The sequence below is a fragment of the Wolffia australiana genome, chromosome 2, assembly GCF_029677425.1.
Source record: "Wolffia australiana isolate 7733 chromosome 2, ASM2967742v1".
NCBI classification, from domain to species: domain Eukaryota; kingdom Viridiplantae; phylum Streptophyta; class Magnoliopsida; order Alismatales; family Araceae; genus Wolffia; species Wolffia australiana.
Window position 1 is genome coordinate 17,235,902 of NC_135836.1, and position 72,089 is coordinate 17,307,990.

The 72,089-nt window shown below is 39.3% G+C and overlaps 2 protein-coding genes across 2 annotated transcripts in view; one reads left to right on the forward strand and one right to left on the reverse strand.

Annotated features, from left to right (window-relative positions):
• The window catches only part of LOC144716381 (UDP-glucose/GDP-mannose dehydrogenase family protein), a 1,187-nt gene extending 83 nt beyond the window's left edge, over positions 1-1,104 (reverse strand). Inside the window, 4 exon segments of the mRNA XM_078591498.1 lie at positions 1-240; positions 243-305; positions 308-338; positions 832-1,104. The exon segment at positions 1-240 is cut by the window's left edge and continues 83 nt beyond it. Of these exon segments, the coding sequence (XP_078447624.1) occupies positions 1-240; positions 243-305; positions 308-338; positions 832-1,104 (607 nt within the window).
• A 30,573-nt stretch (positions 1,105-31,677) lies between these two features.
• Positions 31,678-41,947, forward strand: ETL1 (SNF2 domain-containing protein / helicase domain-containing protein). The gene is made up of 12 exons (XM_078592391.1): positions 31,678-32,356; positions 32,424-32,541; positions 33,891-33,931; positions 34,002-34,252; positions 34,342-34,522; positions 35,929-36,114; positions 36,244-36,417; positions 36,525-36,683; positions 40,493-40,570; positions 40,661-40,797; positions 40,876-41,094; positions 41,716-41,947. Exons 1-12 carry the CDS (start codon positions 31,865-31,867, stop codon positions 41,876-41,878), a joined length of 2,199 nt encoding a protein of 732 aa, XP_078448517.1. The 5' UTR covers positions 31,678-31,864; the 3' UTR covers positions 41,879-41,947.
• The last annotated feature ends 30,142 nt before the right edge of the window (positions 41,948-72,089 follow it).

Genomic DNA, 72,089 nt, shown 5'->3' on the forward strand with positions numbered 1-72,089 from the left:
AGAGATAAGGGATATAGAAATAGAAACATAGAGATATGGAGAGAAGAGAGGGAAGAATCAGATAAACCAAAAACCCATAATAGGTGCCAATCAAGAGAGATAGAGATAGGGAGAGAGAGAGAGAGATGGGACTAACATGAGTAGGCATGTCCTTGAGCCAGGGGTCAAGGGGCTTGCCAATGGCATACACGATGAATCCAATGCAGCGAAGGTGGTCGGCGTCGAGCACATTCCATCCGTAAAAACAAAGGCTGGCTTCTTCATCTGGTCATATATCCTCTGAAAGTCCAGAGACTTGAACTCATCCACTCCATCAACACGCACACGGCATGCATGTCCTTGTGTTAAGAAAGAAGAAGACAAAAACAAAGAGAAGGAGAGAATAACTCGGCAGCCACATCAGCAACACAGATCGCCAATAGGGATTTAAAAAAAACAATAGCTAGTAAGAAAAGAACATGTACCCTATACTCGTTAAGAAGTTTAGATGGTCAGGATTAAATATAGGATCAAACATAGACGGTTAGGATTTCATCTAGGTAGGATCAAACGTAGACAGTTAGGATTTCATCTAGATAGGTAGCAAACTAAACGGTTAGGATGAATCTTGAACTAGCCGCTATAACCACTATAACGGCTACGATTAAAACGCTAGATAACAGAATACTATATAGTAGTATAAATACAAACCTACATTTGATGAATAAAATTGCGGATTCAAATGATTTTACTTCATTGTCTCTCTCTCTCTCTCTCTCTCTCACTCTATCTACTCTTCTTCCATCTCCGTTCTTGTTCTTGAGTAAACATAAGATTCAAGAATCTTCACACCTTGGTCGCCTCATATGCATCCTACATCACCGTTACCTGCTGCTTCATTTCCATCAGGCTCATCGGCTGGAGGTCCCTGTCAAACTTGTTCACGGCCAAGTCCCTCTGTATCTACTCCTCTGTCACCTGTGGGTCGTATATGCTCACTGCAGCCTTGTCCCCTAGCAGCCCCTTGCACATGTTGATGGCGGGCGTCCCGCGAGTGCCGCATGTGTCCTTCTTGAAGAAAAATCCCAGCACTGCCCACTTCTTTCATGAGACTATGTTGAACATGGAGAACACCACCCTGTTCACGAACCTGCTCTTCTGGTAGTCATTGATCTTGATCACTTGCTTCCAATAATTGTCCACCTCCGACAGCCCGTTGCACTCACAGATGTAGACCGGATTGAGTATGTCCTTCTGAAAGCATGACCTGCCAAACCCCACGCTTGCATTCAAGAACTTGGGCCCAATCGTTGAGTTCCTGCAGATCGAAGACATAGTGTCAAAACCAGGAACGTTGCGACTGGAAGTCTGGAGAGAAGAGAAGGAAACGAACAGAAAATCTTGTATTCATCAGAAAAGAGAAGAACTGAGTTTGGCCCATCATAACTATTGACTCTCTTGCCAAAGTTGGTGCCTTAAAAGTCGTAATAGATAGGTTTCCAAGAATATTTTCCCTCTTGATTTGGTCATCTGTCTCAAATGATACACCAAACTAACATTGAAGGTAGTACCATGCTGGGCACGAGTCTCCTCCCAAAATATGCCTAATAATACTCCATTTCAATGCTAAAGGATGGAGAAAGGAAAGCCATGAAGCTGGACAATATCCCGCATGACCTTCTTGAACCATGTATTTAACACAACTGATATTTCAAATGAAGAAATTTTTTATACTCTTGACCCTGTGGACCACCACATTGATTGCACGAAGCCATCCAGACTTGGAAAATATTAACATAAAACACAAGAATATGTCTTCCCAAAAAAGATTGGGATTTGTTATGGTGGTATAGAACTATGTCGGCATCCCATCAAGCAAGGTAAAATTATAAATATAATATCAATGGCTTCCGAGTTCTTATTCTCCTATGAATCCCACATCATATCATGGCATATATCATTAAGATCCATGTTCTTGGAGATAGGTATGAATCCCAAATGATCTCAACTCCTATGGGGTATGCAAGTGGGGTAACACATCCCTCGCTTGGTTTACTTCCCATTTTTAGTGAATTGTTAAAATTCCATCAATTTGGAGATCACTATATCGTATGTGTTGTGGACTTCCCTATGTTCCAAAAAACTTCAAGCTGCGTTTTATCATGCAAATGATGAAAAATTAAAACATGATATTTACGCGAATCTCATTCAAAAAGGAAGATGCCGAAAAATTGATTTTCATAGACAGAAAAGTATCGATCAGGCGATAATATTAAATGGGTGAAATAAGTGGTTGGAGAATCGCATCGCATAAGCACAAGTGCACAACATCAAAGCCCACCCTGGATGAGTTTGCTTACCAATAGGTGTGTGAAATATTGGAGGGCTAAAATCATGTTAGATGACTGATCTTGCTTCAGATTTTCAAACAGTTACAGTACCTCCATATTTCAGACATTGAAACACTGTTTAAAAGCTGAGTTGACGACCACACCAACTTTGCATACACAATGACAAAATACAGATGATAATCTGTTAAACATGGGTTCTTGTATCTAGTAAAGCATGTAATGATATGGACGCCTGTAATGGTTCTGCATTCCTAGAATCTATTTCAATGGGTGTAGATGATATTTAATGCCCCATGCACTCTATCTTTTTTTTTGGGAAAAAACAGGCACATATTTATTGAGACCTTAGAGTGCTAGGTTCAGTTGTTCCTGATGCTCTTCAATTGGCCTAGTTTAATTAAAAAGGATGTGTAAAAAAAAACAGTCTAATGGTGTGGCTAAAAGACAAAATTCATAAGGGCTTGACAGGTAGACATGATATTGGATACACCACATGACCTGATGTCATCCTTGCACTAACAAGTCTAGTGATAACCATATTTTATATCCAACTTTCATAATACATTCATACTGTAATTCTTCAAGGGGTTAATTAGCCATCACTAAAGGAGAATGGTTTAGGATCGTGAGTTTGCTGAGGCAACATATTATATGTAGGCATTATCCTTCTTTATTGCTAGTAAATTTGGACTCACATGCATTCTGCGAGAAGGATTGATGTCTTATTTGAATGGTCTGGTGGCAACTCAAGGAGGGGGGTTGAATTGGGCATTGTAAATTTTTATTATCTGAACTCAGGTTTTGCTGTCTATGAAATAAGGGGTGATGAAAGAATATAAAATATTATGATCCAAGTTCAGGAAAAAAACTATCGTTTGTCTTGTTCAGATGCTCTTCTTCTCGGACCCTCACCTATCCACCCGCTAATTTATAGTCTAGGAACCTGCATGCTCATCGATGACAAATTAAGATTGTTTTATTGAGCCTTGGTACCCTACTGGGGTTGACCAAATTATAATGCATCATTTGTTGGTATCTTGGCTCCAACAGCAGCCACAAATCTTAGATCGGGCATGGGCCTTCAATCTTCTATCTTAAACATTGACACATGTGGTCCTTACGGTTATTGTGGCCTTCACCTCCACGGGCCATGCCTCCAGAGTGGATTAGGTCCTACTGAAAAAGAACTATGTAATTAATTCATCTAAGGTATTCCCAAATACACCTATAACTCTTGGCTCTCTTTAGGGGAAAAATCCTCATACCCCGACATGCCGAGGTAAAAAAAATATTAAAAAACAAAACCATGAACATATCATTTTTTACAATGAATCGCATCAACCTCCGAGCGATTGAAATAAGAGGAGGCTATCGCTGTTTTGGCGATTAAGAAATGCGGAGTTTTTAACTGTCAGAGTGAAAACATTAATAATATTTTTAGAACGGTGTGTTGTAAAGGATATTCATTCATTGGAAGAGGACTGAGAAAGGAGTTGATTGACTTGAAATTGCAGAGAAAGTGCATGACATTAAATCAAAATAGAAATAATTTTATAAGGGCATATTCTAATATAAGTAGTGATAATATCATCAATGAATTTTGGGATCAATTGTATAAGGATATAGTGGAAAAGTTACCAGATTTTGTAGAAAAAGAAATATTTAATACACAAGTTTATAGGAAATTGAATGAGTACAAGAATAAGGGAATAAATGATAAATGGAATGAGTCGGATTTAAGAAAATTACAAATGCAGATTGAAGATATAACTAGAAAATTCGATGAAAATACTATATTTACTGAAACTCCTAATTTAATCAAACGATTGATAGGAAAGAATATTATTAGCGCTAAATACTATTTGAAAAAATACATTACTAAAGAACTTTATGATAGCACTATTGTTCAATTTGGTGAATATACGATAGAAGCTATTCTTATATATGCCTTAAGTGTGTCCTTTCACAGTATTCAAGAGAACTCGGTTGTGAGGGTATCTACATTTTTGGGACTAATAGATAGAATTTTTATGACACAGGCTAATATAATTAATAAGAATAAAATTAAAAATAGTCGAGTTGATAGTAGTAGCGAAGGTGATATCAGTCATAAAAAAGGTAAAGAATTTGAAATAGGTAGAAGATTGCTTGAGTTTATGATTGAAAGAAAATTTATATTTCTTGAATCCATTTCCGCAGATGATAATAAATCTGTAGTTAAAAAGAATGGACATTAAGAAGAATCGTTCTACTTTAGAAAAAATAGGTATTCTTATGCCTAGAATACTAGCCCGCGTGAATCTTAAAGAAGTCTTCGATCTTTTGAGGATATCTTTTTATCAGAATAAGGCTATAAAGGTAACTTATCGCCTTGATGCTCTTTTAAAAGAATTATCTATTAAGGTACAAAAAGCTAGGTATGAAGATTTTATAATCACGTTAGCTTCCGCATATGAGGATTTTGTCTTTTATCTGCCTGCATTTATGGACTTCCGTGGTAGAATTTACCGATCAGGTATCTTGCATTTTCATGAACGTGATCTATCTAGAGCTTTAATAGTCTTTGCCAACAATATTCAAGAAGTAGAAGGGTGCAAAGACTCGGTAAAGGACATAGTAACCTCTTCAGCTGCCTTTAAGTATAAGAAATTCTATCTTTATGATGATGCTCTTCAATGGTATAAGAAAATACAGAGTTTAATCTATGCTTCTGATGAGAGTTTAATAAGCTTCGCTAAGGATGCTAGCGATCCATTTCAGTTCATATCCAAAGTCCTATGTTACGATGTAGTTCAAGAATATAATAAAATACCAATAACGCAAGATGCCTCTGCTAGTGCCTATCAAATCATGAGTTACTTATTACTTAACGAAGAAATGGCTATGAGAACGAATCTTATTCCTCACCCTGATGGTAAAATACAAGACGTATATACCTACTTGCTCCAGGATTTAAAAGAATTTATTAATCATCGAATAAATGATAAGGTAAAGATGGATATCATTGAATATAAGTTAGATAGAAAGCTCATTAAGCTTATTTTTATGCCATTGATCTATGGAAAGACATTGATTAGTATAGAAAAAGATATTAGGAGTACATATGGACAATTACTAAGTAGAAAAGATACATATAACCTCGCTAAACTTAGCGATGAATTCTGGAATCATAAATATCCAGACATAGTAAATTTAATGAAATTGATCAACATCGTTAGTTGGTTTTGTTCTGCAAAGGATAGAGCTATTTTCTATAGTATACCTTTTTTCACTACAAAACAGGATTATATGGCTTTCAAAAAAGAATGTATAAATGTTTATGAACGGAGTACAAAAAAGAGACGAAAAGCTACTTTAAGTATACCAACCACGATACGGGATAAGCGAAAAACACTATCAGCAACATTCGCAAACTTCATTCATCAAAAGGATGCATACATAGCCATGAAAGTAGTACAATCATTATCGAATCAACAACTTGAAATCTACACAGTACACGATAATTTTATCACAACTCCACCTTATGTAAAAGTAATACCTGATATATATATCAATTGTATATATATCAAGGTCTTTATTAATATGGGTCATCCACTTAAAATAATTAATCATTTTATTAATCAAAATCTCATTCTTCCAGAAAAAGGAAACAAAATAAGTAATGAGTCTATCCCATTAACATCTGATTATCTTGAAGATTTCTTTAATACCATTTCACCAGCTAAAAATAAAAAGAAATGGAATATGGTAGTATCACACTTTATTAAGTGTTACAAGAACTATGTTGATTCTGTGTGCAGTAACCAAGTGATTGATTCTGATGAACATTATAATGCTGTGAAGTGGAATCAATTTAAGAAACTTATAGAAAACAGAAGTAACAATTACAGCGTGCATTACTAAAATAAAAGATAGAAGGAGATCCCTGTGGTCATGCCACCCCGGATGTAGTCTACTCTAATTAGTTTTTTAGTTGAAGATTTATGCGAAGCGGGTTAACAAAAGTCACGATCGGTGGGTTGAAAAGCTAAATGCTGGTTCGAGTCCAGCTCGTGACAAGAACATGACTATAGAGAGGGATAAACTCATCATACTGCAGTCTGCTAGCCTTACAGCACTTCCTTAATCACTCTTGAACTAAAGAAATTCGCTTCAAAAGAAGGTTTAGGTTAAAAGTATGATTGCATTTCAAGAGATAGTATCTCCCTCGACGGGAGTCACAAACTCCACCAAAAAGGAAATAAGAGTCAATATGTGTCTTTTTTCAATACTGTATTATTATAATAGGTGTGTTTGAGTTATAGGTGTGAGGTGTGAGGTGTGAGGTGTAAGTGTGAAGGTGTGAAGTGTGAAGTGAAGTGAAGTGAAGTGAAGTGTGAAGTGAAGTGAAGTGTGAAGTGAAGTGAAGTGAAGTGAAGTGTGAAGTGAAGTGTGAAGTGAAGTGTGTGAAGTGTAAGGTGTGAAGTGTATTTTCAATACTGTATTATTATAATAGGTGTGAAGTGTGTGAAGTGTAAGGTGTGAAGTGTAAGGTGTGAAGTGTAAGGTGTGAAGTGTGTGAAGTGTGTGAAGTGTATGAAGTGTATGAAGTGTGTGAAGTGTAAGGTGTAAGGTGTATTTTGAATAGAAAGTAAGGTGGAGCCCATGATTTTTTTACACCTTACGCCGGTGCTTAATCTTTTGGGGGATATCCGGCAAAGAGTTGTGAAAGCACTAACTTGTGGGATTTTGTGAGGTCCCCCAAAACCAAAGCACTCGTCAATAGGATGCTTTGGCATAAATATCAAAAAATGAATGCTTTGTGAAATTTTGATCTCCTAGACCCCGAGTCTTCCACGGAGGATATAAAACCTCCTCCTCCTCCTCCAATTCATCCCCAAAGCTTCCTTTGGATTGACCTCCAAAGCCGTCTAGGAAACACCAAAAATATATATCTAGTTTTTATATCATAAAGTCCACAACATTAATGACATTTTAACACAAAACGTATTTCAATAAACGCAAAAAAGCATTACTGATAAATTACAAGACAATAAATATTTAAATAACATAAAAATTGAAGAGTCTTATTAATATTTTGAACAATGTTTTTATGAAATAAAAAAATCAAAAATAGTTTCCAAAAAAAAAGTATCGTCAAATACATTGCTGACTGCATGATTTCACAAATGTAGTCTTATCTTGTGTGTATCTTTTACAAATATACATCAAATGACGCTATTGTAGTATTTGAATTTGCATTCTTTAGGAGGAGTTTTTATTTTCATTAGAAACCAACAAACGGTTTGTGTAAATCTCTGAATGATGATCTTAATATGCAGATTTATGGGCGTGTGATTCAAAAGGAAATTTTTTCCTCCTGTAACTTTAGAAAACCTCCCCCAAAGAATACAATCTGGATCCTATGAACTTGAATTAATGTTAAAAATAATCATAATGATGGATAAAAATTCAGAGTTGGCCAGTATAATTATTTGAAAGGTAATGTTTCTCTGTTTCTCATTGAAGCAGACATACAAGGAGAGAGATCATACGATTGAAAATTTTGGTAGCGAAAATTATGAGGAATTATAAAATGAAATATGTCACTCCAAAATTTTAGAAAATAGTAGATGTTAAATTCAAAACATGACAGACTGAAATTAGGGTACTGGTAACCCCTTTAAATTTTAACTGTTATGCTTGGAATTTTGGCATTCGTTTTAAGATCCTTGGAATGTAGATTTTCTAGTGGCACTTTATCCATGAATTTGACTTGGAAAAATTCCCAACATTTGTGGTAAAATAATTTACTCACAATAGAAGTATAAATTAGCATCCAAGGTAAATAAGTGCTCCATTATACCCCTGTTCTGTCTTTTTCTCAATTACCGTGTCAAGCATCTCTCGTACTTTAATGCCACCTCATTGATGGTCCAGGACCAGATTTTCTTGACTCGGGTTAAAAGGCTTCAATGAAAGGGTCAAGTAAGCGTTAGGTTTACAGTTCCAAATAGAATATGAGGCTCGCTCAAATTGAAAAAAAATGTTTATTACCACGGACTCATTCCCCTAAACTTTAAAGTCTATATATCCCTTAAATACTCCTTTATTCTGCATATTATGGTGTAGATTTTCTCCCCGAATGGGGATGAATTTTCGTCCTAAACTCGTTTATTTCTGTAGTTCTCTCTCTCTCTCTCTCTCTCTCTCTCTTTCAGGGTTACCTCTGGTATATATCTTAAAATAGCAGATTCCGAGAGAGAGAGAGAGATAGAGGAGAGAGAGAAAGGCGGCAAAGAGAGGGGACGGAGAGAGAGAGAAAAGGAGGGAGAGAGAGATGAGAGAGAGAAAAGGGGGGAGAGAGAGATGAGAGAGAGAAAAGGGGGGAGAGAGAGATGAGAGAAAAGGGGAGGAGAGAGGAGGGGGGGGAGAGAGAAGCACCGTCGGATAACGCAACCCCGGATGGAGCTACTACTTGTACGACGGAGATTGCGTCTGGTTTGGAAGAAGTCAGGTTCTTAATCCCATATTGAAGAATTTAGATAAAAAGAGTGCTATATATTCTTTGATCGAACACATCGATTGCCGAGCCCGGTAGCGCGGACTTGTGACCCGAGCGGGGGCTTCAACGTGGTCGGAGGGGCGTAAGCAGAGTCGCTGGGCGGTCTGAGCAGGCAACTCTCCCGGCGCGCCCGTTCCAAGTCGCGGAGTTGAGCCCCGCGGCCCGGGCGAAGGCCCGGCTTGCCGATGGGTTCCTAGAGGGGAGGGCAGCGCGCCAGGCTGGCCTCACAGAGCAGCGATAACCTCCCGCTCTCGACGGTGGAAGGACAACGCGCAGGGGCTCGCTCAGCCCACTGAGCCCACCACTCTCCTCCGAACCCGACCACCACGTTTTTAATCTCCCCATCTTCTTCCTCGTTATCTCTCGCTTCCTTCTTTTTGCGCCTCTCTCTCTCTCCTCATTATCTTTTTCTCTCTCTCGCCCTATATTCTTCCTCCCTTTCTCTCCTCATTATCTCTCTCTCGCCCTATATTCTTCCTCCCTTTCTCTCCTCATTATCTCTCTCTCGCGCCTATATTCTTCCTCCCTTTCTCTCCTCATTATCTCTCTCTCTCTCCAGCTACCGCGTTGCCCTCCCCTCTCTCTTCCTTCTTTTTGCCCCTCTCTCGCCCTATATTCTTCCTCCCTTTCTCTCCTCATTATCTCTCTCTCGCGCCTATATTCTTCCTCCCTTTCTCTCCTCATTATCTCTCTCTCTCTCCAGCTCCCGCGTTGCCCTCCCCTCTCTCTTCCTTCTTTTTGCTCCTCTCTCTCGCCCTATATTCTTCCTTTTTCCTCATTATCTCTCTTCATCCCTCTCTCTCTCCTTCCTTTTCTTCCTCCCTTTCTCTCCTCATTATCTCTCTCTCTCCCTCCAGGCTACCGCGTTGCCCTCCCCCCTCCCTCTTCTTTCTTTTTGCTCCTCCTCCCTCTCCTCATTATCTCTCTCTCGCCCTCTTTCTAAGCATGTTCCAAACTCTTCTCGCAACTGTAAACACAAAATGAGTAGGAAGATATATGAGATCAGTGGGTCGCAACTGTAAATAAGAGGTGTTTATTCTAGGGATGAACTTCATGTGATCGACAAGTAACAGATGTGGCGTCCGGGTCAGACTAGCATTTAAGTGCTTAAAAATAAAGATAGAGTTACTTTAATCTCCCTATCTTCTTTCTTTTTCCTCATTATCTTTCTTCATCCCTCTCTCCTCATTATCTTCCCCTCTCTCTCTCTCTCTCTCTCTCTCTCTCTCTCTCTCTCCCCCCTCTCTTTTTAAGCATTTTCCAAACTCTCTTCGCAACTGTAAACACAAAATGAGTTGGAAGATATATGACATCAGTGGGTCGTTTTTCAGTGTAAATAAGAGGTGTTTATTCTAGGGATGAACTTCATGTGATCGACAAGTAACAGGTGTGGCATCTGGGTTCAGACTAGCATTTTAGTGCTTAAAAATAAAGATAGAGTTACTTTAATTATTATTCCATCCATTAAAGCTGTTGACTTCAGAATCCATTTTCTCACATTCCATTTTATTTGTTATTTACATCTCTCTCACATTCCATTTAAGTGAGACTAAGGCACTAGTAGATCCGATGTTGATCATTCAGTTTTCAATTGATCAGATCTGATGGGGTGAAATCAATTCTTCAGATTGATCAGTTCGATTGACATATCATGATCTATCTGATTGACCATTATGATCTCCCAATGTTTCCAGATCAGGACGATCTAGTCCAATCAGTTTGACATATCATTTTAACGATCAGTCAAAAATAAAGGTTGATGTCTCTCTCTTTAGGGGGATCATGATCGACAGATACTTTTTTGCAATAGATAATCAACCCAAAACCTTTGTCCCCTCTGCATTTCAGAAAAGTCAACATGTGATTGACCCGCCAGGCATGCCGCATGGCACAACCTTATTGTGCCCATTAGCGAATCCACATAGTGGGCCGATCTTATCAACCCATCCAATCTGTATGATCGGCTGTTCGATCTGAAAATGAACCTCTTTTTTATATTAGCTGGCTTGGTTAGATCTTGATAGATTGATCCCTGTGAGCCAATCTGCCCATCTAACCAACCGTGATCCATGTCATTTCGTCTATTGTTTCTTTTGATTCCGACGGCTAGCCACTGTAAAGATCACACTAGAGAAGTAGGAGAAGTAGTAGAAGAAGAAGAATGGGGCTACAAGAAAAGGAGAGATCGCACAAGCGAGACGAGATAGTAAGGAAGATCGTGGTTAACCACCTTAATCTTATTAGCAACAGGTTTGTTCTTATTTATATATTATAGATAAGTACTTAACAGTTATAAATGAGAAGCTACAAATCGAGATTTGTAACTTCTGTTACAGATAACTGTTATGTTATCCTATCTAGATTTAATCCTGTCCACCAGATTTCTCCTAACTAGATTTAATCCTAGCCTTCTATGTTTTCCTATATTTAATCCGGACCCTCTATTTCTCAAAATGAGAATAGGTACGTGGACGTTTCTTACTACTCTAAGTTATTTAATATCCTATCGGTGACATGGCCGTTGTTTCTCTTCGGCCACATCCTGAATTGATAGGCTATGTGTCACAACCGGACACATTGTGACTTGAAGTCGGGAGAGAAGAGAAGGAAACGAACAGAAAATCTTGTACTCATAAAAAAAGATAAGAACTGAAAGAGACAGATAGATCCCCCGGACTCTGTTCGTTCCCCTTAATATAAGGAGGAGGTGAGTTCGATGTGGATCGTGGGTGGCGGAATAACCGCTGAAGAGACATGGTAGTGGATCAGCTCCTACCCCTCGTCAGGTCGTGGGTCGTTCAGATGATCGGGGAGATCCGAAGAATGAATAAGTCCTCCTGGTGTGTCAATAGCGGTTGAGCAATGGTTGGGAGTGGAGGTTTGACATTCTCTCCTACCTGATAAAGTCAGCGTCCTCATTGACGATCGGAGAAGATCCAACTCCCCCAACTGGCGGTTGAATTTCCACAGATTTTTCTCTTCTTCCCATGTCGCGTCTTCTTCCGAGTGGCAGCTCCATTGGATTAAATACTCTGTCTTGTTTTGGCCGTGATATCGTACGCCTCCCCGAATATCACGTCAAGTGACAATCTTCTCGATTTTCTCTGGTACCATCGTAGTAATCATCGGTGGGGGGCGGAGTACTTCGTTCCTCTCGGGTTCCTCCGGGTCCCGATAATATGGCTTTAACAGGGAAACGTGGAATACCGGGTGGATAGCCAGCCACGTCAGGAGTTGAAGACGATATCGACGCATCCAACCCTTTCCCTAATTTTGAAGGGCCCATCATAGAGGGGGATGAGTCCTTGATGTCGAGTAATTTTTCTCATAATTTTGTGGTGCGCTGGGAAAATCCGTACGAGGACTTCCTCTCCTACATGGAAGGAAACTTCCCGCCGATGAGTGTCAGCCGCTGTCTTCATTCGTTGTCTTGCTCTTTCTAGATTGTCGCTTTCTGTTTCCAGTACTTCTCTGTCCTCTGCAATGCGATCTGCTGCCGGACATTTCGAATCAGTAGAATCGAACAACAGATTAATCGATGAATTTGGTTGCCAGCCGATGACCAACTCAAAGGGGGAAACTCTAGTGGATGATGACCGCCGGAGGTTATGAGCAAAATTGTGCTATTTCTAATAAGTCCGGCCACTCTCGCTGGTTGGTACTCACATAACGGTCGTCTGCTTTGCATAAGAATGCCACCAAGAGTCGTGTTTGATGCATCGGTATAGACTTCAAATGGTAGGGAGAAATCTGGTAGTGGAAGAACATGATCCCTTGTTACTGCTATCTTCAAATCCTCGAATGCTAGCTGGCATTCTGGTGACCACTTCCACCGCTGGTCTTTCTTCAAGAGGTCCGTGAGTGGAGTTGCAGTGCGCAAAAAGTTTTCAATAAAATGACGATAGAAACTGGCCAAACCGAGGAAGGATCATACCTCAATTACCGATTTATTGATAGCTTTGACCTTTTCTGAATCCCTGTGGATGTTCCCAATACTGAGAATGTGCCCCAAAAACTCTGCCCGACATTGTCCAAAAACACATTTTTTGGGTTGAGGAAGAGCGAATTTGTGGCCAAGATTTCAAAAACCGTTTGCAGATGTGCCTTTTGTTCTTCCATGTTGGTGCTATGCACCAGGATATCGTCGAGGTAAATAACGACGAACTTATCCAACATCTCCCAGAAAATAACATTCATGAGGCTGGCAAAGGTGGCGAGTGCGTTGGTGAGTCCAATGGGCATCACCGTGAATTCAAATGACCCATATCTTTGTGACACACGTTGTTTTTTCTTCGTCGCCATGTTGTATACGTACTTGGTAATAGTCGCTTCGGAGGTCAAGCTTGGAGAAGATGGTCGTTGTCCCAAGACGGTCGAATAGATCATCCATTCGGGAAAGAGGAGCCGTATTCTGGATAGTAAGTTTGTTCAGAGCCCGATAGCTGACACAAAGTCGGAGAGAGTCTTTTTTTTTATGAAATAGTACTGGAGCCCCATATGGAGTTTTTTTTATCATTCTATTTGTGAGTAAATATGATAGTTGTTTCTTCAGCTCCTCCAGATGTGGTGGTGGCATCTGATAAGGGGCACGGGCCAGTGGTCGGGTGCCGGGTATGAGGTCTATGGCCGTGATCCAACTCCCTTCGGGGCGGAAGATTTTTGGGAAGTTCAGAGGGAAGAAAGAACTGAAATTCTGAAAGTACCTCGTCTAAAGAAGGAGGAACCACACCCTCGCTGGATATTATGTGGTCATCGCCTTCTTTCACTGTGACCCAATACATATCCTCGCCCTTCTTGACGCTTGTTTTCACCTGTAGGGCAGATAGAAGCTTCATTTTTGAGGAAGGCCTCTTGACGCCAGGGACAAAATAGGGAGTCTCACCGCCATATATCATTGTATCGGGAACATGTCTATAGGTTTCTGCTTTAGCGACTTGCATAAAGTCAACTCTAAGGATGAAGGTGAAGTCCCTTATTGGCATCACCAACAGATCCAAGTTGTCGATCCACATTCGTATGCGTACTAGAACTTGCCAAGCAATTCCCGTTACTGGTTTAATCTCCCCATAGACTGCCTTCACGTGATTAGGAGCTTCGGTCCATCGGAGTTCCAGACGAGTTGCTTCTTCCACAAAGATAAAGTTGTTAGTCGTTCCACTATCGAGCATAGCGATAGAATCCTTCATATTCAGTTGTACTGGGATGAAAATTAAGCTTGGAGTGGTTAACTGACGAGGCGGGGGCCTAGCTGAATGACATTCAAGAGCTGTAATTGGTTAAGACTTGCTGACGGATCTTCCCCTCCCCTCCCTATGTTCTCTTCTGCTTGAATCGTGTTGGCCCAAGGAAAATTATCGCTTCCTTTTGGTCAATCATCCTTGTTTTGACTTATTCGCGTTGACCATTAGTTCCTTTTGGGTCGGATTGGGTCGGATCTGATCCGCAAAAAGAATTTTTATTTTAACAAAGTGCAGGAGCCGGGATTCGAACCTGGCTCTCACACTTAGGCTAATATAATTTTGGATTTTTTGAATGGAATAATTTAAGAGTTAAATTATAATTGCCTTCAATAAAATTCTTTAAAATATTTCAATAATTATTTCTTGATTTTTTAAGCATGAAAGTCATGTTTCTTTGCTAGAATTTTAAAAGTATTTAAATAATTGTGTTATATTACATTTGTTATATGATTAAATTTGTGATATATATTTGGCATGATGAATATGTTGTGGAAAATCAAAACTTAGGTGGTCAAAATGTAGGTTCCCTTAAGTTAGTGTACTAATGGGATTGAAATGTGGAGTTGACTATATGAGATAGTCAACTTACACTCACATGTGCGAATCCATACACCACACATGAGTTAGGGCATATGTTAGTATGAGATATTACATGTGTGTATGTCATCGAAGAGACCATATCAAAATCCCTCTGTTTAAAATCTGAGCCACAATGGGAAAGTGACGAACTTAAGCACGGTCCTCCGTTGTTATAGTCTTAGGATCCAAGAAGTAGCTCCCACAAAACTACACGGTTCATCTATCTCGACCTCGAGTCACACACTAGCTCTTAGTTCCTCCTCTCAAAGAAGTAGGCCTGGAGTTGACACCACCAACCTAAGAGCTACTTCTAAGTTAGGTTGGTGGTGTCGATCATGATCCCCCTAAAGAGACAGAGACATCAACCTTTATTTTTGACTGATCGTTAAAATGATATGTCAAACTGATTGGACTAGATCGTCCTGATCTGGAAACATTGGGAGATCATAATGGTCAATCAGATAGATCATGATATGTCAATCGAACTGATCAATCTGAAGAATTGATTTCACCCCATCAGATCTGATCAATTGAAAACTGAATGATCAACATCGGATCTACTAGTGCCTTAGTCTCACTTAAATGGAATGTGAGAGAGATGTAAATAACAAATAAAATGGAATGTGAGAAAATGGATTCTGAAGTCAACAGCTTTAATGGATGGAATAATAATTAAAGTAACTCTATCTTTATTTTTAAGCACTAAAATGCTAGTCTGAACCCAGATGCCACACCTGTTACTTGTCGATCACATGAAGTTCATCCCTAGAATAAACACCTCTTATTTACACTGAAAAACGACCCACTGATGTCATATATCTTCCAACTCATTTTGTGTTTACAGTTGCGAAGAGAGTTTGGAAAATGCTTAAAAAGAGAGGGGGGAGAGAGAGAGAGAGAGAGAGAGAGAGAGAGAGAGGGGAAGATAATGAGGAGAGAGGGATGAAGAAAGATAATGAGGAAAAAGAAAGAAGATAGGGAGATTAAAGTAACTCTATCTTTATTTTTAAGCACTTAAATGCTAGTCTGACCCGGACGCCACATCTGTTACTTGTCGATCACATGAAGTTCATCCCTAGAATAAACACCTCTTATTTACAGTTGCGACCCACTGATCTCATATATCTTCCTACTCATTTTGTGTTTACAGTTGCGAGAAGAGTTTGGAACATGCTTAGAAAGAGGGCGAGAGAGAGATAATGAGGAGAGGGAGGAGGAGCAAAAAGAAAGAAGAGGGAGGGGGGAGGGCAACGCGGTAGCCTGGAGGGAGAGAGAGAGATAATGAGGAGAGAAAGGGAGGAAGAAAAGGAAGGAGAGAGAGAGGGATGAAGAGAGATAATGAGGAAAAAGGAAGAATATAGGGCGAGAGAGAGGAGCAAAAAGAAGGAAGAGAGAGGGGAGGGCAACGCGGTAGCTGGAGAGAGAGAGAGATAATGAGGAGAGAAAGGGAGGAAGAATATAGGCGCGAGAGAGAGATAATGAGGAGAGAAAGGGAGGAAGAATATAGGGCGAGAGAGGGGCAAAAAGAAGGAAGAGAGAGGGGAGGGCAACGCGGTAGCTGGAGAGAGAGAGAGAGAATGAGGAGAGAAAGGGAGGAAGAATATAGGCGCGAGAGAGAGATAATGAGGAGAGAAAGGGAGGAAGAATATAGGGCGAGAGAGAGATAATGAGGAGAGAAAGGGAGGAAGAATATAGGGCGAGAGAGAGAAAAAGATAATGAGGAGAGAGAGAGAGGCGCAAAAAGAAGGAAGCGAGAGATAACGAGGAAGAAGATGGGGAGATTAAAAACGTGGTGGTCGGGTTCGGAGGAGAGTGGTGGGCTCAGTGGGCTGAGCGAGCCCCTGCGCGTTGTCCTTCCACCGTCGAGAGCGGGAGGTTATCGCTGCTCTGTGAGGCCAGCCTGGCGCGCTGCCCTCCCCTCTAGGAACCCATCGGCAAGCCGGGCCTTCGCCCGGGCCGCGGGGCTCAACTCCGCGACTTGGAACGGGCGCGCCGGGAGAGTTGCCTGCTCAGACCGCCCAGCGACTCTGCTTACGCCCCTCCGACCACGTTGAAGCCCCCGCTCGGGTCACAAGTCCGCGCTACCGGGCTCGGCAATCGATGTGTTCGATCAAAGAATATATAGCACTCTTTTTATCTAAATTCTTCAATATGGGATTAAGAACCTGACTTCTTCCAAACCAGACGCAATCTCCGTCGTACAAGTAGTAGCTCCATCCGGGGTTGCGTTATCCGACGGTGCTTCTCTCTCCCCCCCCTCCTCTCTCCTCCCCTTTTCTCTCTCTCATCTCTCTCTCCCCCCTTTTCTCTCTCTCATCTCTCTCTCCCCCCTTTTCTCTCTCTCATCTCTCTCTCCCTCCTTTTCTCTCTCTCTCCGTCCCCTCTCTTTGCCGCCTTTCTCTCTCTCCTCTATCTCTCTCTCTCTCGGAATCTGCTATTTTAAGATATATACCAGAGGTAACCCTGAAAGAGAGAGAGAGAGAGAGAGAGAGAGAGAGAACTACAGAAATAAACGAGTTTAGGACGAAAATTCATCCCCATTGGGGGAGAAAATCTACACCATAATATGCAGAATAAAGGAGTATTTAAGGGATATATAGACTTTAAAGTTTAGGGGAATGAGTCCGTGGTAATAAACATTTTTTTCAATTTGAGCGAGCCTCATATTCTATTTGGAACTGTAAACCTAACGCTTACTTGACCCTTTCATTGAAGCCTTTTAACCCGAGTCAAGAAAATCTGGTCCTGGACCATCAATGAGGTGGCATTAAAGTACGAGAGATGCTTGACACGGTAATTGAGAAAAAGACAGAACAGGGGTATAATGGAGCACTTATTTACCTTGGATGCTAATTTATACTTCTATTGTTAGTAAATTATTTTACCACAAATGTTGGGAATTTTTCCAAGTCAAATTCATGGATAAAGTGCCACTAGAAAATCTACATTCCAAGGATCTTAAAACGAATGCCAAAATTCCAAGCATAACAGTTAAAATTTAAAGGGGTTACCAGTACCCTAATTTCAGTCTGTCATGTTTTGAATTTAACATCTACTATTTTCTAAAATTTTGGAGTGACATATTTCATTTTATAATTCCTCATAATTTTCGCTGCGCCCAAAATTTTCAATCGTATGATCTCTCTCCTTGTATGTCTGCTTCAATGAGAAACAGAGAAACATTACCTTTCAAATAATTATACTGGCCAACTCTGAATTTTTATCCATCATTATGATTATTTTTAACATTAATTCAAGTTCATAGGATCCAGATTGTATTCTTTGGGGGAGGTTTTCTAAAGTTACAGGAGGAAAAAATTTCCTTTTGAATCACACGCCCATAAATCTGCATATTAAGATCATCATTCAGAGATTTACACAAACCGTTTGTTGGTTTCTAATGAAAATAAAAACTCCTCCTAAAGAATGCAAATTCAAATACTACAATAGCGTCATTTGATGTATATTTGTAAAAGATACACACAAGATAAGACTACATTTGTGAAATCATGCAGTCAGCAATGTATTTGACGATACTTTTTTTTTGGAAACTATTTTTGATTTTTTTATTTCATAAAAACATTGTTCAAAATATTAATAAGACTCTTCAATTTTTATGTTATTTAAATATTTATTGTCTTGTAATTTATCAGTAATGCTTTTTTGCGTTTATTGAAATACGTTTTGTGTTAAAATGTCATTAATGTTGTGGACTTTATGATATAAAAACTAGATATATATTTTTGGTGTTTCCTAGACGGCTTTGGAGGTCAATCCAAAGGAAGCTTTGGGGATGAATTGGAGGAGGAGGAGGAGGTTTTATATCCTCCGTGGAAGACTCGGGGTCTAGGAGATCAAAATTTCACAAAGCATTCATTTTTTGATATTTATGCCAAAGCATCCTATTGACGAGTGCTTTGGTTTTGGGGGACCTCACAAAATCCCACAAGTTAGTGCTTTCACAACTCTTTGCCGGATATCCCCCAAAAGATTAAGCACCGGCGTAAGGTGTAAAAAAATCATGGGCTCCACCTTACTTTCTATTCCATTAAGTATTTGGGAATACCTTAGATGAATTAATTACATAGTTCTTTTTCAGTAGGACCTAATCCACTCTGGAGGCATGGCCCGTGGAGGTGAAGGCCACAATAACCGTAAGGACCACATGTGTCAATGTTTAAGATAGAAGATTGAAGGCCCATGCCCGATCTAAGATTTGTGGCTGCTGTTGGAGCCAAGATACCAACAAATGATGCATTATAATTTGGTCAACCCCAGTAGGGTACCAAGGCTCAATAAAACAATCTTAATTTGTCATCGATGAGCATGCAGGTTCCTAGACTATAAATTAGCGGGTGGATAGGTGAGGGTCCGAGAAGAAGAGCATCTGAACAAGACAAACGATAGTTTTTTTCCTGAACTTGGATCATAATATTTTATATTCTTTCATCACCCCTTATTTCATAGACAGCAAAACCTGAGTTCAGATAATAAAAATTTACAATGCCCAATTCAACCCCCCTCCTTGAGTTGCCACCAGACCATTCAAATAAGACATCAATCCTTCTCGCAGAATGCATGTGAGTCCAAATTTACTAGCAATAAAGAAGGATAATGCCTACATATAATATGTTGCCTCAGCAAACTCACGATCCTAAACCATTCTCCTTTAGTGATGGCTAATTAACCCCTTGAAGAATTACAGTATGAATGTATTATGAAAGTTGGATATAAAATATGGTTATCACTAGACTTGTTAGTGCAAGGATGACATCAGGTCATGTGGTGTATCCAATATCATGTCTACCTGTCAAGCCCTTATGAATTTTGTCTTTTAGCCACACCATTAGACTGTTTTTTTTTACACATCCTTTTTAATTAAACTAGGCCAATTGAAGAGCATCAGGAACAACTGAACCTAGCACTCTAAGGTCTCAATAAATATGTGCCTGTTTTTTCCCAAAAAAAAAGATAGAGTGCATGGGGCATTAAATATCATCTACACCCATTGAAATAGATTCTAGGAATGCAGAACCATTACAGGCGTCCATATCATTACATGCTTTACTAGATACAAGAACCCATGTTTAACAGATTATCATCTGTATTTTGTCATTGTGTATGCAAAGTTGGTGTGGTCGTCAACTCAGCTTTTAAACAGTGTTTCAGTAATACGAAATATGGAGGTACTGTAACTGTTTGAAAATCTGAAGCAAGATCAGTCATCTAACATGATTTTAGCCCTCCAATATTTCACACACCTATTGGTAAGCAAACTCATCAAGGGTGGGCTTTGATGTTGTGCACTTGTGCTTATGCGATGCGATTCTCCAACCACTTATTTCACCCATTTAATATTATCGCCTGATTGACACTTTTCTGTCTATGAAAATCAATTTTTTGGCATCTTCCTTTTTGAATGAGATTCGCGTAAATATCATGTTTTAATTTTTCATCATTTGCATGATAAAACGCAGCTTGAATTGTTTTTTGGAACACAGGGAAGTCCACATCACATACTATATGTTGATCTCCAAATTGATGGGATTTTAACAATTCACTAAAAATCCGAAGTAAGCCAAGCGAAGGATGTGTTCCCCCACTTGCATACCCCATAGGAGTTGAGATCATATGGGATTCATACCTATCTCCAAGAATGTCGATCTTAATGATATACGCCATGATATGATGTGGGATTCATAGGAGAATAATAACTCTGAAGCTCTAGATATTCTATTTCCAATTTCACCTTGCTTGATGGAATGTCGGCATAGTTTTATACCACCATAACAAATCCCAATCTTGTTTGGGAAGACATCTTCTTGGGTTTTATGTAAGGATTGTCCAATTCTGGATGGCTTGAGGCAATCAATGTGGTGGTCTACAGGCTCAAAAGTATAAAAACTTTATTCATTTGAAATATCAGTTGTCTAAAAGACATGGTTGAAGAAGGTCATGTGGGATATTATCCAGCTTCATGGCTTTCCTTTCTCCATCCTTTAGCATTAGAATGGAGTGTTAATTGGCATATTTTGGGAGGAGACTCGTGCCCACCATGGTACTACCTTGGTGTATCATTTGAGACGGATGACGAAATCAAGGGGGAAAATTATTTTTTGGAAACCAATCTATTATGACTTTTAGGGCACCAACTTTGGCAGCAGACTCAATAGTTATGATGGACCAAACTCAGCATTGGGCCTGAACCTCCAACTATTACACAGTACTACATCATACTGTGTCCACAAATAGATGATATGGTTAAGATGTTCTAAGAAAGACACCCAAACTTATACCTGATCCACACCCACCTTCAGAAATCCAAGGCATCTATGAATCTCAAGCTCTTGAGCATGAGTATAGGCATTTAAATTTCTCACATTTGTGTATTTATTTCATCATTTTTAGATACTTTTTATTTAAATATAAAAGCCTTCATCATTCTAACTAGTATTTAATTTATACGGATGTGTTGCATTCTGTTCCATATCCTTAAATTTTTTAATGACTTTGTTTAATATCAAATATCTTGCATATAATTAAAAGTGAACTATGGACTTTTATCTTTTAAGGGTGATTTTAAAATTGTGAAAAATTAGTTTAATTAATTAAATTATTTTATTAATATTGAAATTTTAGACATTAAATCAACCCATAAAAATACCTATGTTTCATTATGGAATATTTTCTAATTTTTGGTATTTTTAGATTTTACTCTTTAGGAAGATTTAAGAATGAAAGTATATAATTAATTATGATTGACATAATCATGATTTGGTATAACCATATTGTTACACAGAACACGAACATAATCTAGACATCAAGCTGGTTCATCTATATTATTGTAAACTATAAGGTTCTACACTTTGGACCCAATAATTTAAATGGTACATTAATTTTTAAACTTAATTAAAAATAAGCATTTAGTATTAAATCATTACTACGATTAATGGAAGAAAAATGATTTTCACTTGCTTAATGATCCACCATTCGAATCTTGCGATCTTGATGTGTACGTGCACATCCCATATTTGTCCTCTGCTTATGTCACATTATTTGAACAAAAATATTGAGTTGGCACCAGAAAAACGAGTATTGAATGGGACTAATTCACTTGGGCATCGACAAACAGTACTGAACTCCCACATGACTTTATTGATGTGATTTTTATATATTTCTTTGTTTTGGACCTTCCACAAAACTATTAGACTTTCATAAAGGAAAATAAATTACCTTTCCTGGAATAAAGATGAAGTCTAATGCATTTTTTTATTTGGTTGAATCTAAGTAAAAAGGTACATCTATAGATAGACTTATATTATAGGATTGGACTTATGGAAATTACAAAATCACTCACATGGACTTACTTTACCCTCCTATCTTTGTATGGATAAATATTATACATATTTCATCTAAATCTTTATCTTTGTTCATTATTCACTCCTAATACCGAATCTCACTAATTTACATCATCAATTAGGTCAAGAATCATCTCCAATATAATACCCATGAAGTAGTGAGAAGTATTAATGAAGGATTATAGATACAGTGTAAGCGACAACGGAACACGTTCCATGGGAGAGTTAACATTAATTTAATATTATGGGACACGAGTTGTAGCCTGGCAACACATGTGGCCTTCAAGCCAATCACACTACCATGATTTTCATTAAAACAAATATTTCTTGATTATAACTCCAATGTGATGTTTATTATGAAGTCAATGTGAAAAATAATCAAAAATCTTCAACATGAAAAATGACTTTGTGAATTATATTGAAATCATTAAACAATGATGAACAATCTTCAAGAGTGCAATCTAAAGAATCTTAATTATTGGATACTTGAGATGGACATCGAGTTATCTATACAAATTAACACTATATTATCCTACTTATCTAATAATTATGGTTGATCATATGGCCATTAGTGTGGAGACACTGAGGACAGCTGGTAGCTTCTCTCTATATCAAAAGATAAATAGAGTGATATGTACGAATCCCTAAGTGATATTACACCAAACATCAATTTGGTTGATTCATGTCTTCTTTGTATAAGCGGTTCATTATAACCGGGACACCGAGGACTTTTTGTGTACGGACGGTCATGTTTTATCAAATAAGTATGAGTCTCTAACCATGGTATTCAATTATGTTTCAACATAGCTAGAAATATAAGCAGATTGACTCGTGTCATTATAAAAGGAGACCAACTCAACAAAGGCAGTGCATTAAATCCTTGTCTATGGTAGTATGGCAATTGGATAAGGCGTTCTCCAATGATCACCATTATGCATCACGACTAACTAAATGAGGGATAAGGGTTTAACGACTAAGCACACCCTAGATCATCCAACTATTCCGTAGATGGAGGATTATACATATATGGTAACCAATGACAATAAAGATTCCATGAGATAATTCAAATACTTCTATGTATCTCCTAGAGCACGAGGTGTATCTCGCACCTCACGTGCTAGAAACTTAACCTACTAATTGGATTTAGTCAATCCTTAATTAATTAATCTAAATGTGGATACAGTTAAATAATAATGTTTTTCGAATGTTATTGGGAATTAAATTAATTAATTAATTTGATACATGGGCATAAGGATTGGGTTTTGAATCAAACCATATTGAATCTTGATTGAATGTTTCAATCAATGAGATGAAGATTCAATTTTAACAGATCAAATCTTTATGTCGGAAAATATTTTTGATCAATTTAAAAAAATTGGCTGATTCAATTGATATCACTCAAAAATCATTTGAACTGTTAAAAAAATCAAACAATTGGGTACTAAAAAAAAGTGCGATATTGGTGAATATTTTTCAAAATACTGAGGTATGAGGAAACCCATACTTTATGAAAAATCAGATATAATGATACATAGATGAAATTAGTTGAAATATGTTGAAAGCCTAGGGTATTAGTTTGGAATGGAGAATTATAAATCACCCATTATTATGAAAATGATTTATAACATATATACATTTATATTCAGATGTTTTGACACAACAAGGTATGGCCGTATTGAGTTTGGAAGAGAGAATTATGTACCATCATTACTAAGAAATATTAAATTAAATAATTATATAGATGAAATTATGTTTAAAATTTGAAAGGACTGAGATGGTGTGACATGACTGAGTGAGAAAAGTCCAGATATCAGATATCAATGAGGTCACTGATGGATGATGTCATCATTTGGGTCCACATCACCCTCCACGATGGCGTGACATGACTAGGCGAGAGAATCTTGTGAATGTCACCTATCGATGATGTTCTCGATGTAACCAATAGAGCACATCACAGATTGAGATGATACCATTTATGTCACCAACCAGGAAGTGATGTGACACGGTAACAAGTTATCTCAAGCATCACAAATGAATGATGTCACCATTTGAGACCAGGTCATTTCCATCATCCACCGATACGACATGACGTGATTGAACAAGAGGATGTCCCTGATGTCTCATATTGATGACGACAATGATTTCACAAATGGACAATATCGTCATTTGAGATCAGGTCATTACCGTCATCAAGTGAGATGGCATGATGTGATCGAATTAGAGGACATCCCCGACCTCACATATCAATGATGAAAATGACATTACGGATGGAGGACATCACCCCTTGAGACCAGGTCACTGACATCACATATGAATAATGTTCTTTAAGAGTTCATATGATATGATATAAAGTATTAATATCAATATTATCATGCATCTTTTATCCATACATTTGTTGAACTTTGATATCATCCATCAGTCAATCTATTCTCAATCCATCCGGCCATTAACCCATCTAAGATCCATCCATTAATCCATTAGCCCCTTTATCATCTACCATCCATCCATCCATTTGTTTATCTTTGATACATTTATTCTCTATCCACCATCCCCCATCCATTTATTTATTATTTGAGCAATGACCTATCCATAAATCCGTCAACCACCCACCCACCATCCATACATTCGTTCTTATTTCTATGAATCATAAAATAAACATGTTCTACATTTGGGAAGTGTAAACTAATCATGCAAAATACACAGATACCTATGAAATTATTACTAATATGAAATAATAATTTTTTTTGAAGATATCACTAAGAACACATAGCCATTAGGAAAAAGTCAAAAGTTTGGAGTTCAAAGGTAAAAATAAAAATGTGCAACATAGACATAAGGAGGCACGAAAGAGAATAAACTTACATGTTAAATATTAATGAGTTATCTAGATGATTAACATTGGGGCATAATGAAAATTAAGAGTAAAAAAATAAAAATGGGAATCTAACAGAAGAAAGGACTATGAATAAGAGGCTTTAGGGATCTCACTTGTAATGAAACTGAAAATTCAGTTGGCAAAATTAATTTGGGGCCTTCTCGTAGATGAGCTCTTAATTAGATAAATTTGATAATCAATAGTGAATAAGTGAAAACTAAATCATTTACGAAGATTGTCCTCCACCATCATCATCATCATTCTTTACTCCCTTCTAGTGTATTCCATTCATTCATCTGTTATTGGGATTAAGCTATCTAAGTATTACTTACCTACCTACCTGTACCCATTCTTTTAAGCCATCCACCATTCGCTTCTTTCTTTTCACTTAGATAGAAATTCCACTACACATGATTTGTTGATACACAGTTGATATTATGTGCTCAAACAAGAGGAGAATAATGTTCACCTTTTAACTTAAAGTGGGAGGAAGATTAGTAGGGAATCCCAGGGGTCACATAGTTATCACAAGTAAGAGAGTGTCCTAGATTGGACGGAAAGAGAGAGCACCACCTTAATTATAGTATCATACCCTGCGAGAAGTATTCTTACTTTGAAGTGTACTTGATATCATCGACACTTCATACCCAAGTTTCTAGGCTCGCAATGTGAGTAACAACCCAAGGAATCTTTAAAGCCATTGCTAAGGGACTAGCAATGTTTAAGTTGGGGTGTCTGATAACATCCATTTTTAGTACCTTATATGAACAGATTTACATGTTTATTTGCATTAAATTACTTATATTTGCATGTTATCAAGCTTGAAATTATTGAATCTATTTTTAGATTAGCATTTTCATGAAAATTTTGAATTTTTATGCATTTTTGGAGAATTTTCTGACAATATAATATAAAAGAATATAATTTTTCGAGATGAAATATGCTTTTTTGGGAACTTTTTCACTTTAAATTTTTGAAAGATATGATTTTTCTAAGTCGAAATATATATTTATTTCTATTTTTGGGCTTTTATTTTATTTAATATGAATTTTTGAATTTTTTGGCGACGTGCACCAATCAGAAAACTTCTCTCCTTTTTCCTTTGCAATAAACATTGCAGGCACAAGAAGACAAAATTATTTTCTCTTCTTCCTCTCTCTCTTTTCGTGGATAATGGAAGAAAAAAGACAAAATCCTATTTTGTCTTTTTCCTCTCTTCTTTCTCTCTCTTTTGTATTTTTTCCCTATAAGTACATGTGGCAGCTCCAAAAAATGTGAATGTGGAAGATGAGAAGATGAGGAACCTAAGTGATTTGACAGTTCAACCAAAATAGAAAACGAGGAAGCGCCAAAGACGATGATGAGGAGAGAGAAAAAAAATCAAGGGATAGGATTTCTCCAACTTCAAACGGCAATATCTTATTATCTACGACTCTAATTGAGCTGAAACTTTCAGCATTGCTTCATCTCCCCATCCTCTTTCCATCCATACCCTTTGATCTATAAATAGAGGCCTAGATCACTGTGAAATTCATCTTGAACTTGCTTCCTACTTGTGTGGGTTGATTGAAAGATAGTGAGTTTTGAGATCCATCAAGTATGTTCTTGATGTCCTAGATGTGTGGAGAGAAGCATTGGAGAAGAGGGGGAGCTTACCGACACTCACAAATTGTCGCAATCTTGTCAGAACGTAAGGATTTAAGGTAACTGTCTCCGCCTTAATACCTGAATCATAATTAACTTACAAGCTTTATCATTTTCCCGACATCATAATTAGTTTAATTAGGGTTTATCATCGTCTTTTCACTATTTTTTAACTTATTATATCCCGATATTTTGTCTCTACCATATCAGCGTTCACCGACTTGATCATCATCGTGTTCTTCACATTCTCTATCTCACCACCATTTCTTTTCGCACAATTCTATGTCCATTTACTATTTTATTTACTAATTTAAGTTAAAATATAACCATTGCATCCTTTTACTCGATATCACTAACTCACATAATCTTTTCACGTCTTCATCTCTTCTCGCGTTGATCATCACTACAATAAGAAATTAATTCCTTAATCATTGTTCCTTGTGGAGACGATCCGTACTCATCTCTAGCTAAATATAACAAAATAAGTACGGTTAAATATATTTTTAACAACAAATTAAATCCCCTAAATTTGATATTATCAGTGCCCATACTTGCCATATCTAGGCCCCCCTTTCTTATTTCTTTCACTTCCACACATGACTATACAAGGTCTTTATTTTGAGATATCAATAGATCTTCATCAGTCCTTTGATTGCACGGATAGGTCTAGAGGTTGCTGATAAAACATAATTTGGATTAAATAAGTTATATTAAGGCTCTGATTTATGCAATGATATTTATAAAGTTTTACTTACCAAGAATAGGGTAAGTAAGGGTCGACTCTGATGGAAATATATATGGCCGGCAAGCCAATCACACATCCCACATCTTGTGCCATGTTCATAAATAGAACATATTCATTATAGTGCACATGTGATGCTTATAATGAAGTCCATGAATACGTGATCGGACTTGGTGAGTTATGATGAGTTTGTAGTACCGAGAGCACTAGTCTTTAAGCATGTGTTATAAACATTCCTATTCGAAGGATACATGAGAAGTACATCAAAGTATCAGGATAGAGTAACACTATCTAGCTCACTCATATGATGAGTATGGCTGATACCGTAGCCATTAGTGTGGAGACACCAAGGAGATATAGTGGGTGCTCTTTAGTGGAAAGAGTTCATTGAATTTATCCGTACGAATCCCTTAATGGTATTATACCGAACTGTCAATCAGGTTGATTCACGTCACGATTTTGTAAGTGGTCCTTAGACCTGAGACACCAAAGACGTCTTGCGGACGTACGGTTGTACTTTGACTATGGCCAACGAGTCTCTAATCATGGGATTCTAAACAGTCTTAGTTTGGGTGCATCAAGAAGTTCATGAAGACGATTGAGTGTTCAAGATGGGATCGACCGCCCTTTGTATAAGAAGTGACAACTCAATGAAGATGATGCAATGAAGTCCTTGGCCAAGGCAGTGAAATATCGAAGAAGAGTTCTCCGATGATTTCTGAATGTATCCGTACTAATTAAGCTGACCGATTAGGGTTTGACTGTTGATCATACCCTAAGTTGTCCTAAGAGCATCAAGTGGATGATGGACTATATGTACATAGAAAATGATGACGGACAGGTTCCGTGAGTGAGTCAATACACACTCCTTTGTATCTTCTAGAGCGCGAGGTGTAGCTTGGCACCCTACATGTTGGAGATTTAACTTATCGATTAGGTTAAATCGATTCAACATTAATTAATCTATATGATGATATAATTAATTAATTCGGAAGGCCAATAAAGGTTATTGGGCCATTATAGTCATTAACTAGACTAATAATGGGCCTACATGGTCACACACAAATGATATTTTGGATGTCTGAAGATATACTTAAGTTTTAGGTATTTTTATGAAAAATACCCACTTAGTATAAATAGGAGAAGGCCCTGAACAAAATTCACCCAGGTCAGAATTGTTCTGGGGCCTTCCCCTTCTTCTCCCTTCTCCCCACAACCCCTCTCCACTCCCCATGTGATTGGGATGGCGTCACAACGATGACAGAGATTGAAAGGGGCTCGTCGACGAGAAGGAGATTTGACCTATCGATGATCGCGTGGATACGTCTAGAGGTTGCACACTTGAGCAGCTCGAGTTGTCTCGCTCCAGGATCCAAAAAATCATGGATGCGATCTATCCAAAGGTACTTTGTTTTAATGGTTTTATCGATATCTTTTGATTACATTTAAGTCTTCCGCTGCGGATCATTTTGATTTCTTCATCCATGTCAAGGCCTCTAGAACCCAACACCTTTGGCCTTACATTTCCTCAATTTGCGACTTTGTTTTGTATACCTACATCATCTCATATTTACTAGTCACTATTAATATATATTAAATCCTTAATTATTGTTTCCTATGGAGGTGATCTATACACCATTAGATAAATTTACTTAAGTGAGTACGTGCTTATAATTTTATTGATTAATATAAAAAATGGAATTAAAACCATGATTTTTTTAGTTTACCAACTGTCATCTCATTTAGGCAAATCGTTGTTTCATCACATCCCTAACTTTCTACTTACTTTCTAATCTCATTATCATCACTTCCTTTTCTGTGTCATTCGTTCTTATAATATTGCTCATGTCACTATCTCCAATCTACTATAATCATCTGAATCTTGTTAATAATAATCACCTTCTCGCCTCCCATTTTCCTTGTCTCTATATTATGTGTTGTATGTATATCTCCACTCATCTCATTAATCACTTTTTTAATTAGAATAAATATTTAATAATGGTTCCCTATGGAGATGATCAGTACTCATCACGAGCTAGATTTAATTTTTATTGAATAAAAATTTGAAAAGCACCAACAACAAATCAAACCCTTTTTTTGAGTTTATCACTAATGCGTCTCTCTATATTTGTCCCTCTCATTGGTTTCCTCTCTCATCACCTCTCACTCCATTTACCTATATCTTCTCTTATCTCTGCCTCTGATTTTATGCCACCTCTTTTCATCTCTCTCTACCTCTACTTTTCTAAACCCTCTCTTCATTTTTTCTCTTCATATAAATCCCTCATCCTCTATATATCTCGATCTCTCCTTATCTCTCTCTCACTTTCTACCTTTTGTTTTGTACATCTCTCTTTACCTCAGGCTCTCAGCTCCCTTACTAAATATATATGTATATTTATTTATGTATTTCTCTTTCCATCTCTTTATCTAATATCTCTCCTTATATCTCACTTTCTGCCTCAGTTTTTCATCTCTTTTATATACTCAAGCCATTTTTACTTCTGTCTCCCTCGTGGTTTGGATCGGATCTCATCCAGATATAAAATACACCAGATATTGTTTGAATATGATCCAAACAGATATGAGAATGTGTGGGGTTTCATTTGGATCAGTTTTGAGTGAGATCCACTGGACTTTGGATCAGATCTGGATCAGACCCGAGCGATATCCAGCCACATGTGCGATGTAGTTTGGATCAGTACTGAGCCACACGTAATGAATTCATTACATCAGGTTGGTATAAGATATAAGCCAAATCCAAAATACTCTGGATATGGTTTGGATATTGTCCAAACTAGATGTGAGAATGTTGTGGGATTTGGGTTGGATCAGTTTCAACTGAGATCAATTGAATTTTGGATCAGGTATGGATTAGATCCGAGCCATATCTAATGACATGTGGGATATAGTTTAAATCAGTATTAAGCCAGATCCAATGAATTCATTGGATCAGGTTAGTATCAGATCTAAGTCAGATCTGAAAATTCATATGCATTTAATGTGTACCTTTTGGTTTATCTCACATTTATCTTATTTAGATTTTCTCCACATTTCTCGATTTAGAATTTAGTGGAATTGAAGGGATATGGCATGTAGCTTCCTAGTATCAATGAGTCGTAAGACTCAATCAAATACATTGATGAGACGACCTTCAAGAAAAAAAGGACAAAGTGGGTGGGACTAAGTCTAAAATTCTGAAGTTTTTCGCAAAAACTTGAGTTGAAGAATTGAAAACATCATCGGTACAAACAATAGTGGATTATAATGTTCGATTTTATAAGTTATATTCAACTATGCACTCATATCAGTCATCACTTATTGTTAACATCAAAAAACTTGAGTTTTTAAAATTAGAAAATCCTTTATTGATTTATTAGATGAATATCTATTGACTCATGTAAGTCAAATGGATTCATACTCACATTTATTTGGAGCTTATTTAATATGCACGACATCTGTAAATGAAATATCCAAATATGGATGCAAATGGGGAAAAGAAATGGAGCCCAAGCCCACAAAAGAAGCCCCATGTCCAAGTAAAAAAATATTTTTTTACGATCGGCTCCTCAAATTTGGAATTGGTACTTGTTCATTAAGTCGAAACGATGGGGGAACGTGGACGTAAGCTGAAGATGAATCAATCTTGGTTCTCCAAATTAGGTTAAGTAAACTAGGATCAAGGGAGGTTCTCCTACTTAAGTTTCTCCTCCCCCATGTTGTATCACATCCTTGATTTTTTCTTAATCCATTTGGGATAGAGGGATTCAGCTTTACAAACCTTGTTCGGTCTATTATTGCATCCCATGATTGAGGGATTAAAATATTCAGAGAGGATGAACAACAACCGAGAAACAAAACACCAAGCTCCCATCGGGGCAGTTGACAGAGAGGTTCATGTGATCTTCCATCTTTTCATCCAGAATTTTCTCATCATTTCTCAATCGTTAGCCCAATTCATAAACTTTCCAATGCTATTAACCACATCAAAATGTTCTACATGTTTCACAAATGTTCACAGCCAACGGAACACCATCAAACGCAGTTTCCAGATTCTATAGCAGCCGACTTCTAATGTCTACCAGGACCGTGTAATACCCACCATGTGGTGCAAGAGTGCCATGGTGGGTTATTTAATTAGTTTTAACTCATTTCATTCGAAAAAATCCCCAAAATTCATAAGAATCTATAGTATCAGAATAAACCATTTCAAAGCAGAATAAATATTTTATGATAATTTTAAATTAAATTAAATTATTTTTCACCAGTTTGCTTTTACTGAATCGGATTTGATTTCCCGCCATCCGTCCCGTCCCGTCCATTTTTCACCAACATTACCCAACCACGATCGGAATTTGGAACTCCGAAGAGTTGGAAAAAGGGAAAAAAGAACTGGCGGGACGCCGTTTCGCGGCATAGAGGAACTGTACGGCTTGCGCGCCTCGTTCAGTCCCGAGCTCGCTCTCGATCTCGATCTCGGTTCCCCTCCGACGATCGAGCTCCAGCTCCTCATCAGATTAGGGTTTTGATCCGCCTCTTCGTCTCCGGCTTGATGAAGCGCGCGTTCGACGAGATATCCGACGAAGAATGGGAAAATCACAAGTTCGCGACGTCGCGCGTGTTCAAAAAATTGGAAGGCAAGCGTCCTCCGATCGAATCCTTTGCTTATAAGCCTCCCGAGAAGAAGGAAGCTCTTCCGTCGCGTACGTCTCCCAATTTTGATGATGATGATGAGGACGTTGTGGTTGTTCGCTCCGTTCACGGTGGAAATCGCGTGCGCCGCCTCGTTGTCGACGATGACAGTGACGCGGAGGCCTCGCCTGAGGTTGTGGAGATCCGATCAGCAGAGGAGGACGACGATGATGTCGATTTTTGTCAGGATTCGGCAGACGAAGGAGAAGAGGAGACGGATTTGGTTGTCAAGGCTTTGCAGAAGTGCGGCGAGATATCTGCTTCTTTGAGAGAAGAACTTTACGGCTCTGCTTCTAGTTCTTTTGAAAGATACGCCGAAGTGGACGCTTCGGCCGCGAGAATCGTGACCCAGGTGTGAATATTGGAGCTGTTTGAGACCACGATGTTCCTTATCATTTTGCGGCGATTTCTTGTTTCAGGAGGATATTAATGCGGCTTGTTCGAGTTCCGCGGGGGGTTTTGATCCTGTACTCAAACCGTACCAGCTCGTTGGTGTTAACTTTCTTCTATTGCTCTACAGAAAGCGAATTGGAGGAGGTTTGCTTTATATTCGAGCGTTTTGTTTTCCTTTGAATTCATCAAGTAATATGAGATCTGGATTGTGGTCTGCGCTTGTGGAAATTTGCCTTCATTCCCTGAAACCATATCATTCCTCTAATAAAGGTATCGTCCGCGGAATCTCCCAACAGGTTGGACAATGGTTATTTTCATCGTTCTGGGGGATCTGAGTTGTTCGGCAATTTCAGCTTGCTCCTCTACCTCGTCATGGGTACAGTTGTGGAAATGACCAGTGACAGTTTTCATAGGAATATGATATCTCGAGTGGAGATTTTTCAATCGAAGAGACAGTATCTCCATGATGAAAATAACAATCAACAATTCTCAATGAAATATAGAGTATAGACGTTATACGAGTAACGCACTGTACTTCTATTATTTTTATGATGATACAGGTCTTCATTTATCTTCTCAGTTGGCTAAGATCTTGGCTGAAGAAATAGGGGAAAAAAGATCATTGAAAAGAGAATAACTTTGGGAGGCATCTCAGTACTCCTTTGGGGGTTACCTTATTAAATTCTTTACAACTTTGCTGGAGCCTAATTTCAATATTCTCACTGAAACGTCTATATTAATCCTTCTTGTTTGCATTTTGTCGTTGTATAACCTCCTTTCAGAACTTAATATGACGAAATGAAATGTATCGGTTAGCTACAATTGTTTTTCTTTTCGATGAAAATGACCGTTGCATGCAGACTAATAACTTTAACGGTATCCTGATAACCTTTCTGCAACATAGGTTTTAAGTTAGACCAGGTCATTCAATTGAATAAATCCCATCTATTTTTTCTCTGTGAACCCTACAAGAGATTTGATACAAAAGTGTAAGACTTAATATTATTTATAGAAGACTTAAATTCATCCCTTAGTGATTATTTTGTTGCTTCAGAGTTTGATGGCATCATGTGCCTACAGACACGGAATAAAATTATCCAGATTCATCAAAAGATTTTTGTTGTTTCCTTTTTTTCGTTATATCCTCAGAACCTTGTACAAACCTTAGTTATCTCCATGGTCAGGTACCGATGCATCCAAACTCATATTTTGGAGAGGACTTTAAATCCCATGACCCTAATTTAACCAGTAGTGGAGGATTATTCTTTCTGGTTTTTTGGCAGCACAATATTTCGTGTCATTAATCTGTATTTATAAGGAGAGGGATTTCTTCATAAAACAATTATAGGGAGAGGGATATTGTTATGGTCTTATTCGTTCTTATATTATGTTTTTCCCAGTTTCTTATCATTTACTTATCACGATGTCTTTTAAAATTAGTTTTTCTCATTGGTTAAATGGTTTCCATCCTAACATTAGTTTTTGGCATGCAGCCATCTTGGCAGATGAAATGGGCTTAGGAAAGACTGTTCAGGTAGGCTATTTCTTTTTTTTTTAAATGATTGGAAAATGTAAGTGTTTCTTACATCTTTCTTATTTCCCAGGCCGTTACATACTTAAATCTGTTGGAACACTTGGACAATGATCCTGGCCCGCACCTCATTGTTTGCCCGGCATCTCTCCTTGAAAACTGGGAGAGGGAACTTAAGAAGTGGTGCCCCTCATTTTCTGTTATTTTATTTCATGGAGCTGGAAGAACAACATACTCAAAGGAGTTGAATTCTCTTGGCAAGGCTGGGCTACCTCCCCCTTTCAATGTTCTTGTAACGTCTTACTCACTATTTGAGCGACGATCGTATGTGAATCTCGTTTTTATTTCTTATTACTTGTTTAACGTCAACTCAAAGCATTTTAATAAACCATATTACATGTCCCTCTGTGCAGTGGGCAGCAGAGAGATGATAGAAAGGTGTTAAAACGATGGCAATGGAGTTGTGTACTTATGGATGAAGCTCACGCACTTAAAGATAAATCGAGCTACCGCTGGAAGAGCTTGATGTCTGTTGCAAAAACTGCCCGCCAGCGCTTAATGCTGACGGGGACACCACTTCAGAATGATTTACATGTAAATATGTGTTCTATTACCTGCAGCTGTGGGCTGATTTGAGATTTCCTGCATATACTCATCTTTCTCTCTGCTGCTTTATTCTTTCAAAGCATTTTTATTGATATTCGGTTGTGAATGCTGTCATAGTCGTTATTTCAAAGAAAACCCTTTTGGGTTTATTAAATTTGTCGAGTTCCAAATCATGATTTTGTGGAGAAAAATAATTCTGATGTGGGCGAAGGATTAGAAAACCTCATTCTTCTCGATAACTATTTGGGGTGAATTCTGAGGTAAGGTAGGACCCTAGCAGGCAAACATTAATGATTTTTTCTGCGTGTGACTTTGTGGAGTTATGATTCCATGATTTAGTCGTGCTGAAAAAATATTTGCATATCAATTACATATCAATATCCAATTAACCATTATTCATTTGTGGATGTCGTACATATCAATTAACCGTTCTTCAATTATCCAAACTTTTCTTTATATTTTTACTCAAGTTCACTGTGATTATTGTAACCCTGGCTTTAGCGTATTTGTTCCGTTGTCATGACATTGTCATCAATGCCAAGCTCTTATGATGTAGTATGGAGAGAAAACTAACCTTTTATTTCGTAGGCAATTCATCTTAGTTTATCTTGGACTTATCATCTCCTGTTTTTTTCTAATGTTTTTACGTGCATTTAACTGGGTACTTGATGTGAAAACATATCCGTTTGCAAATCTGGTCCTTACCGTTTCACCTCAGTAAGAGGACACCTGAGAAGGCAAAATGCGTTTATCAAGAATCATGCTCTGTACTTCTGGTAGACCCAGGTGTATCAGGGGGCAGGTTGTCTTTCCCCGAGATGATGGAAAACAAATGTTTTGTTTTGGGGTTTAACACTCGTCATCCATACATTTAAAGTTAACGATGACAATTTCTGTTGGTTGACACTGTCTGTCAAGGTCAGGCTACTAGTACTCTAGCTAAAAAATCGTCGACTATGCCAATGTCAACGTAAACCGCCCTAGTCGATGATGACTTTGGTGTCGACAGAATTTATTTTCAACAGATGGACGGTCGATGTTGATATTGATGTTGATTCTTGTTGACGTTGTCATTGCCGACTCATCAACATCAACGTCAATGTCATGGATCAACGTGACTTGTTGGACTCTAGTCTCCAGGTATCCTACCTGTAACCATGAAGTCTGTTCTTCTGTGCTTAGACTCTAGACAGTCTTTATTCACCGACAGTGTGGTAGGACTATAAGAAGCAAGTACTGTTACATGGCAATGACGCATCACAGTTAGCTCTCCTAAGTCAAACTCTTTTCCCTCATTATTTTAGCGTATTTTATGATTACGCAACCAGTCTTTTTCCCTGTTTTCTTGGTTGCCCATTTCATTATATTCACGGAGGTGTAACGTTTTGTTGCAGGAGTTGTGGTCGTTGCTGGAGTTTATGTTACCTGATATTTTTGCTAATGATGACGACGACTTAAAAAAACGATTAAACGCTGACGACAAAAATCTGATTATCCGTATCAAATCTATTTTGGGGCCCTTTGTATTGAGGCGTTTGAAGTCAGATGTTATGCAACAACTAACACCAAAAGTACAACAGGTCGATTCGAGTTACTGTCCTTGAATCTGATATCTTCATTTACCTTTTCGATGACTGAGCATTCAGAACCTGCTTTTTTCTTTCGTAACACAGTGTTAAAGACTTTGTTCAACTGACTATAATTTCCAGGTTGAATATGTTTACATGGTTTCTGATCAGAGAGAGTGTTATAATGATGCCATTGGGGACTATCGCCGGGCATGTCTTGCTCGTACAAATAAAGCTACCAGCAATGGTTCTAATAGTAATATCGTTCCTCTTCCCGGCCGTCAAATTTCAAATTACTTCATGCAGTTTCGCAAGGTGAAGATATGCCATTTTTTCATGCAGCTCTTTCATGTTTTCTTTATGTTTCAGGGTTCTTAACAGAATCTTTAACGCTCCCTTTTTGTTTCATCATGATTTTCCAGATTGCGAACCATCCGTTGTTGGTGAGGCGAGTGTACAAAGATGAAGATGTCATTCGTATAGCAAAAGAGCTTTACCCTAGAGGAATATTCGGTTTTGAATGCAATTTGGACAAAGTTATAAAAGAGATCAGAGATTATAATGACTACGAGATCCATCAGGTAGCCTCGTGCTACTTTTCTACTTATTTGTGAATATTATTTCTAGTTTCACATTGTTTTAATTTGAGGGTCTCACATTGAACCGTCTACCCTATTAAGTCTTTGAGATAACACATTCTGTTTTTTTTTTCTAGGATTGCCCTATTTTTGCTCTTTTTTTCCTAATGACACCTCTGGGATTTGGCCGTTGCAACAAATGTTAGTATTTGGCAATCCATATTCTGTTTGAGTTCATTCATTATGATCGTCATACATAGCTTTACCAGAGGTTTTGGAAAACCTAATATGTCCTATGTCATCCTGTGATGGAAGTTGTCCTATAAAATCCGACCTTTATATTCCCCTTATATATTTTGTATCCCATGAGTGGTAGTTTGTAAGGCCTCAGATGGACGTCCCTTATAAAGGATTCGTGGGCCTGTTAAGGTCCATTATCATATCTACGAGAGGAATGGGCCCTTCCTATTATCCTGGCCCCTCCTATTAAAGTAAGATTTTTCTATGGGTTGAAACATTAATCCTCTCATAGCTCTACAAAGACAATTTGATGGCGACCAGCTACCTCCAACTCATTAGTATCAGAGCTGCACTCCGGTTAGCCTAGCCGCTGGTCAACATACAACCCTGTAACACGTGAGTACCAAAGCAGGCTGGCTAGGCAGTAACTTCTTCAAGAATCCGTTGTCCACTGGAAACCACTCATTGATCACTTTGTGGTGTTTGCCTGACAAGTACTCTGGAGTCAACCATCAAGGTTGTCTTCTATCTCCCTCTTCTTGTCGTTGGTCCTCTACAACGACTCTATTGTTGCAAAACCTGCTGATATTTCTGGCTCTAATTCGGGATATATCTTCTGTCAGAGGGGATATTTTCTCTGTAATCTGCATTGCCATTTGTGGATCTTTCAGGGAGAATTTATCGCTCATAGTGGGAGACGTGTTTATTTCTCCTACTTGAGTTGCCTATCATCAGATGTCCGACTCTGAACAAGATAAATCTTGTGTCACTCACAAGGTGGAATTTGCAGGACATACATCTTTCCCAGTGACTCTTGACTCCTTGAAGTTAACAGAGTTTAGTTTTGCTGGACCGGAGCCAGTATATTGAACTCATACTGCGGGGGGGGGGGATTGAGTTAGTTGAAGAGAAGCAACCTAAAGATCAACAATATTATGCCTGGGACAAGGATGATGCTACTGTCCATGCATGGTTCCTCTGCAGTATATCTGACAATTTATCCTTGACGTTCTTGAAACTTATAACGTCCAAGCATGTTTGGGACTCAATTCAGTAAAGTTGTGGAAAAAGAACCAAGATTGGCACATCTATGAGCTGGTCATTAAGGCAGTCCTTTTGTGACAGGGCGAGAAGACAGTGAATTTGCAAGCTCCAATCTATCTAGCGAGATATAGATCATTATCAGCCTCTTGGGAATCAAAGTCTGCTATGGAAATACGCGACAAATGACAGGCGTTAGAGATTCCTCATGGGACTTAATATGTATAATGAATCCCTTGGTCACATTCTGAATAGGAAGACAGTCCCTGATTTGGGAAATGCTTTTGATATCGTAATAAAGGAAAGATAACCGATAATCCCTTGCAAGTGGTGCTCCCAAGGAGATGGGTAACTCCGAACTCATTGTAAGAGCTGAAACACCAAAGATCCAGCAACCTGAGATAAGGTAGAGGTGTGTCATTGGCACAAGCAAGAACCTTTGCATTGGCCACGCCATGGTAGCAGAGGTATCCTTTGATTTAGGCTGATGGCTTTGGGATTCAATCATCTCATGAGACTGCTACCCCATGGCTTCTCATGGATTGTAGTGGTCCTTCACATCATTTCATGCCATGAGCTTGTCTCTCTCAAGAAGGCTGGGGCCCAGCTTCGTCTGGGTACATGGTCGGTCAGGATAAATCCGGGCAGCATGGTTAAAATATCCTCCGGAGTGGTGCCATATACATAGAGGCAGGGTGCCCAGACTCTGGAGGCGAGTGGTCAAGGATCGGGCAGAGCAGGTGCTGAGCAAGAACAGGAGGGGGGGTTGTGTTGCGGAAATGGGCAGGTGGCCCTGGGCTGTGGTGGGTGGTTCTGTAGTGGGATGGGCCATTATGGACGTGTTGAGGTCTGAAATGTAGTGTCCAGTCCTTTTAGACACCCCATGGCCCTTGGTTATCAGGGTAGCATCCCCACGCACAGAGATATGGGACAACTCAGTGAATTTGTGATGTGGCGGCTGCGGCAGTTGCAAGGGAGTAGTGGACAGTGGTGGTTACAGGGAAACAGTGGGCGACAGTGATTGTGGAAAGTGGTGAAATGTTGTGTTGCGGAGAGCAGTGGGTTGGAGTGGTCGTGGGAGAGGGGGGGGCTGCACAAGAATTTTGAGTGCCAACAGGAGTCTCAACAGGAGGCAGTCTCGAGGGTGGCACCATGCTTGGACACAATGTGGCATGCAATAAGCCACCAACAGGATCGTCAGCGCAAATCCTTCAGTTGGTATCAGAGCTACAAGATCCATGGAGAACCTTGGTGCTCGGCAGAATATGGTGGACAAGAAGTTTTTGAACCAACTGCAAGTGATCAAGTCGGCTTTCTCAGAGCCAATCCTCCGTCGATCAAGGTCGCACTGCCATTCTGCCCATTGCCTTTCTCTGCCAACTGCACCGCATCATCTACTTTGATCGGCATCTTGGACCAGTGTCAGAGAGGAAGATGGTGGTAGCATCCCCTGAGTCTCCATCACCTTCCCCCTCTGAGCCACCACTGGTGTCTTTGTCTTGGTCATCAGAGTCCTCATCTATGCCACCACCATCATCGGAGTCCTGCTGGTGCAGTCGCCACTGCCCATGTACCCCTTTTGGTGCTGGCACCACCACTGTCAGAACCCCTGCTGCTTCTGCCCATTTCCATTGTCACAGCTGCCATGGGAACTGCCCTCTGATTAGCGGTTGACCCAGAGAGCCAACCCTTGTGACTGCCTTTTTTTACAGAGGGTGGGATACCTCGATCAACTCCTCAGCCTTGTAGCCGCCTTCGACTACCTTTCCATCGCGAAGGGTCCTGATGCAATGCTGGCAGTGGTCCAGCCCACAATGGAGTAGCGGTCCAGTTGGTCCAGCCCACAATGGAGTAGCGGTCCAGTTCATGGGCCAGCGAAGTCTAGCAGAGTCCAAGCATAAGCCCTGTTGTAGCCAAGTCTTTGCATAGCTAGGCCAAATGGCAGCCTGGGCCATCCAGCTTGAGGAGAAGCTAGTTGTTGAAGGGGGAGCTCTATATGAGGTTCCCAAATCCCTGTGAAGATATTTCTGCCATTTCAATCCCTGTAAAGGGATTTTTTATTATTTTTGCATGGGTTTCCCTTTAAATAAGGTAGTACTTAAGGCGGGTAGGAAAATTAGAAATTAGAAGTCACTTTGATCGCTCCTCTCTCTCTTCCTCGAGTGATGCATATGTTTCCATTTCAATCCCGGTCACTTTGAGTGAAATCCATCCTGCCAATACATCTCTCCAGACAATAACTATTCTGATGCGTACTTTGTCGTCCCCCTCTCTTCTCTTGTTCCCGTCTCTTCCTCATGATAAAAACCCGTGGGTTTATATCAGAGTACCTTCTGGCATTTTCTTTCGAGATAGTTTAACAGGATTAAAAAACTTTCTAGCCAGCCAATTTTCGAAGTACTTCGTAGTTTAAGTAGAAAATCCAGGATTTGTTGGTTTTCTATAGACATTCGGTACCCATTTGTTTGGACTCACGTTTTGTCTTTGCATTTTACTCATTATAGCTTCTTATTCATCTTTTTGGATGTCAGCTTTTAATTTCAAATGGGGGCTTTGGCATCAAAGGAGCTCTCTCTGATGCTCATGTTCTTGGCTCAGCAAAATGTCAAGTATAGTTTTGATTCATGGATATATGCATCATATATTTTTTTCATTATTAAGTCGTCCATTTTTTTCACTGTTTCCCCCTCCTTTTCAAGGCACTAAGCAGACTTCTTCCGTCGTTAAAAAATAACGGTCACAGGGTTCTAATATTTAGCCAGTGGACGTCCATGCTTGATATTTTAGAATGGGCACTGGATGTCATTGGGGTCACTTATAATCGTCTTGATGGAAGGTAAAGACTACGATGCTTCAGATCTTCCGTGAGTCTTATGGTTTCTCAGGTTTACATTTAGCTTTAATCTCCGTGCAGCACTCAAGTCTCAGAGAGGCAGACATTAGTGGACACATTCAACAACGATTCATCTATTTTTGCTTGCTTACTTTCCACTAGAGCTGGAGGACAAGGCTTGAACTTGATTGGAGCTGATACTGTCATCATACATGACATGGATTTTAATCCACAGATTGACAGGCAGGCCGAAGACCGTTGTCATCGTATTGGCCAAAGAAATCCGGTTACTGTGTACAGGTATAATATATTCTCTTTGATAAATAAGGTTGGGGATAGGACTGGTCCTAATTATAATTTAGATCGATCAGAAATTCCATATCATGATTACATCTCTCCGACCAGACCCATCGAACCTCCCGATCGTCAATCGATCAGATCCAGTCAAGAAGGCCGATTGATTGTAGATTATCTACTTTGATCAGCAAGTGGAATGGCTGATCGGGCCAATCGGGTCCTGCTGTGTGGCTGGTCTGATTAAGCTCCCTCTTTTTGATTAAGCCTGTGCAAGAAAATGATAATATTTTGTCACAATTCTTATCTTAAAGTCTTCCTCCGGTTGTTTTGCGGACTCCTCGTATCAAATGTACGAATCTTTTTGTTTCTGGCGAATATAGAGCATTGTTCTGGGTTGTTTGCTAATCTAGAAGACTTGGACTGGCTCTACATGGACATCCATACCAGAGGAAACATGAGCATTTTTTTTCTTTGCTCAGAATTCATAATATCAGCTTTTGAATCAGAGCCCAACAGATTACTAGTTTCGTTTGATAATTAAGGGTCTCAGACAAGACTCTTAGTCGACTGATGATTTTGTTCCCTTCACGGATCATAATTATTTGATTTTATTCAAAAATTTAGGCTGGTTACGAAAGAAACTGTGGATGAAAACGTATTTGAGATCGCCAAGAGAAAACTCATCCTGGATGCGGCAGTGCTGGAGTCCGGCGCAGATATGGGGGATGGGAATGTCATCCCCGAGAAGACAATGGGTGAGATCTTATCCGCTCTCCTGCTTGTCTAAAATCCTGGGACATTTGTCCCAGAGCGACCAAGTTTTGCATCTAATTATATTTTTTTTCTCAGTTTTATATCCTCTGTTCTTGTTAATATCCCCACCGCCCAAATATGCTATATTAATATTTTTCTTTAAAAAACAGTTCTGTTTAAAACTGGGTAGTCCGTGTTATTAAGCGCTGTGACTGAGACAACGCTTGTATCTGTCATATTGAAAGTTGCAGTGTGTGGTTAATGTGCTTAGCGGGTGTAACTTATGATGTACCTCATGTTCATAAATAATCCTATTAAAGAGGATTCTTGAATTAAGTAGCCACCTGAATTAATTCTATTTTGATTGCGTTAAATTTAAATTATCTTGACAGCGTACCAAGTTTGACTGAAAAGTATGAAATTTATAAGGGGTATAAACTGAGAGAGAGAGAGAGAGCAAGAGTGAGAGGACGAGAGAATGAACAAGTGAAATAGAAAGATTGCTTTTTCAGAGGTAGAGAGACCTAGGGAAAGAGAGAAAGAGAGAGAGAGAGAGAGATAAAAGGGATATGATAGATAAACACACAGAACAAGATGGAGAGAGAGATAGAGGAGAGAGTGACATAGAGAGCACATTTTAGAGAACAAAGACACGTGATGTCTATGTTAACATTGACCAAGGGACAACAAAATCAAAATGATGGTGTTGACATTGCCTTCGACGTCAACCCTGTGTAGATTCACAAAAGTTTGGTGCGGGCTACATGGAGTCATTGTCGTAGATGATGGTTGTAGGCATCATCAACCTCATATATAGACAACATATTGACATAAAATTCAGATAGAAACTAATTTTTAAAATTTTAGAGCGAGTTTATAAAATCGCAATCAGATATTCAAATTGTGGATCCAAAGTTGAGAGTGCAGATCATGTTGTCAAATATTAGATCAGATAATTTAAAGATAATCAATCAAGGAATTATAAATATCAGATGTCAAAGAAATCAATCAGAACTTTGTAGAAGATATTACAAGGGTAAGAAGCAAATTAAATATGTTCATAAATAGCAAACTGATGAACTTCAAGTACAAGATTCAGAAATAGGGGAAAGATAAAAATTGAGTTGATACTTTCAGAAATAGAAGGCTGATAAAAATAAAGTAGAACATTCAGAAGCATCAGACTCTCTGACTGGAAATCAGAAATGAATGATAAGTCATAGTAATCACTGAGCGTTTAAGTTGTTATAGTTTGATGGAATCCACATATCACAGATGGATGAAGTCTGCAAGACAAAGAAGAGAGATATCTCAAGAATGATATACATACATACATACATATGTATTTTATGTATGTATATGCATACACATACATATGTATGTATGTATATCATTCTCGAGATATCAAGATGGAAAGAGACACAGATCAAGGGCGAGAGAGATAGAAAGAAATGGGAAGTGAGATTGAGGGAGATAGGGAGACAAAGATTGAGACATTGGAGAGGTAGAAAGATACTTTTATAGAGACAACAAGATGGAAAGAGATGAAAAAGGCAAATTATGTAGTTAAATTTTACTCAAGTGTATAGCGTTATGTAACGTTGTCTCCACAGGGATTGGCTTTTAGGTATATATTCAATAATTGATTTGATAATTAATACTATATAATAATACAAAAGCTAACAAGAAGAATTAAGTAATTAGGAAGTAGAGAAAATACTACTATAATAATACAATTAGAGAATAGAAAATATTTAAGATTATATATGTGTAGTAAAGATACTAGGAATAATACAGAATTGAAGATGTTAGGTATTATATTTAAAAAGGATAATAAGATAGATAAGAATTTAATAAGAATGAGTAGTTTAATAAGAGTAAAAGAATAATAATAAGTAGAAGAAGCTAGATAAATATATTAAGAGAGAATGAAAGGGTTCAGAGTAATATTTATCTATACTAAGAGGATAGGTGAAAAGAGAGTATTAAGTAATTATTTAACTATAACATACTAAGTATAAGTATAGAGAGATGTTAAGATGGAATAAACGGATTACTAGAGGCTATGAGGGAGTGGATATGCATATAATCACCTATAGTTAAGGTGAATACCTTATATAGTTATAATATTTACTATATAGATAGTATATCTATCGTAATGAGTTTTTTTAATAATTATAATAGTAAAAAATAGGGAGGAAAGGGACAGTTCTGTCGAGCACCCTTAAGGCGTTTGTCAGAATGCCCTATAGAATATTGAAATAGGATAGATTTTATCTTTTTATATGTTCTATATATTTTTTTATAGAGTTTATATAATCGATCTTGATAAGCAGTGGGTTGATTTAGTCAAACACCCAAGAGGTGTTCGACCAAATGCCCGACAGAAGATCGAGATGTAAAAGATGTATAATATACTTAGTTATATTATGATTTTTATAAGTACTTTATACAGGTGTTGTAGAGGAAATCAAAGGTGAGGGGGTATTTCTGTCCAACACCTATGAGGTGTTCGACAGAATGCCCAATAGAATTCAGGTAAAAGGTATGTGGCTAGTTTTTTTTTACGCTGGGTAAAGTCGAACTTATATAAATTGAACAAAGAATCATTGAACACGCGAGGTGCTCGATGAAATGCCAAACATAATCGCAGCACCAATGTCAACAAAAAGAACTCAATCAAGATCTATATTAAATGAGAAATTTAGCATCCAAATTAAACCAAAACATAGAATTCAGCCAAAAATTATTGTCAGATCACCTGAATAGCCCTGATTTGAAAAGAAGGTGTGTCGTCGATCAACGAGCTTCAGTTTAAGGGTTCTCTTTCTCTTCTCCTCCGTTTGGGTGCTTATGCAGGCTTCTTCAGAGCTTCTTTGGCTCCTGACTCGCTGTCCACAAATGCTGGTGCTGTCAGGATGTCGCAGCTTGCTACCAAACGCGGAAGGGATCTCCGCCGTCCTATGGACTTAAGGTGGAAAGATGCCATTAATTGGGGTCTTTGAGGCCCCTTTAAACGGCTTGGGAGAGACCTCCCAGACCGTCCGATGGCGGGGGACAGCCCTGGGAATCCTCCCAGGCTGTTGGATCGCTGCTGGTTCCCCCTCGCTGGTCAAAACAGCCTCCGGTTGGTGGCGTCGACAACAGTGTCGACCGTCCGATCCCCCATTCAAATGGGTTCAACGGCTACGATTAAATCACAACCATGGACCCACTTACGGCACACCCCTGTCCTGCCCTTTCAGCACCCCGTCAGCATACGCGTAGGCATCCCACGTCACCTCTGCTTTCTTTGAGTCGTCCGTATTCGGGTCCCGTTGTCTCGTCAGGCTTCGTAGACCAACTAGAAGCCTGGAATAAGAATAAAACAGTTAAATGGATGGAATAGATCTCCACCGTCTGATTTTATTTAAGAGGATCAGTGGGCTGAGATCATATCCGCCTTTTTAAAATGCCCCAAAATGATATGGGCTTCGGGCCGGGTTGGCTTGAAGCCCGACCATATTATGTTTTGTAATTTGATCAGATCTCTGCCCGTTGGGCCACTATCCCTTTTTTGTTCATTGGCCCGGCCTAATGCGAGACCAAATTGCTAAAAACCAAATTGCTATATAAATGTCAGTGTAAACTACCAAATGATATAAATAAATGAGGTACCTCTCTTCGACCTGCACGACTCGCTGTGGGCCTTTTTATGGGCCTGTGTACCCCTTATGTGGCCGGCTTTGGCTTACCATCCGGATGTGCTACCCCTCGCCAGTCGCACGGGGGCTTGAGTGCCCCGCGCACTCGTCTGCCCTGGCTGGCTTGAGCGCTGGTGCTCTTGGTTGGCTCCTTAGCTGGCCCATTAAAATTTTATTTATTTATTTAGATAAATCTATGTTTCTTTCTTCTTTTTTTTTTTATTTCTTCAACTTCTACGTTGACTTCACCCCTGCAATAACATAAACCAATACTAAATAGAGCATTAATAAATTAAAAAAGGTCTTAATTTATATTTTTACTAAAAAATATTTTAAGTTGTAAAACATGCATAAAAATGACATTAAAAATGCATTATTTTATAACTTGCTCTATTTAGAGCACGTGATGCAAAATCTTATAAAATTGGATAAAATACACATGAAATTATTCCAAAATGACTTTGAAATATGTATAATTCCATGACACATTTTGGGTTTATCAAGAGACATAAACCAAGGAGATATACACAGAGATAGCCAGAGAGAGAGAAAGAAGAGGACAGAGAGAGATGCATGTTGAGGTGGAGAGAAATAAGAGAGAGATGGAGAGAGATAGGAAGAGTTAGAAAGAAGAGGAGAGACAAAGAGAGAGGGAGAGGCAAAGATAAAGGAGATATTTAGTATTTAGTAGTTGGACTTTTTGTGATTGGATCAGATCAAAATACTTGAACAAAGGTCAGACTGAGTTGTCAGAATAACAAGTGAACTGGCCAAATAATTATCAGACTATGCTGGTCAATCTAATTAATAGGAGCTTCTGATGATCTATGGCTGGTCCGTTCGAGTAGAGGGGTTTGCTTGATCCAATGGAAGTAGAATGCACCAATGGGCCCAATAGAGGACTGCCACATGGAATTCCTAATAAAAACCAAGTAAAAATAATTTTTTAATAATGTAAAAATACCTGTAAATAATTTTTAGTTTCATCAGATATTAATATTTGAATCCTCTTATAATATTTGTTCTTATTGTTAGACGTACATCATATGTATAGAGCCCTTTTAGTTTCTATTTTCTTTAAATATTATCCTAAACTTGAGATCTCGCCTAAAATCATTCTCATCTATCTTCTGATGGATATTATGTGCTTTTCAAGCCAATCACACTTCCTTTATTTATTTAAGTTCATTGAAAAAATATTTTATTTATTATTATTTTCGTATGACGTTTATTATGAATTCCATGAATACATGCAATGCCTTTGTGAATTATGATGAGATCCTAATATAGTGATTTCTAGTCTTCTATGGTGCATTCTAAACATTCTTGTTGGTTTGATAATAGAGATGGCCATTGACTTATCTAGATAGAATAACACTACCTAGTCATACTTATACGAAGAGTATGGTTGCTTGTTTGGCCATTAGTGTGGAGATGTTAAGGATATACTATGGGTGTTTTGGGTGCTCTTTAGAGAAAGAGTTCATTGAAGTGATCCATACGTATTCCTGAATTGTATTATAACAAAACACCAATTAGGTTGATTCATGCCACGGTTGTCTTAAGGGATTCATTGACATGAGACATTTTGTGCATGGAAGACTATGTTCTGAATATGACTTATGATGTTCTAATCATGGGATTCATGTAAGTCTTTGCACAGAGATAGTAAGAAGTAGTACACATAACTGATTAAGTGGTCCAGACGAGATTGTCCGCACTTGGTATAAGAGGATGCTGACTCAAGGAAGATTATGCAATTAAATCCATAGTATAAGAGGATATTAGAGAAGGTCTTCGCCATTGATCCCTGTTATGCATCAATAGGTACTAAGATTAGGTTTTGATGATTAACAATACTTGAAGTCCATTGGGAATCTCACCTGGGCTCAGTATTTCATATATAAAGTAGTCAATGGTGGTAAAGGTTATATGATAGAGTTCATGTATTATTGTGTATCTTTTAGAGTACAGTGTGTAGCTTAGAGCCCCACGGGATCGAAGCTTAACCTATACATTGGGACCCCTTTAGATACAATGAGTAGCTTAGCACGATGAGTCAGCCCTTCATCCTCTCCATCTTGCCTTCTTGTCCCCACCCATTTTCCTCCCCTTTTGCTCATCCACCCTCACAACCCCACTTCTGCATCCACCGACGCAGCCTTTTTTTGTTTTCCTTGCTTGATGTCCACCTGTCCCATGTATTATTTTCTAGGGAACAATGCTCTACCAATTGGAAGTCCACTCTCCCTTCCTCTACGAGATAGGATACTCACGAGGATACTAGTGTACTCATGATGCAGAATGCCAGGTCGAGATCGAACCATTCCAGGGTCAATTAGGTGGGAGAATATGTCTGGAAATGCAAATGCTAATGCAAGAATAAGAGACAATGAGAAGTACAGACCAGGCATTGAAGGTCATTGAAAACCACTAAGTCACGGCATGAGAGGCCTGGCTTGGGAATGACACTAGATACCCAATGACCCGAAGGGGTTGAAGGCCGACGGCGCAAGTATGACTACTACCGTTAGTGCATCCACCCACACCAACTCTATAACTAAGGGCATACCAACAGAAGTCCTACCTCTCAGTGCAATATCCCTATATACATCTTCCCTAAACCCAGTGGTGGAGCTCAATTTGGAAAGTATTGAAAGAAATAAAGAGTGGTCAAAGGGGCTGCTGCAAGCATACCTGCAGGGCTAAAGTCAAGTCAGTCATGATGATATCAACAAGAGTTCGGTGTGCAATGGCGTTGTCAGCGTCATTGGTTAAGATGTGATGGCAGCACTCAGGCGGCTGGCCTTAATGGGTTCCATTTGATGAAGCCACATCCCTTTCGTGGACGACCAAAAAGCATTCAGCATGCAATCAACATGACGAACATGGTAATTAAGCAGTGATGGAAATAAATGTGGCCAGGAAGCCAATCACACTCTCCACATCCCGTTCCATGTTCATTAATAGTATATATTCATTATAGTGCACGCGTGATGCTTATAATGAAGTCCGTGAATACATGATCAGACTTAGTGAATTATGATGGGATCATAATACATAAATGTCTAGATTTTAACCCTATTTTCTAAATATTCCTATTCGAAGGATACTCAAGAAGGACATCGAAGTATCTGAATAAAATAGCATTATCTCTCCTCACTCATATGATACGTATTGCCATTCCCGTAACCATTAATGCCGAGATACTAAGGATAGATAGTGGGTGCTCTTTACTAGAAAGAGTTAACTAAATTGATATTTACGAAACCTTGAACGGTATCATACCAAACTACCAATCAATTTGGTTCATATCATGGTTGTGTAAGTTAATGGGGGACCATCTCACGAGCCCAGTAACAGGTCACCAACAACCTCACCGTGAAGCTCAAGTCAATGCCCACAACTCCAAATTCAAGTACACGGCCTAACAACGGGTCGCGTTCATTGATATTATTTTCTTGTATTTTGGTTTCTGACCGATCGGATGGGCCATTGTGTTTGGGCCTCGTCCATTATTTTACGTTTATGTTTTGTTGTATGTTTAGGGGGAAATCTCTCATCACAAGATGCTTTCCCCTATTTTGGCCCACTTTACCATCCTCCTTATCCTATATAAAGGGAGGTATGCCAAAGAAGCCAAGTGGAGTCCATTTAAAAGTTAAATTTTAAGGAAATTATTTTAAATTTAAAATAAAATAAAAATAACTAAATTAAATTTAAACGTCTAGATGTTGGAGGCATTGGAACCGTCTGGATGTTGGCTAGATGCTCCAAGACTAACCTGTAGAAAAGGTGAACAGAAAGGGATGAGAGAAAGAAATAGTGATCAAATCTATTTGTCATAGCCGCCGAGGCCCAAGGCGATCAAAGACTCTTCCACTTCTCCAACAGCTTTTGCTCTAGAACACCCCTGCTCTACCCAACTTTCACTAAAGGTTAGAGGACTCAAGAAAAATTGCACACAGGCCACGAAATCTTGGATTTAGATTGAAACAAGAGTGAGTATTACATTGGATTGTGAGAGGTTTATATGGGAAGAGAGAGAAATGATGACCCTTGGATCTCCCAAAGGTGCAGATCTTTTCTGTAGCCTCAATACTGGTGAAGAGGTGTCCTACAATCAGGTTTGAGTCCTCTGATTACTCCGCATTATGGTCGCTCACTGGGCTTGTCTTTTTTTGAAGATTTTGCCTTAATGAGATTAAAGGCTCATTAGAGGCTCATTAAAGTCATCCAAGATGTAACTCTGGGGCACTCCTAGAGCTCTGAATGTTGTTGAGTCTTCTTGAACCTCTTTTCCTCAGCCCAATAATCCTCAAATGAGACCTAAACTTGAAAATGTGAAAAATTCTCGAAGAGAAGTGAAATTCATTCCACTTGACTCATAGAGTCAAGGGGGGAGTAGTCTAAAAGAATACTTATAAATACTCAATTACTAATTTAGGCCAACTTCATGAATTAAGTTCTAAATTATGTTGAAATGATAAATTTAAATATCTATATTCATTAAAAAGTTCACTCAAGCATGTTATTTAATACCTACTATTTGATTCATCAAAGAACCAAATTCTTGATCTTTCATGCCAAGCCGTATGCGTGCACGCTGACTGCGCGTTGCTTGGGACATCGATTGTTGTACGAGCCGGCCCATCCACAGATTCACCTCAGCCCCAACAAATCAACGTAGTAGCCCTACACCACCAGTGTGTGCTAGTGTGCCCGCATGCGCCCTGTCTTGCAGCAACGCCTGCATGCATTTGAGCAGGCTGCACGCCACCAGTCACAGTCACAATCACCAGTCGTGGGCACTTTTCAAGCTCCATGCCTGTGTGCGCGACTGCATGCTTTCCACACGCTCGGCACCCATGCGCACAGGGGACCATGCCCACTCTTATAGCCGCCATGCCTACATCACACCCACGACCTCTATTCATCATTCGTGAAATAACTCCTGCCCCAGACTTCTTGGTTTCAACCCTATCAGGTACTACCGTTCCCCCCTCCCCCCCACCCTCCTACATTTGCAGCTCAATTACTTCTTTCAATGTCCACATTCTATCTTGGTCCTTTGCCTAAGAATACATCACAAAATAGGAATAACCACCTACTTGTCAAGAGGTAGGGATTTCTTGAGATAACGACTAGGGTCACTAACAATGGAGGCCGTGGACAGCTTCAGACATCTCGTTGTCCACTCACCTTGTAGGTCGTCTAGTTGGTCTGAGTGTGTCATTGGGAGTCTGATCGTAGCTAAGCCCCACCGATCCTTAATTGAGTGTTACCCTAGTTGGCAATTAACACATATTTCTCATCACATTTTAATCGTTCCTACATTCATCACACTTGTTGAATACCTCTCACTATTTCCCTTGTGTTGTGACATGAGCCGACTGATCCCGGTGCTCTGTGTTAGATCATAAGTGGTCCTTATACCTGAGACATTAAAGACGTTTTATGGACAAACATTTCTACTTTGACTATGACGTATGGGTTTCTAATCATGGCATTCTAAATAGTCTTAGTTCGAGTGCATCAAGAAGTTCATGAAGTCGATTGAGCGGTCAAGATGTGATCGTCCACCCTCGATATAAGAGTTGACTGTTCAAAGATGACGATGTGATGAAGTCCTTGGCTAAGGATATAAAATGTCGAAGAAGAGTTTTCCAATGATTTCATACACAATAATTGATAATGAACAGATACCATGAGTGAGTCGATATACACTCCTTTGTATCTTCTAGAACACAAGGTGCAGCTTGTCACCCCCCATGTTAGAGACTCAACCTATAAAGTGGGTCAAATCGATCCAACATTAACTAATCTATATGGTGATGTAGTGAATTAATTTGGAAGGCCAATAAAAGTTATTGAGCCTCTAGAGTCATTAATTGTATGTATACATGGGCCTAGAGTAGGGATTGGCAATCGTCATCCGTCGCATCGCGCGTCACCGTGACGGATGACGTGACGATGACGGTGACGAATCAGAGGGTCCGTGACGGTGACGGTGACGGTGATGAATCAGAGGGTCCGTGATGGTGACAGTGACGGTGACAGATTGCCCATGACGGTGACGTGACGGTGATGGGGTGGTCCAAACGAGTGACGTGACGATTAATCCATCATGAATGACATCTGTTTGATACAATTATAATTTATTATTAAATAGGTGGTAATGATCAAATTGGTTAAAATGAGATGTATGGTTTAATATGTTATGATAATAAAATTATGGACCTAAAATTTTGAATGTAGATAATTTATAAATTAAGGTATTGATTGAAATTTAAAGAATATAATGAATTATTTATTCACAAATAATTTATATATATTTTATATGCAGGTTGACAAATAATTTGTTGAGACTTGTTAGGGGATGTAAGAAAATTTTTGTACCAATTAATTTATTGGCCGAGAAATTATGGACTTATAAACGCAAAGTCCAGTAAAATTGAAAATTTTCTTTTACAGTTTTTAAAATTTTAGTTACATTTGGAAAATAATTAAAGAATTATCCTACTAGAAGAATTTAATAACTTTATATCCTGTTGGAAGAATGTAGTATTTACTGTCTTATGGTTTAATATGTCAGGATACCAAAATTGTTGACATCATATAAGTAACTTAAGATTTAAGTGCTTGGTTGGGAATTTAAATATTTAGCGAAAATAGTTTGATTAAATCTGAATTTTTTTAAGAATGTGAAATAACTAATGTAATAATTAACTTGTTGATGCAGTTGTCACGAAGTCATATTAATATCTTAATTTATTAATTTATTGAACCATTTAGTGACTCACCACTGGTAGATAGAAGATATAATAAATTTATATAATGATAGAGAAAATGCCAAAATTTAGAAAATGATTATGAAGAAGGAATCTGTTTTGAATTTTTCTTGTTCTTATAAACTGATTGAAACTGACTCAGAAAGTCAAGTCAGTAAATTCGACCGAATGAGCACAGTATTCTCTCTCTCTCCCTCTATCTCTTTGTCTATGTATCTCTCTTTTTGCCCGTGTCTTGTTGCAGTATGCCACCAAATGGGAAAACCTTTAACATATAAAAAATGACGAGAAGCCCGAGAATTTAATCTGATCACTTCCTACAAAACTTATTCCAATTCGCGCTCTCAAAGAACCACGGTTGCCGATCTTGAAAGACGAAAATATCATTTTTGAACGAAGACGATGCATAGACTGCGGCAATCAGGTCCTTTCCGAGGGGCATGGTGCTGAAAAGAAAGACATGTCCATTTGACGTCGACCCACCTGAAAATGCACACAGGACGTTGCCTTTGAGTTCTTAATGATAGATGGAGTTATACAGAGAGATTAATAAGAAAGAGAGAAAAAAAACAATCTCCATTCTTCTCATTATCTCATATGTCGAAGTTGGCGCGGTGAGTTTTTTATAGACTTTTCAAACCTTAAAACAGAGGTGAACGGTAAATAGAAAACAAAAAAATGGACTTACATAAATCAATTCATACAAGATAAATGGGTCCTCATCGTCAAATTGTCAAATCAAATTTTTCCGGTCAGATTGATTGAATTCCAAATCGAATATGAATTCTGATTTCAGAGAGGAACGCTTGGATCATGCGTTGCTCTACGAATAATTAACAATTTCACTTCTAAGTTCACTACATTATTATAAATTTAACATAAATCCTTGATATCAATTTTGACGAGAATAAGTAATTAGCAAGAAGAAACTTACGATGTCAATTTTGAAATGACCATTGTTGAAAAATTGACGATGCTGCCAAAAAAAAGGACCACCAAGATTGTCGATGCTGCAAAAAAACTGACCATTGGTTACACCGCAAAAAAATTGACCATTGCTGAAAAAAATTAAGAGTAAAGACTTACACTAGTCCTCATCGTCACGTAAGTCTTCCATCCTATCTCCATCGCACAGCTGAGCGTTCTCGGCACGTAACCAACACTTAACTGTAACCAGAAGCTCGATGCTTTCAGCACTAAGACATGCTCGCTTGAAAGTGACAACTGCACGTCCCGCCGAGAATAAACGTTCTGTTGGCGCACTGGTTGCACATACTGAGAGGAATTCTTGCGCTAGTGTAGAAAGACATGGGTAAGTTCGTGAACCAATATGTGCCCACCATCTCAATGCTGTCTCATTGTCCTTCTTCTCCATTGATTGCGGATACGCCTCCAATTCCTCGGCTGGAGTTGGTACTTATTGTTCCTTCTCTCTAGCTAGTGCTACGCCATCAATAAGTTCTGCGAGCAAATCTTCATCCTCGGGGTTGTTACGGCTCAGGTCTTGCTCACCGTGTTGCGGCATAAGTCGGCAGACAAATGCAAGTGCTTCCTGAATGTCACTAGAGTCAAGCAACACTCCCTTGTTGAAAGGGTCCAAAATTACGGCTGTCTTTGTTGCACGGTTTTTCGAAATCATCCTCTCATATTTTAACATCTTTGACTTCTTGCTCTCACAAGCTTTGCAGATGGACGCAATTTGTGCGGCAGACATCTTCCTTCTCGATGCAAAAATTGTAGACATATCAAACTTCAACAGGATCGTGTCGATATGTCGCATCATTGCCATCATCACATCATCGTCTTCGAGCCATTGACATACTTTGTCGTCCGATAAAAAGGGCCTAAAATGTCGCAGAAGTCTGCCAACATTTCCCGATCCTCACGTGAGATTCTGATGTCCTTATCGGTCACCGACATGATCTGTAACGCCATAAAATCGATGACTTCTCTCTTCTCCAATGCAGCATGCAACATGTCATGCATACTGTTCTACAGCATCGGGCAATCTAACGGAAGCTGGTTGTGATTCTTCCCCATGTTGTTTCACGTCTTCACGTACTGTTGTCATCGTTGTGTCGATGCTTGGATACTCTTCATTAATTGCCGAACACGGGCAATCGCATCTCCCAGGACGAGGCCACTATCATGGCTGACCATTTTTGCATGACTTATCGCAGCCTCTCGCATGGCGTCCAAGTCATCTGTATCAGCGTCGTAATCCGGTTCGTACACTATGTCCAATGCGCTGCTATCAGTAGTCTTAGGAGGATTTGTGGTCACTAATACACGTAATGACTGTAGTGCAGCCTGGACGATGATGTTCAACACGTGGGAAGCACATGGGACATGTCAGTCCTCAGTGAAACGATCATTAATCAGCTTTAGTTCCTTTGTGAGCAGCGCTACCATCCGCATGTTGCTTGATGCATTGTCGGTAGTGATCGAACTAACCTGCATGATAAAATTGTTAGTCTTTCAATACGGAAGCACGAGCCTAAATTGAAGCCAGATTAGGAGCTGTCGACCTTCGTCTTCAAGCCGAAGTCTTCCAACGCTTGGATGACTATTGCACTCATATTCTTGCCGTTGTGTTTGCCGTCTAGCTCACGTTCGCATAGTTCCCACCGGTTGTTCACCCAGTGAACCGTGATGCCGAGAAGACCACAGGAATTCTCGGCGGTCCATGCATCAACTATTAGGGAGACCCTAGGGACAACTGCTAATAACTGTACGAGCTTTCCCTTCATGTTCCCATATAGCTTACGCGTCGCATCCTTTATTGCCTTCGACCCTGGCGGGTCAATTGTTGTATCCGCGGTGTACTTCCACATAATCTTGAACCCCATGTTGTCTATTATAGCCCACGAGGAGTCCGTGAGACAAACGAACTATGCTATAATCTCCTTAGTTTTTCCAGCGTCTTCTTGATGGCACCACCCTGTCCGTATGCCTCAGTTATTGTACGTTGATCGAGATTAATCCCCTTCATCTCGTGATATACTCTGCTATGGCTGCACTCCAGATGCGTCTAGAAGATGCTCGTAGACCAGTCTTTTCGCCGCTTCAACCTATTGCGCAATGGGTTAACTTTTTGGTCGCGGCATAGTAGGCATGCCCACACGCCTGACCCTATCTCAGTGAAGTACCACAGTATTTCAGCCTTCCCTTTACGTTTGTGATGTGACGACCCTACCACCGGTACGGTCGTTTCTTGTATGTCCTCATCCGAGGACTCTATGGCCAAGTCAACGCACTCATCGCCAGTTGGAGTGCCCATTGCCGACTACATCCTAGGGAAACAGGTGAAAGAACTGATTTATTCATTTATGAGAAAATTATCTTCGAATGAACTAAGGATGCCATGACCTGTAATAGCGTATCTGAAAGAACATTAAGTTTTCCAATAGGTTTCAACATCCAATCTCCATGTGTTCTACAGTCATTAATTTTTCATCCTCCCTTCTATTTGTAATATAATTGAAAGATACGAAAAATTGTAAGGCATTTGCAAGAATTTTCAACAAAAAATGAAAACTAACTATATGAGCACATGTCAAAAAATTCACGGACAAGAGTTATCTTAAACACGCCATTTTGGTTGACAATAAAATCTACACAATTCATGGTGCTTTGCTTAGTGTGAGGAAAAAGATTAGATAGACATAAGAAGAATGAGAGAGAGGGTGAGAGAGAAGACAGAACGAGAGAGAGGGTGAGAGAGCAAGAGAGAATAGACTCATAGAGTGGTAGAGAGGAGTGAGATAGAAGACAGAACGAGAGAGAGGGTGAGAGAGCAAGAGAGAATAGACTCATAGAGTGGTAGAGAGGAGTGAGATAGAAGACAGAACGAGAGAGAGGGTGAGAGAGCAAGAGAGAATAGACTCATAGAATGGAAGAGAAAAGGGAGTGAGATAGAAGACAGAACGAGAGAGAGGGTGAGAGAGCAAGAGAGAATAGAGTGGAAGAGAGAAGGGAGTGAGAGAGAAGACAGAATGAGAGAGAGGGTGAGAGAGCAAGAGAGAATAGAGTGGAAGAGAGAAGGGAGTGAGAGAGAAGACAGAATGAGAGAGAGGGTGAGAGAGCAAGAGAGAGTGAGAAAGAGGGTGAGAGAGCAAGACAGAGAGAGAGAGTGTGAGAGAGCAAGAGAGAGTGAGAAAGAGGGTGAGAGAGAAGACAGACTGAGAGAGAGGGTGAGAGAGAAAGAGGGAATAGAGTAGAAGAGAGAAGGGAGTGAGAGAGAAGACAGAATGAGAGAGGGTGAGAGAGAAGAGAGAGTGAGAAAGAGGGTGAGAGAGCAACAGAGAATAGAGTGGAAGAGAGAAGGGAGTGAGAGAGAAGGCAGACTGAGAGAGAGGGTGAGAGAGGACAGAATGAGAGAGAGGGTGAGAGAGCAAGAGAGAATAGAGTGGAAGAGAGAAGGGAGTGAGAGGGAAGACAGACTGAGAGAGAGGGTAAGAGAGAAGACAGACCGAGAGAGAGGGTGAGAGAGCAAGAGAGAATAGAGTGGAAGAGAGAAGGGAGTGAAAGAGAAGACAGACCGAGAGAGAGGGTGAGAGAGCAAGAGAGAATAGAGTGGAAGAGAGAAGGGAGTGAGAGAGAAGACAGAGTGAGAGAGAGGGTGAGAGAGAGGAGAGTGAATAGAGAATGAGAGAGAGAGTAAGAGAGAATAGAGTGGAAGAGTGAGTGTGATAGAGAGAATGGAAGAGTAAAAGAGGAGGAGAGAGGGTGATAGAGAAGACAGAGTGAGAGAGAGGGTGAGAGAGAAGAGAGTGAAGAGAGAATGAGAGAGATGGGAGGAGTACCCGGATTAAATTTCCTGCTCCAGGCTTCAACCTAAGGTCTAGGGGGCTTTGAGCCTTCGACCCTTCTACGGCAGAGAAGAAGACAGTGAAATCGCTCTACGTAAGAAGATGAGAATATACGTCACTCACAAGATGCTTTTTTTTACCATGATCATTTACATGCAAAATTAGTCGCGTTAGAATTCTGTTCCCCAGAAAATTTGATGCTTCCTTTTTACGCCAATTTGGGGGCAAGAAAATTTGAATGTTGTCGACAGAATGGTTGTTGAATTATGTTTCCCAGCGTTTTCAGTCCAATTGGGGGCCAAAAAGTTGTCAATTGAATGATTTGATTCCTTGACGATACGCAGTGGATGAGAAAAGAGAAAAGGAGTTGATAAGGTTGCAATAAAATTTCTAAGAAATGCCCTGCGATGATAAAATCTGAAATCCAATCTAGATTCAATCTCGTTCTTCAGCACGATTGAGCAAAAAAATACAAACAGCGAATAAACGAGACGATCAATGATTCACGCATAAAAGGACATTGAAATTTGAAACAAAAAATACCTGATTGATACCCCGAGAGATCAGCAGGCAGATGGCGACCCCCAATCTAAGATCAAGATCAGCATCCAACCCTACGTGGAAATCCCCGACCGCATGAGAGCGGAAAAATCAACTACTATCATAGATAGAGAGGGAGGAGTGGGAACGACCGAAATAGAGAGAGGAAGAGGGAGTGATCCAGAAAGGGAGAGGGAGAACGAGATGGAGCGATATAGAGAGAAGAGGAAGAGGGAGTGATCCAGACAGAGACAGAGAGAGGGAAAGAGATTGTAAGGGGAGAAGGAGAGGGAGCGATCGTAAGGGGAGGAGTTGAGAGAGAGAGGGAGAGGGCCAGTTACATAAAACAATAACAATAAAAAATACATATAAATAAGATATAAAAATAAAAATAATTCCTGTCACTAGTGACGGTGACGCCGTCACTAGTGACGGTGACGTGACGAAATGAGGACGCGCGGACGAGTGACGGGTAGGTGACGAATTTTTCAAAAATCCTTGGACGAGTGACATGACGGTGACATGACGAACATTGCGTCACGTCACCGTCCGTCACAACCCGTCATCCATCTCGTCACGTCCGGGGCGTCACGTCCCAGACGTGACGTTCCTAGCCTAGAGGATCACACACAAATACTTTTTAGATGCCGAAGATATACTTAAGTTTTGGAGGTTTTTTGAAAAATACCCACTTAGTATAAATGTGGGAAGGCCTTGAACTATATTCAATCAGGCCAAATTTGTTATGGGCCATGCATGCCTTCAATGAGTTCATATACCATACATCATTTGTTGAGCCAACTAGTATTGATGAGGCTTGGACATGGTGCAATGAACGCCAAGTAGATGATTGTATGTTGAGTTTCTTGATCATTGTTTTAAAATATCATTGGATTTATGCAATGCTCTATTATCGTAACACTGAGACTATGGTACTATTCTAATCATTCATCAATCCTCCTCCCAAACATGAAGGCTAGAGTCCCTAGACCTCCTTTCCTTTTCTAGGCCACGTGGCTCCAACATGAGGCTTTTCACACATTTGTGTGACACCACTGGCATGGAAAGATTTCTACATCACCTATGGAGAACTTTAGTTATCAACTGATGAATTTCAAACTCCACCTGAAATAGTGGACTATACATGTAGTCAGGGATGTGCATGTACAGGTTGAGACACTAAAGATGGAGCTCACAATAATTGAGTGCCAACTTTAGGGAGCATGGAACTATGCAGCTTGGGAGAGGAATATTATGATTAACGAGCAGCTTGATGATGTCATGAAAAAATAGGAGATTTACTATATCTAATGGCTTAGAGAGGGTGATAAAAATACACGCTTCTTTCACACCTCGATTCAACATAGATCTCAACCTAACTATATGACCCTACTAGGGACATATAATAAGGATTTAGAATAATTGACGACAACTGGTGTTAGCTACTTTTGTTCCCATCTTATCTTCTAACTGACAAAGATGACTGAAGATATTCTATCCTCCATCCTACACCTAGTGGCTGACCAGGAAAACCCTTCCTATGCGCGTAAAAGATCGAGGAGGTTATCTTATCACTAAGTAAGAACAAGGCCCTAGGGCCTCATGGATGTTCAGATGAGTTCTACATAGCTTGTTGGGATATCATAGACACAGATTTAGTCCAGTCTATCAAGTATTTCCTTGAATATGTAAATCCACTTCCTTGCACTTATCCCAAAATTGGATAATCTAATTTCTTTTAGAGACTTTCAACCCGATAATCCTTCTAATGTATGATACCGGCTTATATTTAAAATCATTAAAAACTGACTTGGGACCTTCCTTTGTAGACTCATCTCTCTCGAGTAGTGTGGTTTTGTCATGGGCAGATAGATCCATGACAAAATCATGCTAATTCATATTTGGGCTTCAAACATTATCATAAAACTCGATATGGAGAAGGCCTTTGATAGAGTCAAATGGACTTTCCTTACCAAAGTGTTGTGACACTTTGCTTTCACTTATGCATTCATTGATTTTGTTGGTACTTGTATTAGAGAGAATCCTTTATCTTTGTTGGTGGATGGAAGCTTCACTTTTTTCTACACTACCACGCGGGGTCCATAAAAAGGTGACCCCATCTCACATGCCCTTTTCATATTGATGGTCGATGTCTTCACCCAATCACTCACACGAGTGATCGCCCGAGGTCTCATCCAACCATATTTTTTGAAATGGGGTTGCTCGATCTTTGAGGCCACCAACACAATTGGGTTTCTTGGAAAAAAGCATGTCAATCGATGAATAAGAGGGGTCTATGGATCAGGATCCATCAAGGCATCCAAGACTTGCTTCAAACGAAGCTTGTGTGGCGCATGTGTACCACAGCTCTCCGTTCAGTAGCTTTATATCTGTCAAGTACGGCGAGTGGGCTCACCGTGAGTCTCATATCAAAGACCCCAAACATTGATATGCTTGGAAATGCCGCTGGCTTGAGATATCTATGGTGACACATTGACTCATTGACCAAGAAATGATTATTGCTTTATACAATACTTGGCTTGCATATATCGCCTTAGTTTGCCACCCTACTTTTCTACATAACTGACTCTAGTTGACCATGGCCTAATTGCTAATGGGGAACATGAGACTCTGATGGGAGAAACATGGACTTCAGTTAGACTCCTTACTGACGGCTATGGCCATTGGGATAGGAACCTCCCCTGATCATCCTATTTGGACACCCATGTTTAATGGGAGTTTCTCTCACTATTCCTCTTGGAATAACTTCTAAGAGAGATTTTCTTTGTAGGCTTGGGGTTTATGCATTTGGCACCAACAAATTATTACCCACGTCTTGTTCTTCCATTGGAGATTCATGCACTATCGCCTGCATATTGATGATTAGGCCACCCATATTTGCCACTCCATTAGTTCACACTGCCATTATTGCACCATCTCTTCTCAGGTTGAGACTTTGGAACACCTCTTCTTCCATAGTGAGGTCTCTAGAAAAAATTGGCACCAATTTATCCCCCACTAATGTCTGACTTTTGATCTGCTACTTCACTAATACTGCTAGAATGTTTTGACAAGATCTTTATCTTGTAAATATGCTCTAAGTTTGGCCCTTATCTACACATTACCATAACATACTTATTATCGGATATATGAAAAGGGTGAAAAATTTCTCATTTTTCAAGGTCCACTATGAGCACACACTATGTCGTGAGCTGTGTCCCGCAATGACTATGACAAATCCATGGCCTCGTACCACCTATTGTCTGATACTCACTACCTACATGCAACACACTATGCATTTGGGACATCTCAGTCACTTTGATACACATTACCACTCAGCTATAGAGTGTCCATTGGCACACACCACCAATGGGTTCTCTCAAGCTCAATGTGGATGGTGCGGCCAAAGGGAATCTGGGCCTAGCTGATGGAGGTGGTCTCCTTTAAGACCACATAGAGAGTATCATTTTTGCTTTCTCACATTTCTAGGTAGTTCATAATAAAATATCAGCTAAGGCTATGGTAATATGCAATGTCGCGCTCCTATTGGAGGAGCAAAACCTTCATGATATCATCATAGAATCATACTCATAATTACCGGTCAATATGCTTTGTGCACGCTCATGCTCCTAGAGACGTCTATGGAATGTATGTCAGGATGTCACGCGGTGTTGCATGCGTCTCACCAACATTCAGCACTAGAGTCAAGAGGGGAACTAGACAGCAGATGTCCTCAAAAACTATGACGTATGCTCTCACACCCATTCACTTTCTACTACTTGGTAGGATCTTCCATAGGAGATATGAGGCAGCCAGTGTGTTGAGAGACTCGGCCTGCCTGCTCTCTACACACAATGGGCTCTTGCGTTTGACGGCCCCCACGAGTGACAAATCATATGGAATGATGGAGGCAGGAGTGCACACGTCCTACATAGACGTTTTACCCTTGATGGAGTTCTAAGATAATACTTGATGCACGCGAACAAAACACCTGCTCCACACATTACCAACTTAGAAGGACACAAGCAAACTATTGGTGCCTGAGGTTTCCACTATTGTATATTTTTCCTTTATGTTATGGGCATGGGAGAGTGGGATCCATGTGTAATTGGGATATTTACACTCGCTCCACTCCTATAAACTCTTATAAACACTCAACCTGACATGTATAAAACCCCCTTTTGGTGGCATCCAGGGCACGGCTGGATCGGTCTACGAGCACAACCCTTGGATTGGTCGTACCTATCACTATGTTTTTGTTAATAAAAACCCTATAGATTGGGTTAAATTGATACATATTTAATTACTACTTATGTTGATATAGTTATTTAATTAGGTTAGTAAATAATTTTTATTGGGCCTTAAAAGATATGAACTTAATTTATATATGGGTCTAGACGATCAAACACATAAGATTGAAGGACATTGGAAGATATACTTTATTGCAAAAAGTTCCTAATAAGCTTGAATAAGGAAGGGACACACCCATTTTAGTGCCCATGCCGGCATGATCTGCCATCCCCCCATTTCTCTTATTCTTGACTCATTCCACTGGCACCTCTTGATGGTGAGGAGATCAACAAGGTCTTCAAGAAGATTTAGAGAAGAATGAGAGGAGATCCAAAAGGTCCTCTGATTGCATGGATACTTCTAGAGGCCGTGCATGTGAACGTCTTTAAGTCACTCTCCTAAAGGAGAATGTCAAGGGTGGAACAAGTTATCAACAGGGACACAAATTTTACCATGTTTTAGAAATCAATCTTGAACTTATTTCAATTTTCTCTTCTCGAAAAACTAAAAAACTTCTTACCTTTAATCCCATATGTTTATATTCTCATTAAAAAAATAGTCCCACTTATTTAAACTTAATCTATGCAGATACATGTCTATTCCCATCACCATCTACCTAAATTAGTAGATTTAGGGTTCATTCTTAGTTTTAGTTAATTAGATATACGTCTATACAAATCATTAAGAATCTAATTATCATTATATTTATTGTTTTAATTTCTTTATCATATTTGTTTGACATTGGATCATTGTGTTTAGTAATGAAAAATTTTGTTCCAAGTCATCAACATTGTGACCACAAAAATATGGGAGGAGTCTTGTGCCTAATTGATGATTATTCATTGTGTTTAGTAAGGATTGACTTACTCAATGTACTACAAGCTTCCATAATGAACGAGAGGTTCTTCTAGAATCTTCTAGAATATTCAAGATGCTTGTAGAACTGTCAAGATACTTCTAGAGTATTCTTGATACTTCTTGAATCTTATGGAGTCCTCTAGACTCTTGATGATTATTCTAGAAGCTAATTGATCCTACGAGCAGCTTGTGGGTCTTTCTAGATGTTCTAGAAAGGAGTATAAATCTTATTGACAGGCGGTTGGTAAGATCAAAAAATGAGAATTTTTATTCATTATTGGTATTTTGAGATTATTCAATGAAAATATAAACATGTACTCACTAATTTTGGCTAGTAATTAGTACGGATCGTCTCCACCAGGATTTAATATTCTAATTATTCTTATTAATGTGATGAGATAAGATACATACTAAATATGAAAAGGAATGATAAGAAAATCAGAGGGTACAGATGGAAAGAGGGGTTGAAGACCAAGCATCTATAAAAATTTTAAATCAATCACACCTCTAGATCATCAGATATCAAACTTTGAAGTTGGAGAAATCCTAGCCATTCATTTTTTCTCTCTCCTTGTCATCGGTGTTGATGCTTCCTCTTTTTCATTGGTAGTTGAAATGCCCAATTGTCACCTATTTAATGATTGGCATGATCTTCTCACCTTTTGCGATCATGCAATCTGAGAGCGCCATGTGCACCTAAGATTTAATGAAAAAAATATTTTTAATTCTTGTGATGTGACTGACACGCGCCAACTTGTCATTCACTGGAAAAGAATAAAAAATAGAATCTTGGGATGCGGCATGATTTTTCGTGTGAAGAAATATTCCCCAATAGTTACTTGATGTGGCATGATTTTTTGTGTGACGTGTCAGCCTTTATTTCTCTTTTTAATCAATTGCAGTGGTACACATGTGCGCCATGTACACTGCCACAATTTTTGAGTTTTCTCTTTCTCTTTTTTCATTATTTCTCTCTGAATTATTGCAATGTATTTACTATTTATTGGTCCACTATGACATCATGAGTCACAATGACATAATTGCACCTTTCCAAAATGGTTAGTGCAGCTAATCATATAAGGCACTTTTAATTGTTCACTATTTGATGAATCAAATATCGAGGCATGGAGGGCACCAATACTTTAATAATTTATTATGAAAATAATATTAAGTCATAACTATAATAAATATATCTTTTGACTTAAAAAAGTTTTATCTCCACAAATAAGAGGCTACAAAATTTATAAACAATATACTCCAAATCAGAAAATTAATTGCTATAAGAATATGATGTCGAAAAAGTCTGTAAAAATAATATTAAATCCATACAAATGAGTATATCACTCCAAAAAATAGAGTTAATCATTCAAAAGGTGATAGCACAGATTTATAATTATTTCAATGCCTGAACATGTGTATATTTCATAGAAATAATCCAATAACTTACGTCCTTAGAAGCTTCCTAGGAGCTCTACAAAAGAAAGTACCTTCCCCATCCTGGTGGGTATTTTGGAGAGCATCCTAGTGTACATCTTTGTGCGCATCCTTTTGAGAAACCTTGGAGGTTTCAAGATAAGATAATTAGAACATTGAAGAAACTTGGGAAAAAATAACCTCTTGAAACTTTTCTGAGCAGGTGATGATGTTGGTTAGTCAATTTGGTGATCTTGTTCTCTTTTCTCCTTTTTTCCTTGTTATTTTGTTTTGGACCTCTATTGTGAACATTGATCATCCCATTCAAGAATGTTTTTTTTCCCAATTAAATTTGCTGGTTTCTTGTTTACTATCATCCCTAAACTTTTGGTTGAGTCTTATGCTTGGTCGCTACATATTTTAGGATTGATTAAGTCACAAAAAAATTAAATCCCATATCAAAAGTTTTTTATATTTTCAAATAATTAAAATATTGCTGAGTTCCCTTTTTCCTTTGTTAGATACCACCAAATAAGGTTACTTTATTTCTTAATCAAATATGTAGGTTAATGCAACTAATTTTTTTTCTGAAATTATGAAATTATTAAATATCATAATTTTTATCTGAAGAAAGAATAATAATAATAGAAACTAAAAGGTGATCCACACTTTCCAAAAGTCAAGGACTAATTTGGAGCCACTCAATGTAAAAGGCAATATTTTTTTTGCTTTAGCATCTACGATGACTTCACCTTGAACAGTTATACTACTCTCAATCTAATTTAACTTAATTTTTTATAACTCAGTCCCACTTCAAAATTAGCATAAATTTTGCCGTTGTTGGATTTGAGTTTAATGAATAAAATTTATAAAACTTATCAAAATTAGGGAAAAATTATATTCTGACTCAAAAACTTGTGTTCTTTCATAATTGGATGTCATAAAAACCATTCAAATACTTGAAATTCATAAAATTAAAATATCATTTTATAGATAAAGTTAATCATTTTAGGCTTGATAATACATATATACGATCCATTTAATGCAAATAAACATATAATCAATTTATGGTCATATTAACCTACTAAAATGCATGTTATCATGCACCACTGTGCCTCAGTATGTTGTCACTGCACTCTCATTATGCAATTGCTCCATTAGAAAACAAGACTCATCCATGCCACTATACTGCATGCCACCGATGCTGCATTTATGCATCAACGTCCGCCAGCAATAGTTTGCCACTATTTTGTGATGTGCCTCAGGAGAATCCCAATATACTTATCGTATGGTTAACCATAAAACCCTGACACTTTTGCTTTATTTGACCTTGATATGGGTGAAAATTTAGAAAGATTTGCTGTGGGGAAGACTTTGAACGTAATCAAAATAACATCATTAATACCATGGAATTGAATCACTTAGAAAACAATTGCATCTGTGTTTTCTTAGAATCTGATGGTGGTAAAGTTTATGCGTGCAACCTCTAGATGTATCCACACAGTCCATGGAATGTGTAATCTTGTCCTTTGCCATTATGAGCTCTGTTCTCACTCACTCAGTCGTTGTTGTTACGGCATCCCGATCACATCAAGAATGTAGAGGAGCTTAAGGGTGAAGGGAGAAGAAGGGGAAGAGCGTCTAATGATTCTGAACTCTGTGAATTTCTTTCAAAGTCTTCCATTATTTATACTAAGTGGTCATTTTTCATAAAAAAACCCTCAAACTTTCAGTATATCTTCAACATCCAAAACAAAATCTTCATATGACCATCCAGACATGTGTATCAGTCTATCTGATGACTCTAGAGGCCCGATAACTTTTATTAGCCTTCTAAATTAAGTAAATATATCGTCATATATATTAATTAATATTGAATCAATTTAACCAATTTAATAGGCTGAGTCTCTAGCATGTGGGGTGAAAAGCTACCACCTTGTGCTCTAGAAGATACAAATGTGTATGTATTAATTCACTCATAGAACCTGCTTGTCATGGGTTACCGCGTATGTATAACCCCTCAGCCACTTGATGCCCCTAGTATGACTTAGGGTATGATCATCTACCAAACATAATAGATTACTTGAGTTAATATTGATGCTTTAAACACTTATCAAACAACTCTTCCTGATATTCCACTAACTTGGCCATGGACATCATTATATCGTCTTCCTTGAGATGCATCCTCTTATACAATGGGTGAACGATTCCATCTTGACCACTCAATCATCTTTGTGAACTTCTTAGTGCACTCAAAATAAGACTATTTAGACCTAAGACTTGTGATGGCGCAACGCAGCCCGAGGTTCGAGGATCATCTTCGGAGACGTCAACCTCGTCAACGACATCACCGCCAGTTCACGTCCATCCTGCACGGCAAGCTAAAGTGACAACGCGCACGCCTGGATTCAAATATACCAGGTAACAACCCCCTTCATCATATTTCCCTTCATTTTTTCGTTCGGACTTCCTTCGTGTGTCTTTTCTTATTTTCCGTCATTTTTATCTTCGTTTATGCCTCTTTATCTCGCCCTACTCGCTGTAGTGAGGGGAAATCCAACCTATAAGAATTTCCCCTCCACCACCACAAAAAGGGGTAGACCATTCCCTTCTTCCTCCTCATCCTTTTCTTTTCTTCCCCTTTGGTTTTTCTTTCTTCCCTTTCTTTTATTTTCTTTTTGTGGGCTTAGGCCTGTTATGTTAAGGCCCATCCAAGCCCCCCCTATAAAAGGTACTGGATGGCGCCCTAAAAACTACCCCTTATTTTTTAACTAAGTAATTTCGTTCAAGAAAGTTGTTGATAATTGAGAAGGGCCGCTGCTCATGGTAGAGGAAGGAGAAAGCGAGGAGGAAGGAGGAGGAAAGAAGACAGCATAAGGAGTAGGGAAGACAGGGGAGAGCCATGCCCCGAAGGCACCAACTCAGGCAGCGCTCACCCGATCGCGCGTCGGCGCCATCTGCCTATACGCGCGGACGCTTGCCGCTTGCGCGCCGACACCAACCGCCTGCGCGCGTAACCGCCGTAGAGCCTTCTGCCGCCGACGCACGCGTCCGCCACTGCGCCTACACCGCCGCTCATGCGATCTGACCCCTGCAGGTTTGCCAGCCCCCTCCGTTCCTCGGCCCTCACATCCGAGGCCTCCTGCGCACGCCCGACGGCGCAGCACTGCGCCCGCACTACGGGAGCATCTCTGGTTCACGCGCGCCAACAACGCGGGATTGTGGTTGCTGCCGTCCAGTCTGTTTGTGCCCGACACTGCCCCGCGCCCGGCGCTGCGCCCCACACTACGTCACCGCTTGTGCGCTCACTGAGCTGTCCGCCTGCGGACAACTCCTTCTCGCCCAGCCTGCACTCGTGAGCCCCCCCGGCTTTCGGCTGAACGCCTATGTGCTGTCTACCCTCGACGCCCCGCCACGCGTGAATGGCACTCGACGCCATTGAGCGCCCTCCTCGCCACCGGCTTGCCCACGAGTCCGTTGATCGCGGCAAGGCCGAGCGGCAGCTGATCACCGTCGCCAACGCGGCCAACAGCCCAGGCCACTGCCCGCGCGTGCTTGCCGTCATGCTCTCACCGCGTACCTACCAAGCCTCCTCATGCCCGTCTACTATCCTGCCCCTTCGCCCTCCAGCCATTCTTGTCCCCAACGTCACTGCACCAGACCTAGGCACAAAGCCGAGATGACGACCAGCGGACACTGATGAGGTACGCCTGCACTGTCACCGTCTCTTATCTTTTTTCAGTGCACTTTCGGTTTGCCTCCACCGCGCTCGGGTTAGGCGTAGGCGAGCGAGATAGGTTGAGTGAATTACATCGACAACAAGAGCGTATTACCTATTTGGTACGAGTCAGTTTCGCCCGTCCTGTGATAGCAACGCCCGGTGGGGTAACCTCGTTCGGCGCCGTAGCCATCCTCGTTCACACCGACGAGGTTCGAAGGGTCTACCCTACCTCCCCGGGTGACTCTGTCGATTTTCGAAACGTCGGAAGTTCCCGCGAGTCGGCACTTGCACGTACCATAGTTTACCACTTTTGCATTCCATTGTTAATTGCTCGTTCGCATACACCGTTGGACGATGTTCCACAGTAGTCCGATTACCACTACCTGTCATCGGCACCGAACCTACACATTCGGTGTCGATCGGACGACGTCTCGACGACATCCTGCATCAACTTGTATGTCATCTGTCCACAAGACAGCATATTTGGTGTCTAGGGTTTAAGGACCACATACGCAACCATTTCATGAATAACCTTGATTGACAATTCGGTATAATATCATTCAGGGATTCACATGGATCAATTTGGAAAAATCTTTCTACTTAAGAGAACACACTATCTATCCTTAGTGTGTCCACACTGGTGGCTATGGGACCATCCATTCTCGTCATATGAGTGTGGCTAGATAGTCCTCTTCTAACTGGATACTTTGATGTCCTTCTTGAGTATCCTTAAAATAGGAATATTTGAAAAGTATGGTAAATGTCTAGTGATCTCTATATTACAATCTCAACATAATTCAGTAATTCCAATCATGTATTCATGGAATTCATTATAAGCATCACCATTGCACTATACTGAATAGATTGTAAAAAATGAACATGGAACAAGACATGGAATGTGTGATTGGTTTTGACCACTTATACTTCCATCGCAGACATCATTCTAGCTAGCACTGATATGTGACACAAGTCATACAAGAACATATTCTCCCTTATCTCCATCATCTGGGCTAGTAATGTGTTGCATCTCCTTCCTCAAGTCACTCTCACCCTATAAAAGGGCAGATAATACCATCTTGACGACTCAATCAAATTAGTTTGCCAAATCCAAGCTATGTTTGATTAAAATGCCATAATTAGGCACTCGTAAGCCATAGTCAAAATACCTCTTTACAAAATGTCTGTGGTATCTTAGCTCTAAGGACCACTAACACAACCCTATATTTTTATGATAATATATCATCATATATTTTATGATATCTCTGTATCATGGTTATCTTCATTAAATATGAGATATAGATATGAGTATGAAATCCCAATTAGGAAATTTAAGTTCCCCTTATGGACTTCTCTTTAAATCCATGAATCAATTTCTTAACTTATAATGCACAGAGTTACTAATTGAGAAGCTAAATATTTTGAAAGATAATGCTATACAATCAAATCATTATATTGTATCAATCAAAAGACATAATCGTTAAATTACTGTTTGATTTAATGCTAATTTAATACATAGTGATGTGATGATGAATTAAACTATCATCACTTATTAATCATATTTCTAGTAACTTCAAGATGCATGTAAGTAAAAATAGCAATGAAAATTTATCAAGAATAAATTTATTGACCAGAAGACCTCCAACTAGCATGATATTCGTTGTTTATTACCCTTATCACAAATTTTTTCTGTATTTCTTACTCTGGCATATTTTTCTGAGGCACAGTATTTAGGAGTTGAGATTAATATGTAATGAAGGGAATATAGCGTAACCGAGTAAAAAATAATAAGATGAATTAAATATATTATTTATTATCTCCTTTATGTTTGTTATCTTTAAATATTTGTGACCTAAATGCAATTCTTCTGCATACCCAAGCTGAATTCTTCATAGCTCATTAAGAAGATCTAAGGACTTGAAATTATAAATAATTTCACCATTGTGGGAGGAAGATGGCGTGTTAAATTTATGTCTAATAATACTGATTACATATGTTTGTAATCATTAATATATATGTGATAGAATGACATTAATAAAAAAATATGTATTTTGTATAAATCATCTTTTTTCAGGTTTATGCCTTTATTTTAGAAATGTTTTTGGCATTATTTTTTTGTCATTAACAGATAGTGTTTGCAGGTCCAATCCGGTATGGGATTTTAACAAAGAACTAAACTTCAGTCCAGTTCTGATCTGTTCTTGTTCGGCCCTATTCTGTCGGACCGTTCACGGTCTGATCAGGTTGACTAGACAATGTCAAAGTCAAAGTAGAAAATTTATGTTCACAGTAATGTTAATTATCGTCTAGAGCGAGTGCCCATAGATTGTGAAATATATGGCTTCTACTCTGATCTCAATAGAAATCTCCCCGTCGACTTAGATGTGATATTTTTAGAATTTTATAAAAAATTCAATAAATATCAAATAATATACTTCCAGATCTGATCCAGTTTGACCCTTGGATCTAAACCTGTTTCACAAACCAGTCCACCCTCAAATGGAGAACCTATGGTCCTAGTTTGGTCTGGTTAAACTGGCCCTCGGTCCTAAATGTCCAACCCTATTTACAGATATAGTTCATACCATTAATTATTACGCATCCTATACATATATTTCCCAGATATCATGCACATATTAATAGCTCATGATTATTATATGGACTAAGCACACTTGAGTTCATCCGAATGAATGTTTTCTAAGTTAATATGTTTTGGATTTAGGGAAATTAGTCTACACATAGAGAAATCAAGGAAAAGACCCCTGATTTAGGCTGAGGAGTGGAAAGCCTATACGTGTAGAAATCTGCTTTTAAGCATTTGCTTGGGGGGCTTTAAACTCAGGATAGGTTTTTATTTATCTCCAGGTAAAGATATCCTTAGGACATGAGTAATGGACTAGCACTAACACGTATAAAGTCCCAATGTCAATCTTCCATGGTCATTCTAATATATAGGTGATAGGGAACCATCGCACTGAACAAGCCACGGAACGCCAACATACCTTGTCGACTAGCTCGAGCCAACGTCCACAACCCTCGCTCAAGTACTCGACGTCTTCAATGACTGTGAGCTATGCATTTATTTTCTTGTATTTTCTTAACAATTCGGAGTGGGACGCCGTGTTTGGGATCGTCTGTTGTCATTTTTGATGAAAGACTAAGCAGCTGATCGCGCCCAGACTCGTCGCCAGCCCTTAACTGGAGCCAGAGCCGACGTGAAGAATCAACACTTCCACTATCAAGCTTGAAGCAACAGTTGTGTCGTCTTGGAGAGTACCGAGACGTCTTTGCGTTCTTTTCCTTTTCATCGTCTTTGAATTGTTGGAGGCCCCTCCTGCATGAGTATCGGCCTCCCCCGTCGTTCGTGTTTATTTTAACTGTGTTTAGTTGTCATCTTTAGGGGGAGGAAATCCATAATGGGCTGCTTCTCCGCCTAAAGAATCCCTTTTAAGGGGACGCCCAATAGGCCTTCCCCTTAAAGGGAGCCCAATTGGGCTGCCATAACTGCCACTCCCCCCTCCCCCCCCCCCACACACACTTTTAAGAAGAGGCAGAAGTGGAAGTTAGAAAAAAGAAGTCATTGCGTTCAGAAAACCAGATCTCGTTCAAGTTGTCAGTTATTTTTTCTCGGCAGCATTTTTTGAAGAAGTGTGGAGTTGTGTACAAGGAAAGATGTGTGGTTTTACATATTCAGAATTGAGTTGGAAATTGCAAATTATCTTTGAATTGCTTCTCGATTTGAGGAATCTCGTCTGCATTCTCCTGGAATTTTCCTCTTCTTTGTACTTATTCTTTTGCCTCACTGAAGAGTTGATTCGGATACAAGAAGAGAACATTGGGCAGTTGTGTTTCAGAATTCTTCGAGGAAGACTTTTTTTTCCTTTGATTCCGCAGTGGTTTTTTTTTTCTGTTCTTGAAGTTTTCATCCTGAACCTTCCCCTTAAGCTTTATCATTCCAGAATTGCGATCAATCATCCTCCTCATTTGCCTTGATCGCCAACATTGAAGATTGATAGAAATTAATCAAACCATCGAAGATCTATAGTCACAATCTGCTGCTGTATCCCTCTGTCATGACCGACAAACCTTCGATTGCTGGCATGGCCATCGATCGATAATCTATCAGAAGAAGAAGACAGTT

Excerpts from the sequence above, each read along its gene's own strand:
- ETL1 (XM_078592391.1), top strand. The coding sequence starts at position 31,865 with ATGAAGCGCGCGTTCGACGAGATATCCGACGAAGAATGGGAAAATCAC. Across the intron at positions 33,932-34,001 it reads GCTTAGGAAAGACTGTTCAG|GCCGTTACATACTTAAATCT; the intron begins GTAGGCTATTTC and ends CTTATTTCCCAG. Across the intron at positions 40,798-40,875 it reads TATAATCGTCTTGATGGAAG|CACTCAAGTCTCAGAGAGGC; the intron begins GTAAAGACTACG and ends ATCTCCGTGCAG.